Source organism: Chenopodium album, chromosome 21 (assembly GCF_948465745.1).
Source record: "Chenopodium album chromosome 21, dcCheAlbu1.1, whole genome shotgun sequence".
Taxonomy (NCBI): domain Eukaryota; kingdom Viridiplantae; phylum Streptophyta; class Magnoliopsida; order Caryophyllales; family Amaranthaceae; genus Chenopodium; species Chenopodium album.
Window position 1 is genome coordinate 10,509,247 of NC_137854.1, and position 60,948 is coordinate 10,570,194.

At 31.5% G+C, this 60,948-nt stretch overlaps 5 protein-coding genes and 1 non-coding gene across 6 annotated transcripts; 3 read left to right on the forward strand and 3 right to left on the reverse strand.

The window, feature by feature from the left end:
* Positions 1 to 768: 768 nt before the first annotated feature.
* Positions 769 to 2,289, reverse strand: LOC145602302 (protein BIG GRAIN 1-like E). Its single transcript, XM_081658492.1, has one exon. The coding sequence runs from the start codon at positions 2,092 to 2,094 to the stop codon at positions 1,066 to 1,068; it is 1,029 nt and encodes a 342-aa protein (XP_081514618.1). The 5' UTR covers positions 2,095 to 2,289; the 3' UTR covers positions 769 to 1,065.
* Positions 2,290 to 13,936: 11,647 nt separating this feature from the next.
* On the reverse strand, positions 13,937 to 14,010 carry TRNAV-AAC (transfer RNA valine (anticodon AAC)). The gene has a single exon. It is a non-coding gene; the product is annotated as a tRNA-Val (tRNA).
* Positions 14,011 to 23,611: 9,601 nt separating this feature from the next.
* LOC145600343 (uncharacterized) lies at positions 23,612 to 24,379 on the reverse strand. Its single transcript, XM_081656255.1, has one exon. It carries the CDS (start codon positions 24,377 to 24,379, stop codon positions 23,612 to 23,614), a length of 768 nt encoding a protein of 255 aa, XP_081512381.1.
* A 6,446-nt stretch (positions 24,380 to 30,825) lies between these two features.
* On the forward strand, positions 30,826 to 39,069 carry LOC145602064 (MADS-box protein CMB1-like). Its single transcript, XM_081658196.1, has 8 exons — positions 30,826 to 31,024; positions 36,260 to 36,338; positions 36,498 to 36,559; positions 37,326 to 37,425; positions 37,635 to 37,676; positions 38,249 to 38,290; positions 38,567 to 38,703; positions 38,811 to 39,069. Exons 1-8 carry the CDS (start codon positions 30,840 to 30,842, stop codon positions 38,905 to 38,907), a joined length of 744 nt encoding a protein of 247 aa, XP_081514322.1. The 5' UTR covers positions 30,826 to 30,839; the 3' UTR covers positions 38,908 to 39,069.
* Positions 39,070 to 42,657: 3,588 nt separating this feature from the next.
* On the forward strand, positions 42,658 to 50,119 carry LOC145600344 (agamous-like MADS-box protein AP1). The gene is made up of 8 exons (XM_081656257.1): positions 42,658 to 42,842; positions 45,321 to 45,399; positions 47,700 to 47,764; positions 48,035 to 48,134; positions 48,328 to 48,369; positions 49,356 to 49,397; positions 49,543 to 49,685; positions 50,017 to 50,119. Exons 1-8 carry the CDS (start codon positions 42,658 to 42,660, stop codon positions 50,117 to 50,119), a joined length of 759 nt encoding a protein of 252 aa, XP_081512383.1.
* An 8,474-nt stretch (positions 50,120 to 58,593) lies between these two features.
* On the forward strand, positions 58,594 to 60,390 carry LOC145602889 (uncharacterized). The gene is made up of 3 exons (XM_081659039.1): positions 58,594 to 59,023; positions 59,327 to 59,415; positions 59,846 to 60,390. Exons 1-3 carry the CDS (start codon positions 58,684 to 58,686, stop codon positions 60,146 to 60,148), a joined length of 732 nt encoding a protein of 243 aa, XP_081515165.1. The 5' UTR covers positions 58,594 to 58,683; the 3' UTR covers positions 60,149 to 60,390.
* The last annotated feature ends 558 nt before the right edge of the window (positions 60,391 to 60,948 follow it).

Below are 60,948 nucleotides of genomic sequence, written 5' to 3' on the forward strand. Positions count from 1 at the left end.
ATATTAGGGTAATTTATCTGTAGTATTACCCCAAAACAGGAAAAATAGTTAAGATCGATCTCCTCTAGCCTTTTCTCATTCAATTATTAGTATATAATCCCTTAAACTGCCAGCACATCAACTTATTATCATTCTCTTCATTTTGTCTTCATTACCTTGCTCGTAATATATTACCCCTAGTCTAAGTGTGCCCTTAACTCAAATTATATTCGAGTAATCATCTACATGCATTATCGATCTTTGCAAAGAATTCTATTGATTGAAATAATAAAGCACACAACTTTCCATTGATTAACTCAAATAAAGCAAAATTCCTTTTTTTTTTCCTGCTGTAGAAATTGAATTTAAGCATAAATCCAAAAATCCAATAGTTTTGATGTTTTATTATTTAAAATGGTAAAATAGTCATAGTAATCATAATAATTTTTTTTTGGAGAACTTCAAGTTGAATACAGATACAAAATCATTGATCATAATAACAAAAATAATAAACATGTTGCATTGCACTATTTGCATGCACTACTTTTTATTCAAGTCAAAAGAATATTATTGTCCACAACTAGATTTCATGGATGATGCTTTATTAATTTACTAAAGTATCATATCAAAAAAAAAAAAAAAAAAAAAAATGTTTACTAAAGTACTAAAGATAAATTTGTTTGGAGAGTGTCTCAACTCATCAATCATGCCTCAATCTACTCGTGCATTTTTTCCAAGATGTAGACCATTATGCCCTTTTTTTTATTTATTCATTATATTATTTTAATTATTTATATTTATTTTTGCACTAAGATTTGCTCCAAAACCCAATGAGAGAATATTCTTAAAATATTAAAAAATAAAAATATGGTACTCCAAGACAAATAAACATTCCACACTGTACATATCAAAAGAAAAAAAAAAGTTCTTGCTAAAATTTTGAACAAAAACACAAACAAATCAAATTCAAACTATTTTTGACAAGATTAATTAACCAAACAAAATGTATGAATTTCTCACTACATACAATACCATCAATCCTCATCCCAAAAATAAAAAAAAAAAAAAAAATGTATCAAATAAAGTTTAAGTTTTGATGGGAACATTTGTAATAGCATTTGCAGAAGATCTCTTGATATTATCCATATGAGTAGTCTCATAAACAGGCAATCCACTCGAACAAAACCCGAATTCGTAATCGATTCGTAACTCGAAAAGATCCGAACTTGAATCACTATCAGCTCCATCATCATCATCATGTTGATTAAATTTGTTGTAGTTTTCTTTCTTCTCTTGATGATAAACATGTGATGAAACATTATTATTGTAATTTTTCGATTTTTCAACCATTCTTAATTTCTCATCAATCCAATCAATACTATTATTGGATGATCCTTTAATAACTTTATTATTAAGATCATCCTTGGGAATCCCATTAATATTATTATTATTATTCCCATTTCCTTGGATTTTATACTTTGATAAGGTAGCCAAAACATCCTTATAATCAGAAAAACTCCTAAAATCTTTACAAGATTTTGTAGGAGTGTTAAGATTGTAAGGAGGCGGTGTTCGAAACCCGGAACTTGAAGTAGATGAGTACATTGATCTTGCATCGATTGCACTACTAGTCGACCTAAAATGACTAATACTACTTCTCCTTTTCCTCCTACTTGTCGTACTTTCATCCTCGTCTTTTAAAGACAAGGATTTTATCGATGATTTCTTGTTCTTAGAGTTTGTTTGACTAAAAAGCGAGTTCAAGAATTGAGCTATCTTACCACCAGGTGAGCTTGGTTGTTTGTATTTCTTTTTATCTTTGCTTTTTTGTTGTTGTTGTTGCTGTTGTTGTTGTTGTTGTTGTTGTTGAAGTTGTTGTTCAACTATTGACAACGGGTTGTTGTTGTTGTGGTGGATGTAATAATGTTTAAGGGAAGGTACGTCGAGGCTAACCCTACCTTCCCTTAAATAACCGCGTCTCTCTTCTTTACTCACCGCCTTTTGAGACACCAAGTAGTTGTTGTTGATGTCATTGTAGCCGGAGAAGTAGTTAGCCGCCTCGAACACATCGAGCTCCTCGGAGTCGTTCCGTCGATGGGAGGGCTTCTTAGACATGGTGATGGTTGTTGTTGGAGTTTTGGTGGTGTTGAGCTAGTTTAGGGAGGATTATGCAATGTTGTGTTTTTTGAAATAATAGTGAGTGGTATGAAGAGTGGTTGCTTTATAATAATACTTGTAGTTAACAAAGAGAGGGAGTGACTAAGTTAAAATGATAAAAAAGAAGGGTAATAATAATATGATGAAAGTTAATGCAATTGAAGTCCCACAAATATATATAAATAGATGTGATATTTTAGCTTTAGACTTTATTGTAATAATAATAAAAAGATGGAAAAAAACAAAGTATGGGAATTTCTTTTTTTTTTTTTTTTTTTTTTTTTTTGTAAGGTAAGTGAAATTAAAGATAATAGAATTATGTTGGGGATTGTGGGGGGCATAGTGCGATCTGTCATACTTTGGATTCTTTGGAAAAATACTGTGCTACTCAAGTTATAATGTATGGGGTTATATTAGAGCAACAATATATACCAAGATTAATTTTTGGGGTGTTAGTTATTCAAACTATAAGTGTGGCATGACTTGTATGTGGTTGAGAATGAGAGAGTGAAGGTGAAAGTGACCCAAGCACATCTTGATTATATCTATCTAGTAGTATTATAGAGACACTATATGTCTATTGGGGCACCCCTTTGGCCCTTCTCTTTTATCTCTCCCTTCTTGCCTTCTTATGTTGTCGAGGAGTGGAATAAATTTTAAATTTCTCTTTGCGTGATTTTTGGTTTTGATTGATAGAAAAATATAGCTAGGCATTATGTGGGGGTTACTGAACATGCATGTGCTAATTGGAGTTATCAATTAACATGAAAAATTGTGATTTTAGGGTGACAGATTGAAAGGAAAGAAAGTTACTAATATACCAATAACATGAATGATTGAATTCCTTCTAATCTAGTGGTTTTGCCTAACAATAAATCAAATTAAAGAAAGTTCTAATGTGAGACACATGAAAATGTCACAAAAGGGTTTTCTACCCTCACAATAAACCACCTATAACTTAAATGTAGAAAAAACAACCCTAGCTTTTTTTTTAAAAAAAAAGCTCCAAGACTTAAAAAAAAAAAAGCTCCAAGACATTAGCCAATTTATCCCTAAAATGTTTAAGTTATTTTAAATGGGATGATTCTTTCCCACTTCTAGCTTATAAGTAATTAGAAGCTATATAATGAGATTAAGGGCCTGTTTTGATTTATGGAACTGAGCTGAATTGAAATGAACTGAACTGAATAAATTTGAAATAAATTGATTATAAGAAAAGGAAATTAGGAACTGAACTGAACTAAAATGATTGGAGTCGAGCTAAAATGAACTAAAATTAAGCTAAAGAGAACAGGCCCTAAGATTGAGCACTTTGCATTGTTTTCAAATTTAGTTTAGATAAGATGTATTTGATTTCAAGGTACCTTAGCTTGTACGTATTTCGACCATTAATCACAAAGTATCCAAACCCTTCCAGTTCTAAATTATTGAGAAGCAAAATCGATTTCAACAAGTCCACATACAATTTTAGTGAAGCAAGTACTTTTTATTTATTTATTTTTTTTTTTTTGAAAAACTAGTGAAGCAAGTACTTGACGTGCCATAACCAACCATTTTGAAACCAAGTACCTTACTATTTTGTTCACTATCTTAATGACTTTGTAGTATGTACCTTGAATTTCAACTATTAATGACCGAGTACCCAATCACTCCTGGTTCAATTCTAGATTATTGAGAAGGTGACGTAATTTCAACAAGTCCTTAATTTTATTACTCGTACCAAGTACCGGATGGACTTTCCACAACCAACTATTCTAACCAGACGGGTACCTTGTGAATTTGCTCACTGTTAATGAATGAACCAATTTGTCAAGATTCAATTTAGAAAAAGAACCGAATTAAATTAACTAACCCAATCCATTTATTTGTCTTGTGGCATATTGTGGGATTGCAAAACGATTAAAATGTTGATAATCAATTTTCGAGAGCAATAGATCTACCAAGAGAGAATAGTTCATTTATGATCGATATGATGTTGATAATGCAATATGCAAGAAATGTTGTATTCTTTTATGACGTTGAAAGTCTATGCGGTCCCAATTCCCTAATATAGTTGCATCCCGCGTTATAGTAATTTTATTCATGAGGTCCAAAATCACAATGTAGTAGTTTCAAAATTCATAACACTTATCTCAATATTTCCAAAATATCATAATCAATTTCAATGACACGTCACATATTCTAGTTAAAATATAGATTAATATCCTTAAGTATCAATGTCTATACTCTATACAAACATGCCAATGATATGAGAAATCGTATCACGTATTTATTCTACTATCAACATTAATATAAGAAATAAGTATATAGCTAGAAGGTTGTAGTTGAGTACAATATCCATGTATTTCCAATTTCCCTTCATTTTATTTTATTTGATATAGTATATAAACCGATTTTGGACTTCAGCCATCAACTTAACCTTTTGATTGAGTTGGTCTTTTAAAATTTTCTTTTATAGAAATTGCTTTTTATTTAATAATATTAGTAGAGGTGACTACAAGAAATAAAGAACTAGTACTCTTAACATATTTTTTAAATAAAAAAATGTTTAAAATATCTAATTTATTTCCATAAAATTAACAAGTTCAACAATTTATGCCACATTGTCACATGATCATGTCCTATTATAACAAGAGGTTGGGTTTTAATTTCTAGTCTTGTTCTTATGATGACTCAAATTAGCACAAACATGGTGCACGTAGTTATAACTTATAAGTCATATGACCCACATTAATCTTAACCAAAAGAAGAAAAAGATAGTAGCACTTTTTTTCTTTAATTGTGAAACCACGCACATTAATTTCACCAATCTAAATCATTTTACTTTAACATGCTATATGTGTTAAGTGTACCATTTCTTAGTAGGTTCATGGAATCATATAACTAGAGCATATATTATGAAAATAAAATTTATGGTGTCCAATATCTTACATCCATGAAGGGCTCACATCAAGAAAACTACATGATAACACGATATTATACATGATTTTATATGTGATATTTGGTCATATTTTATTGTGTTTTCTTCATTTTCCTAATCTTTTTGAGCTATTATTCTTCCTATTTCGATATTGCTCTTCTCGGTATGTTTGCTTTTGTTTTTATAGGATTAGGGCTCGATTTGCGTGGAATTTATTCTGAGCGTGAGATAGTTCTTCATATGGAGCGTTTCTAGCACCAATGGAGCATCGATGGAGCATTTTGGCAGCCTGCTCCACAGCTCGGTTGTGGCGTGCAATATGTTGGCCACAACCTGGTTGTGGGCGTCGATATTGGAGCAAGGAAGAGGCAAGGACAGCCCGTTCCACAGCCTGGTTGTGGCCGTTTTCCTCGTGCCACAACCCACTTGTGGCAGCTCGTTTTGGTGGCGTTTGAGAGTCCTATTTAGATAAAAATACCTAGTTTTATGCTAGGATATAAATAGGTTTTAGATAGTCTTTTATTTGATCACTTTTTATTCATTGTTCAGATATTATTTTTAGACTTCTTTTTGGGTATTACGTTCTTCCATATTATTTCCTAGGGTTTGTTTTCAAGATTCAAGATTTCATAATTAATTCCAAGTATTGATTTCTTCTCTCAATTCTCTTATTTTATTATTGTTAATTATGTTTTCTTTATTGATTATCATTATTGTTTTCATTAATATGTGTGAGTAGTTTCCTTGTTCCAAGATCTAGCGGAACCCGAATATGATTAATGCATGATTTAATTCTTTAAATTCTTTAATGATAATTGCAATTGATATGCTTAATTGATTGTGCTCATGCCAATATTAGATTAGGGATAATTAGTATTGTTATTAATCCATTGTTTTAATCACAACGGGAGTTGGGTTTTGACGGGTTTGAATAAATCAATTAAGGGTTTGAAGTTCATCACGGAAGTAGGTGAACGGATGATTAGGAAGTTAGAGTAATGTGCTCAAAGTCTTTAATTTGCATGATTCCACGGAAGTAGGCTTGATTGTGATTAGAGAAGCCATTGATAACTCGGGAGAGACCATTGGTATTATATAGGGATTACTTTTCCTCATTAATCAATTGAATTATATGTTAGGGGTAGAACGACTATTGCATTAATTGTATTCGTGGTGATGCTTGATCTTGGATGTTTGTAGCATTGATTTATCATATTATTTAGTTTAATCGCTTTAATTAGTTCTTTAGTTATTGATCCTCATTTGTTTGATTTGGTTACTTGCTTAGTATTTGCTTGAGTCTATTTAATTAGTTAAACCATAGTCTCTTGGGATCCGACCCTTGCTTGCCCTTCTACATAGTAGTGGTCTTGTTAGGTTATCTTTGTTAGGTACGCGACACGCCTATCACTACATGAACGGATTTAGTCATGGTAGCTATTTATGCCTAGTTATTGTCACGATGATATGGCAATTTTCGTGCCAACGGGAATACGACAGTTGTCACGTGCATTATGGTAGATTTCTTCATACTTGAAATTCATCGGGTAGTTTTTTTACTTTAGGGATCGTGATACTTGTTGTTACATTGCTTTCTTTCAATGTAAACCATATACTTACTGCTATAGTGTTATTCATATATGGTACGCAATCTTCATAAATCACTCGGGTATAAGTTCTCAGAAGATTCCCGATAGAACAATTGTGTAGGAAATAAAATGTTGAAATCAATAGAATAACAAAGATGAAGAAAGCAATATGCCACGTTAAATATATAAGTAGATCGATCTCAAATAAGTTGTGACGCGTTTTATATTTGCCAATCCCGTCAACACCTGTATAGTTGTATGCGATTTTCAAAGTCATGTACTAATCCTAGATTTTGATATATATGATGAAGATTGGAATTATTCCAAGAATTGCTCAAATCTCTAAGAAATATATTGGACATAAATCACAATATGATTATAAGTTTAAGATTTGAATCTTTTTTAGAGTGGAGGTCAAGGGTTTATGGAGTATATTTATAAGAAAAACGTAAATGAAATGAAGATGGAAAATTCGCATAAAAAAGTATAAATACATTATTTACCTGTTAACAAATTTTTCTCATGAAATGGAGGTAGTATATAGCTTTTTATTTTTTATTTTTTTTTAATATAAATAGGCTTGCTCCAACTGAGCTCAACTGCAAGCACACTAAACAAGATTATCTAGCTTTAAACTCTTAACACACAACATTAATAATTGTTTATATGCCCTCTTATATATACAAGGGGAAGTTTCTGAAATTTGGTTGCATGGTGTTGACGTAACATATAATATGAATAGAAATTACATGGTCTAGATGTATGAATGATATGATAATGGACCAATCGAACTTATAATTTAAATTAGTAAGAGGATAAAAGGGTCCACACACTATTTCATCAAGTGGTGATCTACATAAAAACATATACGAGTCTAATCCAATCCTTACGTAGTTAGCTAGGGGCTAGGGGTTGATGACTTCAAGTGTTTGCCCCCTATTTGTGGAAACAGCCAATTGTATAAAATCAACCAACTTTTAGTTCTTGCTTAAATCTTTTCATTGTACTCATTTTTGTACCCTAAAAATGTAGCCTTTTTAGTGGAATAAAGGTGTGGTTGTTGTAAACTCTTGTAATAAGAGAATAAGAAAGTAGAAAGGTGCATGGGAAGAGATAATACAATTAAGTTTATGTCCCCTTTATTTATTTATTTATTTTTTTTTTTTTTTTTTTTTTTTGGTCATATGCTATTGACAAATTAAGGAGAAGAGAGAATAGAATGGCTTGTTTATTATTCATCAATAGGTATCACATATATTTTCCGGTATCTCATATCTCTAACAGCTATACAAGTTTATGTCTTTGATTATTTTAAATGCAAATCAAGTGATAAACTTGTAATTGAATCGCTCAATGTAGTATTGTTCATAGTAAACTGCTAATAGGGTTAGCGATTTTATCCAAAATATTACAAATTTTCCTCTTAATAATTTGCATGTTTCATTTATCAAGAAGATAAAGGGGGATTTGTTGAAGGCGAAAAACTCTTAAACCTTATAATCATTTTTTATAGGTTCAATTTTCAATGGATTTCCATGCAAGAAATCCATGAACAAGCATTCGCATAGCTACAATAAAATCACGAGTAAGGCAATGAGCAATGAGAATAACACACACCTACAACAACAACAGCAGCAACAGCAACAACAAAAAAAAAAAAAAAAAAAAAAAAAGCAAGCCAGCCCTTGCGCCAGACAGCAAGGAGCAAGCAAACCAATCGATTGCACAACTAACAATCACACACCCATGCATAACCCTCGATAACATGAATTCAAGATCACATCAAGGGACGATCCTATTCCTTTCTCTCTCTAACCCTCGTTCCTATCCCTTCACCGCCCCCACCGTTCCCCTTTTTCCCAGCCACTGCTCGCCGGCGACTGGCGCTGCTCGCCTAGCCGTCGCCGGCGAGCTCAATCACTTCTACCTTTTAGTTTTTGTTTTTTTTTTGTCTGCTGGTGAAAATTGAAGAGTTCCCCTTTGGTGGTTCAGCCCTGCCTATATTTCCACTTATTGCTGTTAATTTTTGTTACTTGTGTTAGTAATTATATCCGTCTCGTGGCTCACCCGTCACTATTCTTCGGCGCCCTTCAATTGGTAGCAATAAGATTGGGGTTTTCTTTGGTCGCCGGATTTCTCATCTTTCTGGTATGTTTACTTTTGTGTAATTAAAGGGAAGCCTAGAGGTTTAGTTTTCTGCCTTCCTTTGGTGTTTTATTCTACTAGTACTTTGTTTCAGTCTTATGGCTAGTTTTGAAGAACTAAGGGGTATGTTGTGTATTTCACATGTTGAAGAGAATGATATCTCTTCTCACAAGTTAGAGTTTTCAGTTGGGCAGTTGGAGAATCCTTTTGGGATTCTCAATTTTGTTAAGAGTTTAAAAGATGAGGAAAACATGTTCTACAAGCAAAATCAAATGGGATCTGCTATTGCAAAATACTCTCTTGCTCTTAAATTGTTGTCCTTTACTTCAGTCTATAGTGAAGAGGATAAATTGATGTTTTCGAGCACTGCTGTGTCCCTTAATCTGAACTTGGGTGCTTGCTTCATCAAGGTAAAAGACTATGATAGACTGGGTCAATTATGTTCAGCGGTTTTGTGCTTTGATACTACTAATGTGAAAGCTTACTATAGAAGGGCGATGCCGCATTAGGACTCAATAAACCAACCTTAGCTTTCATGGACCTTGCACAAGCCCTTAAATTAGATCCCAATAATAGTGAGTCACAACAAAAACTAAAGGAGGTGATATCCTTATTGGGTTGATCTCCGGATTTTGTTGATGAGGCACTAGCAGTAACAAGGAAAGATGAGAAGTTTAGAGATTATGTTCGTTGTGGGAAGGAAGATAATGGTAGGAAGTTAGAAAAAAAAAAAGGTAAACGAAAAGAAAGAGATGGTCGTGAAGATGGTTATGTTCGTAGGTGTTCAGGTGTGAAAGACAACACCAAAATGGAAAAGGACATTAGTGGCAGTTCTTTGGATTTGGAGGGTAAAGTCAACCCTACCAACCAAGATCTTAGGCCCAACGTTACTAATAACAATTGTGTTTTGAAGGGCACTTCAAAAACAAAAAACCCAAATCTCATAGGGTCAAGTTTTCGGTTTTCAAGCCGGAAGCGAAATGATTCCTATTTGTGTCTCACTCCAACGATGTATGGAGTGATTTCCAAAGGGCAAACAGTACAATACTTCTGTTCTCGCCAAAAGAATTTCATTAACATCCGAGTAGCCAATACTTTGAAAAAGATGGATGGTGGTGAAACTCAAGAAGTTTCTCCACTAATGGAGTTTAGTCACCCCCCTGTGGAAGGGTACGATAGGTGTGAAATAACTCCAGATTTGATGCAAGAAGATCCATCCACAAGTATGGCAGGTCACGAGTCATCATGTGAAGCTGCGTCAATACTCCTACCAGTTTCGCCTGTTTCTTCCCCTCTGCAGATTCCCGTTCACCCAAGACTTTCCTCCTCTGAAAGATTGTTGGGTTTAGTCTCGTCTTCCCGTCCCAGGTTTAGAAGGAAATATGCCACTCTGCAAAGTAGGTCTCCAGCATGTTTTACTAACTCTTTGTTTTGCAGGTTAAGCGGCTCTAAAAGAATAGCTTCTTGTCCCACTGAGTACACTTGGTTTCCTAAACGTAAGAAGTTGTATGGTCAGACCCCCAATGTTCTATCGTGCATTTTTGCTTTCTGTACTTAGTTTAAGTTGTAATAATGCTTTTCATTAATAGTACTCTTTGTCAAAAAAATAAAAAAAAAATAAAAAAAAAATCACATCAAGAAATCGCACATAGGTCGGATTGAAAAATAATTTGAAATCCTAATCTAGAGTAGGTTTTGATACCACGTTAAGGTTAGGTAAAGAGAGAATATTTGGGAGTAAATGGCTTAAACTTCATCTATTTACAATATGTCCTTTTCTAAAAGGTTATACTACGAAGATGGTGTTATAACAATTTTTTACAAAGTTCATGGTTGTGACTTTACCCTTATAATTAAGGGAAAAGACAAATATTTCTGAGAAATTTCATGCATGAGGTGCATTTAGATCTAACTTAGTGATATACTCGTAATAAGTGAAGTGTCCCTTGCTTACTAATGGGCAATTCATAATCCAGGTAAAAAAACTTAATAGAGATCAACCAACAACTCAATATTTGGGCCCAAATTAAATCCTGAGTTCTCACCATTAAATGAGAAAAAGGCAAAATTGGGAGTCCAAATATAAGGGCCCAAACATGTGCATATTGTAGTAACAAATAGGGACAATCTTCAACAATGTTGCTTATGGTTGGCATGTTATGTAACTGAAACTGTGCAGTATGTATGCCATTTATGTCTTCACAGTTAAGCAATTTTCCAGTTCCAATCCAAGATAAAAAGATCAGATAATGTTTTCTGATGATATGACATCAACTTATACTTGTATAAAGCAACAAACACAACATTAAAGTTACACGACCTGTACCACCATAGTATGATCAAATCCGGCTTCGGAAAAGAAATAAACCTAAACTACTCCGTACTATGTAGTTACTAGTTAAATTTCGTTCGACCGTGGAGTCGTGGACACATCAATCAAAGTACGTATTAGCAATATAATGTGCGTTAATCTTATGTATCAGTTAATTATTGTGACAATCCTGTTATGACTTGTGAAAGCATGATTTTTTGTATTACGTCCCAAGTTAGATTTAATAAGGACATTAAAGTGATTAACGAATACACATAGTGTTAAGACATAACCGATTAACCTTTATATGTGGACTCGAATAGAATAGCTTTGTATATGAATTAACAATGTATCCAAGCCCACAGTTTTATTTATCAACGTTTCTCATCATTTATGGACGTGGATGTTCTAAATACACATATAGTGCCTTTAAGAATCTATGTCTCCCAAGTTGGTTACATTTTTTATGGTCTTCCCTGGAACACCAAAAATATGTGGATCACCCTAATTTTCATGTTCATAATGTTTTTAATAATTCAATTTATCAAGTCCAAAAAATAAAGTCCATTTTCAACAGAATTTATTGTTAATTTCCAACTAGGACAACATTGAACTAGTCCAAAATTGGATGTTTCATGTTCCATATCTTAGTTAGACAAAAGTAGTGGTTCAAGTAGTAAAGGAGCCCTCATTGAATTAACTAGCTTCCCCATTCTTATACTATAATTCATTGAGATTATTATCATGCATTATTAGTTCTTTTTATTTTTTCTAATAAATGTGATTGGATAGGAGAAATGAAGTTGTTATTCTTATGTAGTTTTATGATTTCAATTTGAACTATTTGCTCCTCTTTTTGTGATATTTAAGTTATGTGATTTTAGTCCCACTAACAGTACATAGCTTGCAAATTTTCTTTCGTTCCTATCTAATTCTCTGTAATGTAATAAATTTGACCCAAAAAGAAAATTGGTCAATGAAAATTAAGTATAGTGGTAGTCAATTTAAGGAATCATGTTTGCTTTATACAGAGTATAAAATAGTTTTAACCTTGATAGATATAGCATTCTGATTTCCATGACATTCTACAATGGTTATCTTAGAAAAGTCATCAGTTCAATAAACATTCTAGGAATTGCATACATCAAACGTATGTTGCTATTAATTTTAGGGCTGAGCAAAACTATCTGATAATCCGAAAATCCGAAAAACCGATCCGCATCCGATCCGAAAATTTAGGATAACCGATCCGAAAACAATTTCGGATCGGATATCCGATCCGAAAATTTCGGATATCGGATCGGATATCGGATATCGAAATTTCGGATTTCGGATATCCGAATATCCGAAAAAATACTCTAAAACCAGCAAACCTTATATACTTCCCAAGGCCCAAATATCCCCCTGACCCAAATAACTAAACCAGCAAAATGAACAAACCCTAACCCATTCCCTTCATTCTCATTTCTCACCGCCCCCCTCTTCTCCCTCTTCCCTCTTCTCAGATCTACATGTAACTCTCCTCTCAAGTTCTCAGATCCTCCTCTTTCTCCTCTCTTTTCTCCTTGTAACTCACACCCTGACACCCTCACTCCTCCACCAGTACGTCGCGCGCGACTTCCCTCACTCCTCCATCAATCGCAACTTCCATCACTCCTCCACCAGCAGCGGCGGCGACAACTGGAGTTCGTTCCCTCGCTCCTCCACCAGCGGAGACAACCCGAGTTCGCTCCCTCGCTCCTCCACCAGCGGCGGCTTGGCTTGCTTCCCTTGTGCTGCTATTTTTTTCTCATTTGTTATTACCACTAATTTGAATTAGTTAATCGGTTTTAGTTTTGATTTTGGAAACCAATTTCTGGGTTATATAGTTGTGATTGTTTTAATTTTTCTTACAAATAATGGATATAGGTTAATAACTTAATAAGTTATGCTTTTTGAACTGTTAATCAAGTGTTGTTCTATTTTTGCTCTGTTAAAAAATGGGAAAAAAATATCAACTTTTCCATTAAAATAAAAGTTGTAATTAAAGTAGTCGGATATAGGATATCCGATCTATCCGATCCGAAAATTTCGGATATCCGGATTTTCGGATATCCGAAAATTTCGGATCGGATACGGATACCAAATATCTGTATTTTCGGATTCGGATATCCGATCCGAAATCCACTTTCGGATCGGATATCCGATCCGTGATCAGGCCTAATTAATTTCAAACTAAGAGATCGGAATATACAAGTAAAGTTGCATATATAAGACGTATGTTACCATTAATTCCGAACAATTCAAAGAGATAGAAGAATACATATAAAAGATGCATATATAGAATATATGTTGCTATTAATAATTCAAACAAAGAGATCGAGATTGAAGTAAGTATACGTACAAGTAAAAAATGCATACATAAGATGATAAGACGTATGTTGCTATTAAGTCCGATTGTCCGAACAAAGAGATCGAAGTATACAATAAGTAAAAGTTAAGAATATGTACAACAATGATGTAAGTACATAAGTACGTGATGTCGACATAGGGTGTGATAAAAGCGAACCTTTTGCAATATGATGATGTATGTTTATAAAGTATATTCAGCCCCCCTTATACTATTACTAGCAGTGAGTACTAGACCATGGTATGTTCTACTTTTGATCATTGATAGTATCATACATGCATTCATACAATCATACGTACCAATATCATGTATCTACAGAAATAATATTTGCGACCAAAGCATGGGTTCTTCAAAGCTTTGTAACATTGTGGAAAGATAGTTGCTGAGTTTAGAGAATCAAAAAATTGATTGGCCTAAAAGTTTATGAAGGGGAAATTGAAAAAAGTTGGCCCATGCAGGTCTCGAACCTGCGACCTTCGCGTTGTTAGCACGACGCTTTAACCAACTGAGCTAATAGGCCAATTGATCATAATTTTAAAACATGATATATTTATAATGGAAATTAATTTATCATGAATACTACCGTGGAAGTTTAATTGGTTTCCAAGCAATGATCCATAATAATGTCTCTAAACAGAGAGTTTTTAGATTAATATCAATGAAATTCATTAGTAATAGTATGAGTCTAAACTCACGGTTTGATCTGTACAAATTAAGAGTAGAGGATTCTCGATTTCTCGAACTTTCCCCGTCTACTCTCAAGCGCATTGAGCATCAAAAATCCGCTCTAATGATCTATTACATATGAGTGGTAGTAAGAGGATTCTATTACCTTCACTCTCTACTCTATTGACTTAGGCTTCGTTCATTTCACCTTATTTTTGCTGAACCAAAATTATTTTTACTGAAACAAAATTATATTTGCTGAACTTAAATTATTTTTACTGAACTTAAATTAATTTTGCTGAACTTAAATTATTTTTACTGATTTTCTATTATAATTTTTCTTAAAGAAAACTGAATTTACTGAACTGGACTTATTTTTACTGGACTAAAATTATTTTTATTTAATATTATTTTTTAAGGTGAAGTGAACAGGGCCTTATATAGCTGAGTTGTTTGAGAAATTGCTATATACATTCAGGTACACATGCACTCATGAGTATTTTATTCTCATTTTATTGGTTTTCATTTAATCATCAAATGAAGAACAAAAATTAAATTGGGTATACAGTGCACTCGGGTGTTGGGTGATACAAAAAAAAAATTAAAGTTTGTGGACATGTGAGATATGCAAAAAGCCATTCAAATGGTAAAATAGATTAATTTTAGATTTCTAAGAACTGCATAGGTTGCGTCAAAAAAAGTCAACTGCATAGGAAAACGACCATAGTGTCCATAATCCAAGGCCCAAAGCAATTTTGCACAAAAAAAAGCCCATATAAGACGGCTTGGCCCAGAGAAAGACTAAGTGTACAAGAGTTGATCGAATTCAATACACAAGTACACATATTGTAGCAAGACTAGCAACTATAAATAACTAAATACTATTGTCAAAAAAAAAATCATTCGCTTATGTTCCTTTATCTATACAAAATTTACAGTAATTTAGACATTTTTTTTAATATACATTAATTCAATCATTCATTTAAATTGGCGATTATCATATTAATCTCTCTCTCCTTATCTCTGTTCTCTTTAGGATTTTAGTGTCTAGGTCATGTTATCTTAGGCTAAACATAGTCAAATTTCAATAAGATTTTGGCTATATTTGAACTCTTTTTTTTTTCTTTGTTTAATTATTTTTTGTGTTTTCGTTTCAATCTACAAGTTGTGACTTGTGAGAGTTTGTTTCCATTTGTTAATCTCTGGTATTAAATAAGTGTTAGCAAAGTTGTTTTTTTTTAGTCTTGTATGTACAAATTTATTAGTTGAATTGGGGGTAGGGTTGGGGGGGGGGGGGGGATTTATCATTTATGTGACTTTGAATCAGATCAAATCTTTATTTCCAATAAGTTGAATAATCAAACCAAAGTAAAAACTTTAAACTTGCAATAGATGGATTCACAATCCCCTTTTTTATGTAATGTTGCATGAAAATATCGACACCAAAGAAGACAATCAAATGTGATATACAACAACTTATAGTACTCCGTATGCTATATTATTCTTCATCCCATTGAGATTGTCCCATTTGATCCAAATAATTCTTATAAAAAAGGTCAATCTTAAAATATACAAAATATGACATAAAAATGATCAAACATTAATTTTTCAATCTGTAGATTTAATTGGTCGTTAATAATAAAAATATGTCGTAAATCATCATATCAATTGATCCATCATGAGAGTCTCACTAAATGAACGTAGCTAAAACTTTATTAGTAGAGTGACCAATGTTTATGTACATAATGTCCTTGTTTGATAAAAAAATGTCACCTAATATAGTGAACAATGTTTATATACTTAGTGTTCGTATTTGATAAAAAATGTCACCTAGCCTAATCAATATTTATATCTGTTATACAAGTTATAACATATATCGTAGATATTGATTGATATTTCATTTCCTTTCAATTATATATATGAGTTATATATACACATTCAAACTGCCTTTTCAACGATGTTGATCTCACACGAAAATGATATAAATCCTAGGCCTAAATTTAACCAAACATAAACCAACCAGGCTACTAGCCACATCAAATTGCTGAAATTTCCATATTGTGCTAGGTCCACTGTCACTATCTGGATAACAAAATTAGTGGTAGGGGTTACACCCCTGTCATATATTGCGACAATTGTATGTGACAACAAATGTTATCAACAAGGACAACAATATAATATTGAGTCCTATCAATGTCACATTTCCATTAAATGAATAATACCACTGATGTTAGTAATTTTTCAAAACTCTGCTTAATTTTGTATATGTTTCTTAGTGGGACAAAGTGGCAACACATCGAAAGTTGCAGTTTAGATGGGCAAACAACTTTCATTATAATTCGGATTCTTATTCCGTTTTTCTCCCGCAAAATTGATAATTAGCCCGACATATACAAAGTATGTTAGAACCCGTTATACTCTTAAGAAAAGTGACATACGTGTAATATATGATATACTGTATATAAACTATAAGATTGATGTATACGAAGTATATTATATCTGTTAATAAATAGTACATCTTTTTAGCTGATATATTTTTCAATACATTACTTTTATTATTAATATCTTTTATTATTAATATCTTTAAGAACGGAGAGTAATAAATAAGTAAATAACTATAAACATTATTTGGGGCCAGACCTTCCCCCAATCGGCCTAGGGTTGGAGGATCATCATGTTGTTGTCATAAGTGGTGGTCCTCATGTTATCCAATGTTTGGAGGGAGGGCCAATAGAAATTGCTCATCTTTTTGCTCACTTAATCATCTCATTTTTCTCAATAGACTTTGCTCACTTACTTTGCTAGTTCCACTCAAATAATCAAATATATGCTCGACTTTGGGTGGATATATATAGCCATGTAGATATCCAAAGCTATTTATAAAAGACATAATTGTATCACATGTTTCTTGTGTTTATCAACTTAATGACTTGATTGAAATGTGAATTTTTTTTTTTTTTTTTTTTTTTTGGTCTTTAATCAATCCGTATTATTTTATCAATTAGCTAACCCTAAAAGCTTTGCTAGATCTATAATAAGCAACATTGAATGAATTATGATAAAAATAATGAATTTAAGTAATCCGGCCAAGTGAATAAAGTCTAAAGAAAGGTTACATATGCATGATATATGTAGCCTGTATTTTTTTTATTTTTTTTTAAGGAATATGTAGCCTTTAATAATTAGTTGATTATTAATTATTTAGTTCTCCATAAAAAAAACAATAAATATATTTCGTATAATAAATTTAATTTATACCGAGTAATAAAATTAATTTTGACATTTTATAACATCACGTGTATGTTTAATTTATGTACTCTATAAGTTATACCACTTGCAATTTCGTTTGTTAGTTCATAATCTACTCATTGTAGAATGTAGATTTGTTGATATATAGTTGTGGCCATGCAGGTGAGATAATTGAATGTCAATTAAGAGAAGGGCACACAAGAAGGTAAAAACAATAGGACGTAGAAAAGAGCTCCTTGAAGGCAAAGTTGGTGAAGCTTATATTATAGCAAAACTAATCTAGATGATAGACTTTTGACTTTATGAGTTTGACTAACCGAATTAAATCAGTTAATTTATTTAAAAATGTGTGGTAATATAGTTGATGATCATATAACTTACAATAAAATAGACATATATTAATATAGACACCAAAAATGACACGTGTCATTTTCTGGTGTGCGGTGTACCCTTAATTTTTTTTAGTGGAATAAAATTCTACGTAGTATTAAAGAAACAAATCTTAAACAAAAATACTTCCCTAATCTTATGCATTATAATTACTTAAAAAATTTTTAAAAAAAATAAATAAATAAAAATAAAAAATAAAATTGACATATCCTTAACATAAATATTTATATAGTTATAAAAAGCATTCTTAACATAATTTTGATCATTTTCAATATTATTTTATAACTACATTTTAGATTTTTTTGTTTATAGCAAACTAATTAAAATGATAGTTTTTCCTCAAAAAAAAAAAAAATGATAATTTGATAATGGTTATTAAAAATTACAGTACATGGCAAACCTAGTTATAATATTAACAACGGCTATAGTACAACAAAAGACCATAGTTAAAATTTTAAACCATACATTGAGTTTGCAAATTTTATATGTTGATTTTCCTCAATATTTGTACTAAGGGCATGTTCTCTTACGTTGAAATTCAGTTCAGTTCAGTTCAGTTCAACTCAATTCAGTTCAGTTCAGTTCAGTTCAGTTCAGCTTCTAATTTCCTTCTCTTATAAAATATTCAGTTCAGTTCAGTTCAGTCAATGAGAACAGGCCCTAACTACGAAAATCACCCTATCTACTGTGTAACTCCTTCCCCAAAATACATGTTCAACTCTTGTATCATTATCTTCATCGTGAACTTGTTCTTTCTTTTAATCTTTTTTTCCGAGTTAGTCCCCTCGAAGCAGCTCCTCCTTCGTTCGATCCTTATCAACACCTTTGAGATGTGAGATTTTATTTCTCAATTTGCACGATGTGCGAGGTGCTTACTAGTGGTACGACATTTCTTTTTAATTTTAATTTTTATTTTTTTGAGGGAGAGGAGGTACACATCATGTGATTGACGTACAAGTAGTCATTTTTCTTCATCAATAGACATAAATGTATTTTAATTTTTTGAAATAAGTGTTTATATTATTTTTTATTTTTTTATTGTTTAATAAATAGCACCCCTCTCTCATGAAACACCGTTACTTTTTTAGCTAATACAGTATACACTAAGGTTGTGAAGTATTATTCTTTCCATATTAAGTTAAGATGTGATCGATGAGGCATAACTTTTTTAACAATATATGTAACTGTTCCATATTAATAAAAATTAAGAGAATTAAATACTTTATAAGGCTAAAGATCGAGCTACTCCGTCCTCCAAATTTCATTTGACTTAAGAAATGGAAGGTGGCTTGGTAGGTTTAGTTTCCTAATCTTGGTCCTGTTAATAATGTTCCTCATCAAGTATACAATTCCGTACGAACTCCGTATAATAGCAATAACTAAATTTAGTACTGTATTCATTTAAATAATAATCTAGGCAAGCCTACTAGCTGAGTAGATATTAATACGAGTACTGTCTTTTCCAAACTCGACACCTGTCCTCAGTACGGATCTCATTGTACGGAAATTTTAGACAGAGATCTTCTTTACCTCGTGACTCGCACCTTTTTTAACACGTTCGGTTTTTTTTTTTTTTTCTATAATTTTTGCTGTTTTTTTTACGGAGTAAGTGTTAATCTTACTCAACACCTGTCCACAATACAAATAGCAGTGTTATCTTTTCATTAAAGTGTTGGTTTTTTGAGTAGGGGAAAAAAAAAATTCAAAGCGGAAACAATATTTAGAGAATTACAAAGTCTTATACTACCTCCGTTTCTTTTTAGTTGACACGTTTCTTTAGTCACGTTTGTCAATGCACAAATCAAAACGTTAATATCTTTAATTACCTATAAGTAAAAATTATAAAAAGTTGATATTTTGAAAATTTATACCGTGACGAATCTAACAAGACCCCACATGCCTATATTTTTCATTACGTATAAATCACAAAACATGGTTCAAGGGGAGTGTGTGAATAGTGGTAAAGTCAAAACGTGTCAACTAATAAGAAACGGAGGAAGTATATGGCTGGTCATACCGTGTGACAACTGACAAGGGTTAGTTTGTTAGTGTAATAGGGGTTATTTAGTCAGTGTTAAAGGGATACTTCGTCAGTATTATAGGGTTACTCATTTAGTATTATAAGAGTATTCAGTCAGTATTATAGAGGCTACTTGATCAGTGTTATAGGGCTACTTTATTTTTTTGTAAGTGGTCACACAAGACAAGCCGTTAGAGAACAACAAATGTAGCCAGATGATCTAATTGACCACGAGTAAACAAGTTTGGTATGTAGGTATGGTGAAAAGCTCATCTTGTTGCTTAAAGGTACAAAGTAATAAATTGAGGTAGTGATGGAGTAGTGGTATCGCTCCTACCTCATATCCCTAAGGGTCTAGGGATCAAATCTCATAAGACTCATTTGAAGGATTTTCCTTATACCCACCCCTCAGATGATGAATCCCCTTCTTCTTACCATAAATAAATTGTCACGTATTCAAGAAATTCTACTCCCTCTGTTTTTAAATACTTGCTCCACTTTCCTTTTGCGGCCATTTTTAAATACTTGCTTCATTTCCTTATTTGGAAATCATATACAATATTTAATTCATTTCTCTCACCTAGTGGACCCAACATAAACCATATTTTTATTAATTTCATACTCTCTCCTCCAATTCTCTTAACTACTTTTGCTTTTTACAATCTTTTATTCTTTCTCCTACCCCACTACTTCCATATTTTATTACTTTCTCCAATTTCTCATAAAACTCCGCGCATGGAGAAATGGAGCAAGTATTTAAAAACGGAGAGAGTATATGTTAGTCAATGTTAATTTATGCACCTTTTTGTATTTTTTTTTTAATTTCTTGTTTGACTTTTTTACTATTTATACACACCACTTTATTTGACCAATATTGCACCATATAGGTTAGGCACAATAATTTCTATGGTGGAAAAAGGAAGAGAGAAAAGTAAAAATACATAATTGTCCATGTAATGTAAACATAAACTTAAATAATAAGTGTTAAAAAGGTATGGGTCAGGACATGTTAGGTATTTACAGCGTGAACATCAGGTATATTTTTGTCCTAAAATAAAAATGGTGCAATATTTGTAAAATTTCTATAAAAGATAAGTGGTACAATATTAATAAACGGAGAAAGTACATGAGATCAAACATATACTTCCTCCGTTAATGATTATTTGCAACAAAGAAATATTTTATATCTCACAAATAATACCCCTTTGTTGCAAATAACCATTAACGGAGGAAGTAGTTGTCATATACTCATAAGAGTGAATCATCTCATATTTCTCAATGATTAATTTTTTCATAATTTATAATTATCGTATTTAAAAATATTACTCTGTACCAATTAATTTAAGTTTTGTGTTGACAAATATATTGATGGATCAAATGGACACTTAAATGAGTAGAGTATTTATGAAATGACTCAAATGAGGGAAAGTTTTTGAGCAATTAGCATACAAAAGAAAGTACAATGCATGAAATCAAATAAAAAGTCGACACGTAGTAGTCTAAGAAACTAGAGGATTGAGAGTGACATAAGTGGTATAGTCATCAGTCTAACAATTTCCTTTTTAGACATGCGAAATTCCAACGGTTTTTCAATTAAAAGCGCGCACCATACTATTGTTGGCCGGTTATCCATGCACCACTCACTATTCTGTCTACGTACATACGTAAATTACTAAATTTCCTTTATTTACCACTTCATTTTTTCCCTTTCAATTACTCCACTCCTAATAAATGATGATGTACAATTTACAACTATTACAAGTATTGTTTTTGATGAGTGAAATAACAATAAGATGCAAGAGGATAAAATCAGAGAATTTAGCAGAGGAAATGCAACTGATCATTCTCATTGAATAACACTGAGTACAGAGAAGATTATATATACAATGAGACAAATGACAACTTTATTACAATGAGCAAAAAACAGAAAGAAAATAACGGCCTAGATTCCTTATGATGAGATGCATTCCCCTTAACAGACTCAGAAGCTGGCAAGAAATGAGCTGGCATAACTAACTTGATTCCCTAGCCAGATTTACCAAGATAGCCCTGCCTTATTACCCCCCTTCAAGCTGAGTGCTTGGAAGAACAAGCACCAAGCTTGAGCAGAAGTTGTTGGTGCTGATTGACAGATAAGCCCTTAGTGAGAATGTCTGCAACTTGATCATGAGATGAAACAAAGGAAGGAACAAGATCTCCAGATTTGACCATATCCCTAACATAATGGCAATCAATCTCCACATGCTTAGTTCTCTATGAAGAACTGGATTAGCAGCAATAGCTAAGGCAGCCTGATTGTCACATTTGAGAAGAACAGGACCAAGGTGAGCAAGACCCAGGTCTTTCAAAAGTGCCTTAATCCAAGTAACCTCACATGATGTCAATGCCATTGCCCTGTACTCTGCCTCAGCAGATGATTTAGCTACCACAGGTTGTTTTTTAGCTTTCCAAGATATTGGAGATTTACCAAGTAGAATACAATATCCAGTAGTTGATCTTCTGGAGGTTGGACAGCTAGCCCAATCACTGTCACAAAAAGCAGTGAGCTCAGCAGCAGAAGAGGAAGCCAAGAGAATCCCTTGAGTTGTTGTCCCAGCTAGGTACCTTAGCAGTCTTTTGACTTCCTGCATATGTGTAGAGGTAGGGGAATGCATAAATTGGCTTAGAAGCTGAACTGTAAAGGATATGTCTGGCCTGGTAATGGTCAGATATATCAGCTTACCAAGCAATTGCTGATAAATAACAGGATCAGGCAAGGGAGTGCCTTTTATCAGCAAACAACTGCAAGTGAGAATCTATTGGAAGTTTAAGAGGTTTGACATCCAACATGCCCTGATCCTTGAGTAGATCAGTGACATATTTCTTCTTAGATAGGAAAATGCCCTCAGCAGAATGGTCTATTTCAAGACCAAGAAAGTATCTTAAAGGACCTAAATCTTTCATAAGGAAGCGAGAGGAAAGAAACATCTTTAGATTGGATATTTCTTTGGTGTTGTTCCCAGTTATAAGTAAGTCATCCACATAAATCAAAATTGCAGTAAAAGATCCACCATTTGATTTAGTGAATAAATTGTAATCAGATTTAGATTGACTGTAACCAAAAGAAGCAAGAGAGGAAGAGAGTTTTTCAAACCACTGCCTAGGAGCTTGTTTTAGGCCATACAAGGATTTTGTTAGCTTACACACCAGTTGAGAGCTTTTTGCAGGTGTTTTGCCTTGAGGATCAATCACAATTCTGCTGCCATATCCAGAATACCCTTGTGGAAGTGACATATACAAATCTTCTTTCAAGTCACCATGCAAAAAAGCATTAGTAACATCCATCTGAGTTGTAATCCATCCATTCATAGCAGCAACAGCAAGAATAGCCCTGACAGTTGTCATTTTGGCTACAGGGGCAAAGGTTTCTCCATAATCCAAACCAAATTGCTGTCTACAACCCAAAACAACAATCCTAGCTTTGTGCCTTTCTATATCACCATTGGATTTATATTTGGTTTTAAAAATCCATTTACAACCAATCACTCTCTTTCCTTCAGGAAGAGTTGTAACTTGCCAAGTCCCATTTTTTCACACTGTTCAAGTTCCTGGTTCATTGCATTGACCCAATTTTGGTCAACTACAGCTTGTTTGTAGAGAACAGGATCTTGGTTTTTTGCCAGACTGGTCATGAAACAATGAAAATCATGTGTAATTTCTTGAGCAGCTAGGTTAGATATTTGCATATCAGTCTTTTTCTTGGGTTGAACATAGTCTTTTACCCAATAAGGAGGTTTTGGAATTCTAGAACTTTGTCTCAGTTGGTGTTACCAATATTTCTGGGATAGCTTGAATAGCTTGTGTTTCTGCTATACATAGCAGAAATGTCTAGATCTGATCTAGGGGAGAGCAGCACTTCTCTCCGACTCTCCTCTTGTTGTAACATAGAACAAGCAGACTCAACAGTAGGTAAGGGAATAAGCATGAGTAATTGACTTCTCACAGCACCAAAATGATCATCCAATCCATTCAAAAACTGAAACAACTTTTGTTCTTCCTGATATTTAGATATAGCATTCAACAATGATCTAATCTCAGCATTAGACTCAGTTACAACAGGCAAGCTATTCATTGCATCTATTTCCTCCCAAAGACTAGACATGCTTGTGAAATACACATTAATAGAGCTACCATTCTGCTTTAAACTATAGAGATCTTTATTCAACTTGTATTTTCTTGAGCCATTAGAAATAGAAAAGCGTTTCTCAAGTTGAACCCAAGTTTCTCTAGCAGTGTTAACAAATAGCACATATTTTTTAATAGTGTCAGACAAACAACCATGTATCCAAGAAATTACCATATTGTTGCAAGTGTCCCACTGGTCTGATTTGACAGGGTCTGCAGCATAAGTAGATCTGAGCACTGTGCCATTGACAAAGCCAATCTTCTTTTTACCAGAAAGAGCAATCTCCATCGAGCGTTTCCAAGATCTGTAATCAGCAGATCCAGTAAGCTTATCAACTGAAATGGAATATGATCCATCAATAGGATGTAGATACAGAACACTACTTGTATCCGCAGCCATATAGAGAGATAAAAGAAGAAGAAATGAGGAATGAGAAAAAATGCAGAGAAGAAAGAAGAAGAAGAAATCAGAAAGAAGAAAAATGGACAGAAGAAGAAACAAATGAGGAATGATATGCTTCTGCTAGTCACAATCCTGATGTTGCATCATTGCTCTGATACCATGATGAGTGAAATAACAGTAAGATGCAAGAGGATAAAATCAGAGAATTTAGCAGAGGAAAAGCAACTGATCATTCTCATTGAATAACACCGAGTACAGAGAATATTATATATACAATGAGACAAATGACAGCTTTATTACAATGAGCAAAAAACAGAAAGAAAATAACGGCCTAGATTCCTTATGATGAGATGCATTCCCCTTAACAGACTCAGAAGCTGGCAAGAAGTGAGCTGGCATAACTAACTTGATTCCCTAGCCAGATTTACCAAGATAGCCCTGCTTTATTAGTTTTAGGTTAGACAAGAACGTCTTATGAAGGTCGGGTCACAAGTTTAGTTGGGCATAAGTCAAGCTATATGGATTGGTTGATGAGCTGGAAAGACAATTCGAAAGTGTCCTTTAACGCGGAGTTGATCCGAGGCAACTCTCTTTGATGTAAATGAATCAGTTACGACAACTTAATTAATTCGGATACAATTTGTTAGCGGAACATGTGAGCTTGAGAGTAAATATACGTGTTTAATTTGTTGCAACTTGTTTTTATTTGACTGAAAAATACGAAGTAAAAAACAGACTTGCAACCTAAAAATGGATAAGTAGAAAACTTACAAATAAAATAATATAAAAGAAGTCCTTTTGCTTAATTGTTTTTAAATAGTTGAAAATTGGGCTAGTTAGCTATCAAACGTGGTATCAATGCTAGTTATAAACGAGACCAAATGTTGCTTGGCACGATACAAAGATAGATGTGGGATATTGGACGCAAATAATGAATAATGCGTGCAATTGATCACTCCTCTTACAAAAACTCTCGTGTATAAGATTCATTATTTATTCTCTCCCTTGATGAGAACGTCGGCCACATTACAACATATAAGGACAATAGTAATATCTAACTGACTTTAATAATATTCCTAAATATTTTAATCCTCCTAAATATCACAATAGATCAAGAGAGAAAGAGAGGGTGGTACCAATGCTTGATCCTTGGACCTAGACTTCAGAGGTTTCATTCTCTTACCACTAGTCCACAAGGGAAGCTAGTAAATATCACTATAGATCACATATATCTTTTCACAATAATATCTCATATGATATTATTCTTATGCAGGGGCGGACCTTCATTGTGGCTGGTCGGGGCCCGCCCCCCCTTAATTAATCTAAGTTACTAGTTTTAACTAATGTAATGAATAATAATTATACTTAAAAAGTTATGACATAGTGGTTAACAATTGTTATATTTTTAGCAAAAGGTCCAAGGATCAAACCTTGGCCCCCCAAACTTTTTGGCCCAAGATCCGCCATTGTTCTTATGATATCACAATATATACCTTTATATCTCAATTATGATAAACAGGCCTAGGCAACACCCCCCCACCCCACACAAATGTCCACTTTATACAACCAAGGAGGATCTACTTCAAAACCACATGCAATGAGGGGAGTAGCCCCTTAATTAGCTTTATAAAGTAGACACAATTACTTTTTTCAATGTGGTTACACATCACAATACAAACTCTCACTTATATACTCGATTAATGTAAGACAACACTTATACTCATATGTGGGTTTTCTCATGGGTTCAGCACTCCCCCTCACATGAGAGTGGTCCATAATATTGGCCCAAATCACAACTCAACCCTGCCTGCGCTCTAATACCATTGCATGATAAATCAATCTCAAAGTGTATTCCTCTGTATTTCTCATTGTATTTTCCCATTCATAATACCCACATTACAACATATAAGACAATAGGAGTATCTAACCCTTATATTCATAAATATCTTAATTCTCCTAAATTTATCACAATAGATCACATATATCTTTTCACAATAATATATCATATGGTATTATTGATCATATCACAATATACCTTTCTTTCTCAATAAAAGGGTATATGTGATTATTAGGTATGAGTGAGAAAAATAAAAATGATTAACTAACCACCAAAGCCACTCCCCAGTCTACCACCACCGGCACTCCCCTAAACCCAAACCACCCACCCGCCAGCACCGTCGAAAGCTCACCATCGCCGAAACCCAATCCCACCCACGAAACCCAACCTAGAACCATCGACGAATTACCCCACCCCCATAAATACCCACCCTAACCCGAACCTGGACCCACCTGAAACTAGGTTTAGCCCATTTTGAAACCTCCCGTAAACCACCTCGAACCTCCACTCATCCTGAAACCACCCGAAACCAAACCACCCGCTCCCTCAAACCATCAGATCTAAACGTTTTTCTTAAAGAAAGAGGGAGGAAAAAACGCAGCAAGAGGATACGGAGACGTTGAAGGTGGTGGTTAGAGGCGGTGACATTGAAGGTGGTGGTTAGAGGTAGCGACGTTGAAGGCGGTGATTAGAGATGGCGGCGACGTCGATATTGAAGGTGGTGTTCAAATGAATTTTGGAAGATGTATGAATGATCTGTTGAATTAACTTTATTTTTTTTATTGAATTAGTTTTGGTTAATTAAATTGGGTGAGAATAATTATGTAAAATAAGTTAAATTATTAACTTAATGTGTTGTTATCAACATTATTAAGGGTATTTTTGTCATTTTATTAAAAAAAATTACTAAAAAAGGAAAGAAATAGAAAGTTGCAACTAATGTAATGCATTCTAAAATGGCAAAAGTTGCAACTAACATTTAACGGAGGTAGTATATAAATAAAGATATAGAATAACAATATTGTATGTTTATGAAGATTCTAAAATGAGGGAAAAAAAAGGTCAAATTAAAAAAAGTACCTTTATATGCACCTACCTTAAACATGATCATGGTTTGAGCCGGCTAGACACTGGCAAAAAAGTAGGTTATTATGTGCTAGGCTCTTTGGGAGAGGGATGAGGGAATTCCAACTCGAAAGAGCCTCTAGTTGCATGGGGTTTGATATCACAACCTCCAAAATACAAATTTTTTCACTATACCAATTAAGCCTTACTTGGTTCATATCATATATTACTCGTATATGAATACTACTAACATTCAAAACAATAAGCTACCTCACAATGGTCTATTTCTCATCCACGGTTTAGGAATATAAGTTCTTTGGTGGTTCGACTTAGATCTTCTTCAGGTTGCCAGGTAGCTCGTGTGGGAGCAAAGCGAGATCGCGGGCCTAGTGTGGATTTCAAGTACTCCGACTTGGCTCGAATAAAGTTTGCTCGCAAGTGTTTTTGCTTAGTCTACTTTGTTGGTTGTCTTTGTTTTCGGTTTTTCTTTATTAGTACTCATTGTCAAAAAAAAAAAAAAAAAAAACAATAAGCTACGTACTTTGTATACTACAATGTATTTTCCATATGACAATTGACAAGCAAGCTACAATAGTACAATTGAGTTTCTAAATACACTTTTTTGTGTATATGTGTCAATGTGTGTGTGAGGAAATAAGGAAGTTTCTTTATAATCACACTCCATGCATGTATTTTATGGGTTTTAAATTTTTCATTTCTTGCATGCATCAAAAATGAATTAACCATACCAAAAAAATAAAATAAAATAAATAAATAAATAAATAAAATAAAAATAAAATAAAATAAAAATTTAGGCTCATATTTTGTCGTATACAGCTAGCAATAGTCTAGAAAGATAGCAATAGTGGTCCAATATCCTTCATTGAGGAGTCGACACGTCAAAACCCTAGGCGTACCAATTCATTCAGGGTTGGTGGTTATGGACGTTTCAGCTCATTTCATTTTTCTGATTTTCAATTTTTTTTTTTTTTCCTATTCTGTATTTATACGGATCTTATGTGTTATGTATAGTACTATAGTACTTCTAAAAAGTTAAAATAGAGTATATTACAGTACTTCTCAATTTCTCATCTATATTACAAAATTGTTAAACTATGAGTTATAGTCCTTATAGAGTACAAGTATTTGAATGATGTAATCTGCCACATTGATTATATGTATGCTACTTTAATTTGAATGATCTGTCATATTAATTATACGTGGTATTTGTACATACTATTACAGAATACTTAACCTTTTTTTTTTAGAGAGCCACAAGGGTAAGTGATGAAAATCAATCCCAAGATTACCTGGAATTATAAGAGTACTTAACTTTTGTAAATATGCGTGTAAGTGTGTAACTTGTATGGAGCATTCCACATTAGGTTTGGCAACCACATTATATAATCCTTTTTTTTTTTTTTTTTTTTTTTTGTGGAAAAAAGGAACATGAGTATATGTCTTATTTATTTATATTTTTTTTAAAAAAAACACTTGTTGAAGAGTTCTATCATTCATTGTCACATGTAAAAAAAAAAGAGAGAAAAAGAGTTATTTTCACATTTATTGTCACTTCTTAAGAATTTTACTCGTAATAATTTGTAAAATAATACTTCTGTTTATTTCAATTTCTTTTGTTTGCCAGATGTCAATGGTGCAGTAGATTATACTATCCCCATGGTACAATTTATTTATTTTTTTCTTTTCTTTATTACGTATTTATTTTTCTGTTCTTCCAAGCTCGTAGCTTTGTTGAGATACATTTATTTTGATTGCAAATAAATTACTGTAAATATTTTTTTAACTCTCCCCATTGGTTCCTCTAGCTATACTTTTAACATAAAATATCCGAAACAATATAATCTCTCAAATTAAAAAGGTTATTTTTATCAGTGTTGAATAAATGACGAGGAGTATGTATATCCATCATATTGAATTTATAAATATCACTTTGGGTAATTATAAAAATTGCATCGATTAACTTTCGAGAGTAATAGATTTTTTAAATCAATTCCTAATTTTTGGCTAAATGTTTTTCACACGAGGAGCATTATTTTACACTAGTTAAATATTATGGAGCAAAAAATATATATATTGCAATTTGTCTAATAAAAACTCATGATTATTTGTTTTTGTGTGAAAAATGTGTTTAATTTTGCACTATATTAGAAATACACTAATTGTTTAATTACATTTTGAAATACGAAGTACTTCAATTCGTATGAAACAATTCAAATATTTTCCATTATACATGGGCCCATTAATATTGTTTTTCCAGACACAACCCTAAAATGTTGTAAGTGATCTTAATATACTTATGAGTCAAACATACACTGTGCATACACATTTAGAACATACAATAATCATTAAATCCACCTTCTAACTCATTAATGTTAGATTTTTGTCTTCAGTGTACTACTTTATAAGTGGACGTACACCCAAACTTGTGAACGAAATTGTATACGACTATACGAGTACAGCATGCATTATCAATTCAATTAATCGTTAACTAATTTTTTCAAAAGTTGTTATATACATTCGGATACAAGGTTGACTTAAGAGTATTTAATTTTTTTAATTTGTTTTGATAAAGGATGATTATTGTTCATTTATTTATCAAATGAACTATACAAAAAATAAATTGTTGTAAAATGTAAGAAAATTAAAGACATATCATAAGGCCTAGAGCAATGCTTATTCATTCACTTCATGTTATCGATCAACTCCTTCATAGAATCATAGATAAATCATCATCGTTATCACTCATTATCACTTAGGGCGGTATTAATAATATACCCAAAAACATAAGATTGAGTATGAAATAATGTCAACAATGTTATTGTTTTTATTTAAATGAGAATTATAAAAACAATTAATGTAAACAAGATTTGATTTCAGGTCTTGATGAGTATCATTCTCTGATATTCTAACCAACTAATCTAATTGATCATCAATAATATTGATATTACAATTTAACCTTCCTTACCAAATTACACCTAAATTCATTTCCAATACCATCATTTATTACCGCACAGGCTACTACACTGCTACACGCACGGCGGTAAAATATACAACTAAGAGCTAGCCAGTAATAACTAATATTCTCCTACCCATGAAAGGGAAAGGATTAGACTTTTATCTAATTCTAGTTATACCCAATAAAATACAGTACATCATACATCTATCATACTCACACATCTAGCCCACCTTCTTATTCATTCACCTCTCAATTTGTCCTTGAAGATGAGATAAGAAAAGTAGCCAACTTACTATTTTTGAAGGGTTTTTATTTTCTCTCACCTTCACTTATTACTACGTAGTATTTCTTTCTCTCTCTAGGTTGTGTTACCTACTCAACAGGTTATTAATCCCCCCCAAAAAAATCCTAGTTTTTGAGAAGTATTTTAGAGAGGCAAAAGCTATACAAAAACCCAGTTCTATATTTAGTATTCTCTCATAAATTTTAAGCTAGACTTCTGATATTTTTCCTTTTTTTGAGCATATATTATAATATTTTATAAGTGTAAAATATTATAAAATATATATATTAAAATAATGGGAAGAGGGAGAGTAGAATTGAAGAGAATTGAGAACAAAATAAATAGGCAAGTAACTTTTGCAAAGAGAAGAAATGGTTTGCTTAAGAAGGCTTATGAACTTTCTGTTCTTTGTGATGCTGAAGTTGCTCTTATCATCTTCTCTAACCGCGGTAAACTCTATGAATTCTGTAGCAGTTCCAGGTAATTTTTACCCTTTCTTATTTGCTCTTTTTTTAATTTCAATTTGGATGCATAAATCTTATTGATACATACGATCGATTAATCAAACTTGTACTCAATACTCACTCTGTTCGGAATTAGTTTAATAATTTATAATTATGTTTATCGATAGGGTGATGTATAGGTAATTGTTAAAGATATGGTAATGCAATAACTAAAGCCGAATAAAGGGATTAAAGTTATTCGGGGTTGCTTTTGATCATTTTTTATTTCATGTTATAATTTGTTAGTTAGTTTATTCACGAATATTTGGTTTTAATTTTGTCCATCCCTTTTATTTATTTTTGTGGATTTATTGCCTTTAATTAAGTATGTTTGATTATTAATCTGTCTTATCATGCTAAGGCCCTGTTTGATTCACCTTAATTTTGCTGAACTGAAATTATTTTTACTGAACTGAACTTATTTTTACTGAACTGAACTTAATGTTACTGAACTGAAATTATTTTTACTGAACTTAAATTATTTTTACTGATTTTCTATTATAATTCTTCTTTAAGAAAACTGAATTTTACTGAACTGAACTTATTTTTACTGAACTGAAATTATTTTTACTGAACTGAACTTATTTTTACTGAACTGAAATTATTTTTACTTAATATTATTTTTTTAAGGTGAAGAGAACAGGGCCTAAGTGACTAGATTATAAAAAATAATTTTCATTGCCTTTACAATTGCTAGATCTAAAAGGAAAAAATAGCAATAATATCCGTCTTAATCATTAAAATTAAGAGTTTTTGTAGAAATTAACTTCATTCTTGATGATTGATTTGGACTAAACAGTTTATGTGTAAAGTTTTCTTAATTTAATTTGTTGTATACGGCTTAAATTTGTGTCATAATACGTCCCGTTAAACTTTTATATGACCTTGTCTTGTAAATTGGAGGTAGAAACTTGAAAGATTAGTCAAAATTCAGCAGATAGAATAATTCATGCTTTAATCCTTTCTTAAATATATACTAATCATGCTCTAATCATATACATTCAATGTAAGGAAATCCTTAATCATGTTTTAATTTGTACTCCATAGTACTTAGTCGTCAAAAGTATGATTGATAGCTAATCATTTCGGTCATAAATTTCTCATGATTATGTATTTTTTTTTTTTTTTTTTTGAAGACTCATGATTATGTAATTAAGTCATGATATAATTTGCTAATATGAAAATGTTAATTAATAAATGCAATAATTTCCTAGGATTTTCAACATAATTTAGTTGGTTTATATAATATATTCATAATAAGATTTATAGCAAGTAATTTATATTCATAATTCAGTTATAAATTTTTGCAAAGTAAAAATTAACTTTAATTTGTTCTTTAAATATCTCTAGCAAAGAGGGGGTAGATTGAACCAAGCCACGAGCAAGAGTTTCTTCCATCAACCCCTAGAATATTATGTGCCTAAATCATTTGTAGGAAATTTCTAGAAAATATGTTATGTTTGTGATTAATGTAACTAATCATGTTTTTTTGGGATAACCATTGCTAATTGTCTATAAATTATGTGTAAGTACATTGAATAAGTACCCTTGTTTTGAAGGGAAGTTTCTATTAGACCTAGCAAACTTTTTTTGGTGACTTGATAGTTTGATTAGAACTCGATTGAGATTTGAGAATATAGGCCTTAAACACAAAATTTCAACTTGAAGCTCAAATTTTTTTGGAGATTTTCTTTTGAAAGTTTGTTCAACCCAAAAGAAGACCGGAAATTGACCTCTACGGCTCAATTAAATCCTAAATTTACTCGAACCGATATTGACTTGATGGACCGATTTGACATTTTTATTTCCAATCATTTCTAGAGGTGTCAATCTCTCAATGGCGCAGTAGCAAGCATTTGATTTTGAAAAAGTAACTTCTTATTTTTTTTTCAATTTTGTTTTTGGCAACTTATTTTCATATAGCTTAGTTATCAAACATGTGTGAAATTCAAAAGTATGTTAATTTTTTTTTTTTTTTTAAATAATGAATTAATTTAATATATACAAGTATGCTACTACCTCCGTTTTATATTATATATTTGCAACAATTAGACCCTTTTTTTCTCTACTTTCTATCAAATCGTTGAAACGGAGGTAGTATATATATCATCAAATAATTAGTCATGTTTTAATTATCAATGGTTGAGATCACCTATCTAAGATCCTTCTTTTCTGTCCTCTATGAGCTATATTATGCCAATGCAAGAAGCATAGAAGACTAGGAGTACAACAACACACATGCATATTCTACCATAATTTGAGAATTTCTAACAAAAAGTGCTTTTGTTTTGTTCCTCTTGATTAGACATAATATAGTAGACTCTTTATTTTTTTAAAAATTATTTTCGGTGCTACTAGCTAGACATAAAACAGTCATCTTAAAGTGGTACACCTGAATAAAACGACGTTAATTTACAGTAACTAATTAAACTAGTTGTATTATGTAGTGTTATTGATTAATCTATCTAAACTAGCTCCATTGATTTAAGTGTGTTATTGATTAATCTCCATCGATTTAAGCAAATATATTCTAAACCTTCTTTCTTTGTATTAATCTATAAAAGTTATCTATGCACGCTAAGAATCATTGACAAGAAATAACAAGAAAAGGTATCTGATAAAGCTTTGTTCTCGTACTAGGATACGAATGATAGGCCTTACCTCTCCACCATTCTATTTGTTTGTTTATTCTAGCAATAAATCATTATATTCCTAGTGTACCCGTCAAAAAATCTCCGACTTTTCTAAAGAACTACATTCTTTTTTAAAAAAATAATTCGATTCTTCAATTAAAAATATCAACGAGATAGTGTAATAAGAATGATCAATAAAAACAAGGTCATAGGACATGTTAAATTTGATTTTTTGCATAATACTAATACTATATATAAAGTATATGGGTCGGAGTTGCATGATTGCATGAATGACGTATGACTTTAATGTTAGATTTTGTGAAACTCCTATCATTTAATAACATAATTAGTCTTGTGATAGGACACTATATACTTTAATAATGGATGTAGTAAGACTTAACTTTAAAATTAGTGGGGTTTTAGACATCAACGAACAAATTATATTGGAGGAAATTGTCAAGGAAAAGCTTAAAAGTAAGGAGAAATTGATTAAAGTAAGGATTGGAAGCTAGACAAGAAACATTTAGAAATAAATGAAGTACAATAGAGCTTGTATAGCCGACAATACGTTTAGCTAGGCATAGTTGCCTTTCATTTGTACCTCTTGATATGGGGTTTGGATCATTAGTGGTCACAAGTCCACATCATCTAATTGGTTTTCCCAATTTGACATAAACAAAGATTTTAATAACATTATTTACGTCTTGGACTGAAAAAATTGTATGATACGGAGTACAGTTTTAACTTTCACGTGCATGAGCATATTCCCAAATTGTAAGTTATCTAACTTTTTTTTTAATAGTATTAGGAGTTCGAATTTCAATCTGATCTAGAATGTTTACAATTATTATAAGGAAATTTTGACTTTTATCATCAAAAAAAAATCAAAAAATTGTTTTTTACCACCAAAACTTCTAAAACTTTTATTTTTACCACCAAAAAAATTAAAAGTTGTTTTTTACCACATTTTGACAATCTAAAACTTCTAAATTTTGACAATCTAAAACTATTAAATGAAAAAGTTGACAATCTAAAACTTCTAATTTTTTTTTTTTTAAAAAAAAGGTAAGATAGTATGGGTGATCTGCTTTCTCTGAACGCTCACAATCATGTTACAACCATTGATAATGGATCTAGCTTAGTATTAAATTGTCAATCATCAAATTATGACTTTTCTTGTTATCTCTTTTTAAGGTCATTTTCTTATTGTTTGTTTCATTTTATATACTATTAATTTGTATTACATAGCAAACATTACAAAAACTCCATATAGCTTAAGGTATAGTAGTTAGATACTCAAAACAAAAGTATATATAATTGAAAGTTCAACTAGCCAAGCTTTGATTACGGTATATATTTTGTTATGAAATTGGGTGTCCAATTTACAATTGATCGAATATGTTTACATAAATTTCTAAAGATATCGAACTAACTCATACACAACCCTAGCATGACCATGTACAATTCTTTTTTCATTAATATCTTAAATCTTTATGTTAAAGTAACCTAGACTTAAGGATAACGTAATCTAGACTCTCTTCTTTATAGTCGACAAATGTTGTGTAAATGTCTAATCTCAAAAACTAATTGCTTATCTACCTTTGCCTTTTTTTTCTTCTGTCACTCTTTTTCATTTAATAGGTTCAAACAACATTTTGACACATAGTATTGAGTAGTGACTTTGATTCAAATGATTCAATCAAGTATTTGTATTTTCATTAAAGGTTATATTCTCCTTTATTTTTCACTGACCACAAACTAACTATGACAAGACTGATATGTGTTTTGTTATGCGTATATTCTTTTTACTTTTGTATGAATTTATTTCATTTAAGCGCCTGTTCTGATTGACTGAACTGAACTGAATATTTAATGAGAGGAGTATATTAGAAACTGAACTGAACTGAACTAAACTAAACTAAACTTAAGCTGAAGAGAACAGGCCCTAAGTTACCATTATGTGTTTTAATTTTTTACTTGTATATTATCACACACATTAATTTTATGGCCCTGTTGTCAAAAAAAATAAAATAATAATATATAAAAAATTATGGCCCACAGCCAGCAACCTAATTTCTGTAATTGTAAATATTATAAATTTTGAAAATATATAAAGACAAATACAATGAGATCCAACATAACTGTGTCTTCATTATATGTAGTACTCGTATATGTTCATCAATGTGAAGCGGTATTCTTGTATAGTTGTCAAAATTAAAAAAATGAAACAACTAAAATAAGAGGAAGTAAAATTTATCAACATTAACCATTAAAAATTACTGACATGTACTGTGGTTACATAATATTAATCCATTATGCACTTTCTAATTAATTTGATGATTTAAGGCTTTTAGCAAATTAAGTATAAAATAATAAGTCTTACTCCTTTTAATTTGACTTTTTGTAACATTTAAATACCTCATTTGACCTCTTTTCTCTTAATGTAAAACTAATTAGCTCATCATGATTTATAGGTTGATATTCAAACGTTCTTGTATATTATATATATTTGACATTTTAAAGCTACATTAAACGTTACTAATGTGAATATCTTCTTTGCTTATTATGAATGTCAATAGTATGGCAAAAACCTTGGAGAGGTATCAAAGGTGTAGCTATGGTTCACTTGAAACGGGTCAGCCTTCAAAGGAGAACGAGGTAATTTTAATTTATACTCTTCTATTCTTCATTCTTCTTGTTGTATCGAATATTTTTTGCATTGTATGTATTGTGTTTGTGATACTATGTCGAAAATGCAATTACTACATTCATTAGACATTCAACTGATTTTCGCTCACTACGTTCCCAATCAAGCAGAATAGCTACCAAGAATATCTAAAGTTGAAAGCCAGAGTTGATGTTCTACAGCGGAACCAAAGGTGAATCTTACATATTTATAGAGTTCATTGTATAGGGGTTGCATAGTCATTGAAATATCAGATGGTGTCTATTGTCTACAGTGTTATGAGCAAATTCTTAGCTTGATCATATTAATTATACAGTAAAACATGCTTACTAATGCACATCTTCGATTAACAATATGTAAAAAAAAACATAAATATTTGATATTTAAGAAGTAAAAATTGCGATGAATTTAACAAGACCCCATATACCTGTGTTTCTACTTATGAACAAATCACGAAAAGTAAACAATGTGCAATGTGCGAATATTGTAAATATAAAAGCATTTCATCGATCTATGGACTTAAAGAAAATGAAATAGTACATTAATGTGTTGGAATTACATGTAAATTAGTTAGCTGGAAGTATTTCATCTAGGGCATAGGAGTATAATTAGAGATGGAACACTAAGTAAAGGTTTTTTTAAGGAAAAATTTAAATTTTTTTTTTCACACTATATAATGAGCTATTTATTGATGGACATGCCTATTACTCTAGTAACGACGATGCTACACTATCTTATCATTGTATTTGTTATTTGTAGAAGCACCTAATATAATGTATGAAAATTATTTTGCTCATAATAATTCTACAATTTGAGTATACATATAGACACTATGTAATAATATGTACATAAGTACTTGTATTAGCTATCTTGTAGAAATATTTATAATTAGATTAATGCTTTTGCTCTATTATTGATTAATTCATTTATTCTAAATAAGTAAAATTGTAATTTGGTAGGAATCTTCTAGGGGAGGATTTGGCAGAGTTGAGTACCAAAGAGTTGGAGCAGCTTGAGCATCAGCTAGACAAATCCTTAAGGCAAATCAGATCAATTAAGGTAACATTTTCATAGTTTTTACTTCTTTTTTTTTTTTTTTGAAGGGTTCATAGTTTTTACTTACAAATATGTAAATCATGTAATAATATGGTATAACGTTTAATAATTGTATTATAGTATTTCTACTTCAACAAAATAGAATTAGTCACCCAAATAAACATCAAATTCAATATACTTATATGTATGCCCTTTTTGTTCATAATTTGCAGACCCAACATATGCTTGATCAACTAGCAGACCTTCAAAGAAAGGTAATTTAAAGTTAATGCACAATTTATATATTATTGCATTGTTATCTGATTAATATAATAAGTACTCTACTCATTTCCAATCAAGCTAGTTTTAGGCTTCACATTACGTTACTATGCTATGGCAAATTCAATAGGTGAGACTCATCAATAACAGAACTTGGGAAAATATCAATTCTAACAATAACATTTTTTAACTTTCTATTTATGCTTTCGGATAGCAAAATCATCACACACACGAAGTAAAATAAAAATAGTGCCTTTGTCAGGTGATCTCCGCGCATACCACGCCTACAAGTTTTGTTACCATTCATCACTAGTAGTAATCCCATCTTACCGTTCTAAACAAATATAGTACATTCTCTATTCTATACTCTCTTCAATCCGAAATAAGCACACAACCACCAATTTCTGTTAATAATGCTGATCAAATTTTTAAAAAATCAATATTGTTTAAGCTAAAAATATGTTCAATTCTAATTAAGTACCCCATAATGTATTTGTTTAGACATAAATAAATGATCAGAATAAAGTTAAATACCAACTTTTTATGCATTGCATGTTTCTTGATACAGGAGGAGATGTTGCTAGAGTCCAATAGAGCTTTGAAGGCAAAGGTACATATATACTTAGCTACATTACAAATTAAAGTTTGCATGATTAAGTTTTTGATCTCTTAGGTTATCATTATTATTACTACTATTGCTACTATATACAAGTATACAACATTTCTAGAACTAACTATTTAATTAATAAAGCATAAGGAGGAATGGAGGAATCCGTGTTCCATCTCCATGTTGCAGTATTTGTGGAACGGAGGAAGTATATGAATATATATAGGGTAACAAATTAAACTTAGGGAAAATAATATTACATGCATGAATTTCTTGCAGTTGGAAGAATCTTGTGCAACGTTGAGGCAACAATGGGATGTTGAGGCGGCACAAAATAATCCTACACCTTATGTTCGCCCATCTAATGAGGATTTCTTTGAGCCATTGCCATGTAACAATAACTCGCCACCAAACGGGTAAAAGCCTAACACTCTTTTCTTCTCTTCATCTCCATTGATTCAATCGATCAATCATTAGCCCTAAGACGAGTAGCTAAAATCATCTCCTTTCGGCTTTTGTGCAGCTATAATGTTGTTACGCAGGATCACTTGAACAACGCGACAACTTCAACTCATAATGACAATAATAATGGCTTTACAACACCAGCATGGTTGCTTTAATTGATTTACACGAACTGTTTTTTAGTATAAGTTTACTTGATGATTAATCTAACTATATTGGACTTTGTATTGTAATAATGTACGTTTATTATAGTCTGAATAAAACAGTTGAAGAGGGCACATATTTCATTTAGTAAAAAGAATGTAATTTAATGGATGAATTTTAATACTTTAGGACCCATTGCATTACAATGGAAGAAGACTTGAAACAATATTATTGATACATTACAGCTGAATAAATTAAGCTCGTCAAGGGGCTAGCTAGCTCTTTAGCCTATTTTAGTCTTAAATTAATTTTTAATTATTAGTATGCATGTTCGATGTTCTTAAAGTTGATTTTTTTTAGCTTGTACAACTAAAATTTTGATAGTAATTAAATCGGATTTATACTTCACGTATGTTAAAAGTGGTATTTTTGGCCATGTATATATGGTTGGAATAGGTAGGGATGTACAAACTTGCGTGGATTCATCAATGCACCCGCCCCAATTAGAGCGTGGATAATAAGAGATTATAGATATTAATTATCCGTCATGGATAGTTTAGACCTATATGTGAAAACTACGTAAAGATCAGGGGCGGTCTGCTCTTAAGACCATAAAATTACACAACTATATATAAAATAACCTACTTCATATTGAAAAAAAAAAAAAATCAATAAAGTCTTGAGGAGAATGATGATAATGCATCACAAAAATCATCTTATTCTTCATTTTATTATATACAACAAATTAAAGACCTAACATCATTAAGATTAAAAATTGAATCTATAATCATCAATTAGCACTGGAATTATTACAGTCATAGAAATGTTCTTCGTTATCTTAGACCGATTATATTGCACTATAATTATTTTGATATATGCCAACTTCAAAAGACATATGGATGTTTAGAAAATCATAGGTAGCAAATAAATGCTGTAATTCAACACTAATTTTATTTCAGATTATTGGATGTAAATATCATAATATGCTTTTCAAAATTTGACTGAATATAGAACTTGAATTATTGGAAGTAACATCATATTCTATCTTAACGAGAAACTACTATGTGTGGGCATTTTTCATTGACTCATAGTGTCCTTAGAGACAAGGTATGATGTGACCCCCAATAATACTTTTACTACTCATAGCTCTCAGGGTATGAGTTATGATGTCTATAGTACATCCTTTGTGTGCTTTGGCTCATGGATACTAAGCTCAAGTTTATCGCATGTATGAAATATGTAGTGTAAAAGTTAAAGTGATGCATATGTTGAGATACAATAAAAAGTATAATGTGTACGGTAATATTGTACATACTCTACTCCTCCATGTAATAACTTGTAAAATATAGTTTGGCCTCAATGTACATTTTTAATAATAGTATACATTATACTTTCTTCTATCTTTTCTAAGCTACTAGATACAGTCATAGACGGACTTGGGCCGCATGAGTTATCTAAAGAGAGAATTCATTTCAAGGGAGCTTTAATCCCTAAATTATTTTTTAATGTAGAGAGAGTTATAAAGGCAATTGATGTGACGAGATTTGCTTCAAAGTACTTATGTACCATCTTTTAAAACTTAACCAACTATGTTAGATAGTTGATCATCCATAACCTGATAACCATATGATAATAAACCGGGGGAGTACGTAGCTTCTTAATTAGCCTACCTTATAAATATACTCCTATGTTTAGACATCATGCTATGCTTCAACAAATTCTACAAATAGATAATTACTCCCTCCGTCTCTTTATTAATGTCCACTTTTTTTTTACTATTTAAGTAATAAATGATAGAAAATGAACATTAATAAAGAGACGGAGGGAGTAATAATTAAAGTTCCTCTTTTATTAATTGTAAAAGTCAAAATGTTGCATAGATTTTTGAAGGAATCAATTTTAATTAACCAAATTTTTTATTGACTTTCAGGAAATTGGATATAGCTTAGGTAAACCAAGACAAAGATTATTACCCTGTAATTGACAACTGTCTAATGTTTTGTATCGACTTATTATTGTAGGCAAATTTTTTTTAAAGAAAATTAAGATATATTGGCCCTGTTCACTTCACCTTAAAAATATAATATTCAGTAAAATTAATTTAAGTTTAGTAAAATTAATTTCAATTCAGTAAAAATAATTTCAGTTCAGCAAAAATAGTTTCAGTTCAGCAAAAATAGTTTCAGTTCAATTCAGTAAAAATCAGTAACTTTAAAGAAGAAATACAACAGAGAATCAGTAAAAAAATTATTTCAGTTTAGTACAATAAAAAAAAAAGTTCAACAAAAACAATTTCAGTTCAGTAAAAATAAGGTGAAGTGAACGAGGCCTAATTAATCTAAGATAAATCTAGATTAGTTTAGGCAAATTATTCCGTCCAAAAAGTTCAATTCAAACAATAAAATTTTTATTTCTCCAGATACATTCACTAAATAAATCTATTTTAGACAAAAAAAAAAAAGTTTTCTATTATTTTAATTTGTTTCTCAATGAAATATAACTTCTTCTAATTTTGTGTTCTTAATTTGAGGAAATTATAGAATTTCTAAATAATTCCCAATAATATATAAGAACAAACATAATAATTTGGGGTTTTTATTTGATTAATCCCAATTATAGAATTTCAATATTGATTAATGTACACATCATAAGAGAGACAAAATGAATGCCATTTAGATAAATACAGGTATAACCAAGTTTAAGCTGAGTATGGTTGCTCAATTTTGCTATTCATTGGTATAAACTATCAAAGGATCGGATATTATTGTAGATGTGGTGGGGAGTTGTCAAAATTTGACCCAATTGATCCAACCTGATTAGAAACCGACTAGAAAAAAAAAAAAAACTTGATTCGGATTTTGACTAGTATGGAGATAATAATTTAGCATAACTCAAGTTTAATTTGAAACTAGTGTGTAGCCCGTGCGTTGCACCGGTTACTACTTTAATTAGACCTTGTGATTATCAATTATATACATTTATTTTCGCTTTTATAACATAGTTTATGATTGGCTTATATGTTTAAGTAACTATCTTTCTTATAAACAGTTGGGTGTTCGAATCCCCTTATCAACGTTTTACTCAACACCCGAATTGACACCTCTAAACACAAGTACAATAAAATTAAAATATAGCCCTTCAATTCATTCTTTCTCTCAAAACACTCAAGCTCTCTCTTCCTTCAACAATGGCTTTCTTCTCTCTTCTTCTTTCACTAATTCCACCAATCTTAAGTCTTAACATATCTACTAGAACTTTTGCTTACAAAAATTGACTTACATAACATTAATAATAAGCACTTGATTAGCAAACCCTAAAATATTTTAGTACACACCAATCAAATATCCGCATAATTAGGCTAGCATACACCCATGCGTGTAGGGTCCATTTTCTTCCTCTAAAAAGATCAAACATTCTTAGCTCGACAACTCAACACCTCTAAAACCACTTTTGGTTTTCATAAAACCACATTTCCTTTTCATAAAACAATAAAATCACATTTATTTTTTAAAATTACAAAAATTAAATTATTCAAAAAAAAAAAAAAAAAAATTATTATCCCTTCACCAATAAAAATCATGAATACTACTCCTCATATTTTTTTCCTAACCGTACAACCCTCCCCTTACCCCCAAAACTCCATATATACCACCACCATTATCCTTTCCTTGTCTAGGGCCGTCTAGAAAATTAAATCACGCGTTGATTGGTGTTATTAAAAATTCTCGACAATCTATCACACTACTATAGTATTCGTATTAAAAATGGGGAGAGGAAGGGTGCAGCTAAAGAAGATAGAAAACAAGATCAATAGACAAGTAACATTCTCAAAGAGAAGAAGTGGTCTTGTTAAAAAAGCACATGAAATATCAGTTCTTTGTGATGCTGAAGTTGCTCTCATCGTTTTTTCTCACCGTGGAAAACTCTTTGAGTATTCCTCTGATTCTTCGTAAGTATATTATTGTTGTAACAATTTTATTTATATTCCGTATATAGTATGTATATTAATAGAAACTATATTATTCTATATTTAGGTCTATGTATTTAATGGTGGGTAATTCTTAATTTCTTACAACACTTTGAACCTTAATTTTAAAATTTTAAATACTCGTTTATTTTATTTGTTTTGAATCATTTTTTATTACCCTTCACGTGTGTTGGATTTAATTTTTACTTGGATTTAAAATTTTAAAAATTGTTTTTTTTTTTTAAAAAAAAAAAATGGTTACTGAAATACACAAAGAAAGGTTAAGGCAAAAATAAGGTACGTTTGATGTATACTACTTGGATATTATTATGATGAACTTGTATAGATTAGGAAATACATGTAAAACCTAATTATTTTTATGCAAGAAAACATTTTATATACCCTCGGATTTACTTGTGACATAATTCGGTTCGACTTATCTGAATTTTTTTTTAGAAAGTATTTGTAATAGGAAAATTATTATTAATGAATTGTCATCTGACATTTACAGCTACTCGTATAAATTAACCCTAGTAAGAAAATCTATAACATCATTTAATTCTTCATTCGATTAATTACTAATTTAATGCTATATTTTACCTATAAAGATAGAAATGGCTAGCTTATTAGGTTAGTTTTTTTTTTTTTTTTTAATAATCTCATGCTTCAAAATTAATAGTCCGTTCGATATTAATAAGCTACTAATGTACTTCGTAACAAATAAAATCAGAAGGAACCAGACTACAAATAATCATCAACAAATTACGGATCAGAGTACTTGTAAAATTATGCAAACTTTTCTTTTGTTTTTTTTTTTAAAAAAAATTAATATTATTGGATTTTCAAAATAGTCTACTATCATAGGTTGACATAGCTAATGAAGGGTAGCTACATGAAATAATATTGGGAAGGAAACATAATTTTTGTACTACTTTCAGGATTTGAACATGCTTAGATTGTTTGCTACTTGAATGAATTCAGCTAAAGTTAGTAGCATATTTGGTTAATAAATTATTTAGTACTTTGGACATAAATAAAATTATAAAATTTGTATAATGTACAAAGACTTGATCCTATGGGTAATGGTAGATTTGACCATACAATAAAGCTAGTATTAATTGTTTGTTGTTCAGCTTTAATTTAATTTATTATTTACACATCAATTTTATTGGTTCAAACGATTTGAACTAATCTTGACCTTGTCTCTCTTGTCAATTTCGTCCTTTTTTCTTGTTCTTTTCTACATTTGCTATATTGAATTTTCCTCATTTTTGTTCATAGTGTTAATACCTTATTAATTGGTAAAAATTTAATTAAATTGGGATTGTTGGGATGACATAAGAGATGATCTTGTCTGTTTACCAAAAAAAAAGAAAAAAAAAGAGTTGGTCTTGTCTAGTAATCTAGGGTTAACTCTCAAGTTACAATAAGAATTTTTTTTCATACGATTTTCAATCGAAATTTGCTACAGTATAAAATACGCCATAGGGTTTTTTTTTTTTAAAACTAGTATTAATTTTTCCATAGTATAGAGAAGGAGAATTTTGTATACAAATTGCTTCATACAAATTTCTTCTACATTCCATCATAATGGATCGCTGAATGACTTTAATATTACGGAGTATGTATTTACTTCTCACCTAATTTTCGTATATTAAAAACAAAACGACACGTCTGAGCGATACCAGACCAAGTCCATATCTTTTCATAGGAAAATTTGTCATTGTAATTATTTTTGTTTATATTTTTAGCACTCTTTTATTGAAAGTGCAAATTTGCCCACTAGCTAATAGCTAAATACTCTTTTAGTGAAATAGCTAGATGCTCATTTTATCATTAGATGAAGATATACATACCTTTTGCACTTTTCTCCTTTTACTTTCACTTGCATGTTAAAATATACATCAAGGAATTTTATTTTTAGAAAATGAGTTATCTTGTTTCATATACTAGTAAGTATTATGAAATTAATTTTTTTTTTAAGAAAATAAATTTGTTTCATATCAGTATTATGAAGGTGAATTATTTAAGTAAAAGTTTATTATCTTTAATTTGTTTGCTCTTAAGTCTTAAGGATTCTTACTTTTCCAAAATAAACAATTATAAAGAACTCTTATCCAAACTCCAAAGATGTGAATTTAAGAAAGATTCCCAATGATATGGATCAGAGTAAAAAAAAAAAAAGGTGTAAACTTAAGATACATAATCATGAATGTTCCCATCATAAATTGAGTACTACGGAGTACTTAGCAATTTTGCATCAAATATGTGAGTATATGATTCATAAATTGAGTACTATTTAGCAATTTTGCATCAAATATACAAGTGTATATGATTTTGCGTGGTCTAGGGTTATAAGATTGTGGATTATTTATTTATTTATTTATTTATTTTTATGTCTTTTCGATTTCATATATAATGAATTATGCTAATTTTTAATGTTATTCTATTGCTTCAAAGTATGGAGAAGATCCTAGAGAGGTATGAGAGGTACTCTTATGCAGAAAGGCGGCTAACTTCTAATGATCCAGACTCACAGGTAGTACATCTAAACACTGTATGTATACATGTACATATACAATGTACTGCGTATATAATAACATGTTTATGATTTAAAAGTAGAGTTAATACAAATTGAAGGGACTAACGTTTGCCAAAAGTTGCACAAAAGAGACTAACGTTTCAGAAGTTGCAGATAGAGTACTCACCACATAATTGACCTTCTACAACAGGTTAACCAAACAAAAAAAAAAAGGAAATTAAAATTCTGACATTAATAAAGGAGGGGACTAACGTTTGCCATTGTTCAAGAAATCAAGCATTTAAATATTATAGCTGGTACAACTCCAAAGAACTTCCATATATACTCATCTCCATAGCCATCTTCTCCACCTTGCAACTATTGATTAAAAAAAAAAATCAGAAGAAATAATTACAAAAATTTCAGGAAATTAATTCATGTCTTGTCCTTAATTCATGTACAACTAAACATGCTTAATTCATCCATTCTGCCACAATAAGCACTCTCTTAATAAGCATATCATAGCATTTGATTAACTCTAGAATAAGTGCATAATAATAACACAGCAAATTAATAAAAAGGAGTGGCTTCATTCATACATATACATTTGTTCCATTACAAAATGGCTATACAATCAAGCCAAGCCATCCATTTTAACCTAAGCATTGTCATGGTAGTGACAAATCCCAAAAGATTATAAATGATTTGTCACTTTAACAACAAAAACCTACTTAACCATGACAATGCACTCCTACAATTCACATCTTAAAACTTAAAAAAAAAAAAAAAAAAAAAAAAAAAAAAAAAAGGAACAAGCTTAAATCTAGCAGCTCCTAACCCCAAAAAACTTCTAGCTGCACATACCCCCCACCCAACCTAACAACAACAGCCTACACATCCTCCTTGAAGAGCAGAGGGAAGCCATCAAAATAGACTGTCATGTCATTGTTGATCCAGGCATGAAAGTCACGGCCATCATTGTAGATGAGGTCGTTGAGGATCCACTCGTTGACAGAGGCCCTAGGACCGAAAAAGGGCTGGAGTCGGGCAAGGTGGCGGGTCTTCCACCACAGATGCCATTTCCTGCAGACCTTCAAATTATCCCGACTACCCCAGTCCAGCTTGGAGAAGACATGGACCACAAGCAAATCGGGGTTGCTGAAAATTGGGTGGGCATCGGAAAGAGCGTCCATACCTAGGTAAATTAATGGAGTTAGACAAGGTATTTTCCATGGGAAAACCTACTCTGTTTTAGTAAGCCAAAACCCTAGAAATAATTCTCAAGAAATTCTACCCAACAACAACACAATTCAATTTTGATAATCACCCACAACAACAGAATTACGCAAACAAAATACAAGATCATGATAATTGAAACAAGAAAAATCACTTTCAAACAAAATTCGCCCAAAAAAAAAACAGAATAAGCATACAACACCATTAATGGAGAAATTACGAAGGTGAAGACAAAAAAAGGGAATATACCTTGAGTAGATTGAAGCTCAGCCAACTTTTCTTTATTGGCGGAAGATTCACAATCACACTCCCACACTAATGTCGATTTTTTGAAGAGGAAGTACGAGTTTTTTTTTTTTGGAATGAAATGCTCTGTTTTTATCTGAAAATGGAAGCTAAGTAATGAGGAAGCCAATGGGGTGAGAGAGAGTGAATTAAAAGGCATTAACCTTTCCAAAAATCGTGCCACTGTCAGTGTAATGATGGATTTTCCCTTCCCAAGTACAACTAAGTGGACACCTAAGCTTTTTTTATTTTTTTTTTAAAAGGAAGTAGGAAGTAACTGGTCATTGACCTTTGCAACCTGATTGTTAACCTGCAATAGTGGGTTGAGTACCCTCTTTACAACTTCTGAAACGTTAGTCCCTTTTGTGCAACTTTTGGCAAACGTTAGTCCCTCCAATTTGTATTAACTCTTTAAAAGTATACATGCCAATTACATTTTCGAGTTCTTCCAACTATATATGAATATGATCCTTGTTCAGTTCTTGGAGAGGGATATCCCTTGTTTGATTTGGGTTGAGTTGACGTGTCTAGTCTAACAAGGGTATTTATCTTTATTAGTTTGAAAAAATTGATTGGTTATCTGGCTTATGTAATTTTTTTTTTTTTATTTTTTTTTTTTTTGTAATTCATTTTAATGTATGATGAACACATATATCAGAAATGTCTTATGAACCGTAGCTAAAAAATGGATATGAAAGAGAAGGCTAACATATATTAGAAAAGTTTTTCAGCATATTGTTTATGTTATTGTTCTAGTTGTATATAGGTATTTTCATGACTGTTTATGTTAAATATAGGTAAATTGGACCTTTGACTTCGCCAAACTGAAGGCCAAGCTCGAACTTCTACATAGAAATCACAGGTATGGTGACAAGCTAGACTTGTGTATGTGATCTTATGTGATGTACTCCAAGTTCGTCACTCATACCCCTTTTCGTGTTAGGTGTTCTACTACGTATATGTTACAATTATATGTTCCCGTTGTTTACCCATTATTAGCATTTTTGTGTAAGGTGTTCTACATAAATATAATTGTTACATGCCCTTTTTGTATAGATCATTCCCTTTGTTAATGTCTCGTAATGTCAACTTTAACTTGTACAATTTATGTGTATAAAATGGTGTTAATCAGGCACTACTTAGGACAAGAGTTAGACTCACTCAACGTGAAAGAACTCCAAAGTTTAGAGCAACAACTTGATACTGCTCTCAAAAATGTTCGATCAAAAAAGGTATGCAATGTATTTTGATCTTTGTCAATTTTTTTTTTTTAAAAAAAATATTATAATCTAGTCAACTACTTATATATGTATGCTATTTTCATAACTATAACTAATTGATCAATTGAAAATAGTACAAAGTTTTTCGAAATTTAACAAAAACATTATTGGATCTAGATTTTAACTTGTTTGGATTTAATGACAGAACCAACTGATGCATGAGTCCATCTCTGAGCTCCAGAAGAAGGTAATGCCTCTTTCAGTCATCCATTAGGTTCATATTGCCTTCTTTTTTGTTGTAGTCCTTATAAATAAGTACAATTTTCATATTCTTTTCTATTGAATTTTTTTTTTTTTCATGATCTTAAATACAGTCTTTGACTGTCAATATGAATATATGATTATCTCCAACCTTGTGACAGCCATAGACTTAATTGATAACAACAGAACAATTTGGGTCCTTACTTAGATTGTCATAATCGGATGGTCTAGATGTTCTCTATGTTAAACTCAAGGAAATATTGGAGAAAACGACTTAGCCTTTGTATTTATAATAACCACATATATATATACACAATACAAAAGAAGACTCTAACCGTCTATGCCATTAATGACAGTTTTGTAATTTTGTAACTTGTTAAACCGGTCCCTCTTAAAATGATGACATTTACTTTAGATCAGGTTTAATTTACTTATACTAGTTTTTCCTTTACTTTTGACATTATATTTATGATGTATGTGAAACAATTTGAACTAATCAAAGAAATTGGAATGTTTGTTTTTAAGTGTTATCTGATGATTATTAATGTGTTTTCTACGGTTATAGTTAAAAATAAAATTGTCCATAAAGAGTTGCATGATTGTGTATTTACTTTATGATTTACTTAACTGTTATTTCATCATCCATTACACATATGAACATATAAATAATTTTTATTTAGTAATTTAGGTTAGGGCTAAGTATATTAATAAACACTGTTGAAAATTGGCCAGATGTTAAATGTTCTAAATGGATGATAATTACATATTGTACTCAAACAAAAACTCTATATTAAATATACTAAGGTACTTTCTTGATCTATAGTCAACTTTTCAAATCAATTTCGATTCAAATTAAAGACTTTTCAAATCAACCTGTAAATGGGTGAAGTTTGGCTTAAGGAGCTTTTGATTCGTATTGCAAACATGAACACAAAATTGACCCGACCTTATTATATGCGTTACAATTTGCAGGAGAGGGCTATACAGGTGCACAACAACATGCTGTCAAAGAAGGTACTTTTATACTCCACTTAATTATGTAATTGACACTACATAATACTCTACTTTTGCTTGATCAATTAATAGATTGATCTTGCTAGTTTACTTAATCAAATCTTGTCCGCTTGTTTTGTTGGAAAATTCGTACAACGTTATGCAGATCAAGGAGAAAGGAAAAGACATGGCACAAGTGCATCAGTTGCAGTGGCAGGAACAGCAGTCACCACCGCGAAACCATCAAGAAGGCCCTTCTGATGCATCTAATTTCCTACTTCCACCTCCACCACCTTCTTTGAACATGGGGTAATTTCTTTTTTAATCAATTATTAGTAGCTTATTACTCAATATCATAATTAGGGATTCGACAAACTTTTTAGGAAGGACCCCTTGTCCCGATCATACCCCCACAGAAACTAAGCAACAAGCCGATTCACTTGAATTTCACTTATCTATGCACTTGAGTGTCAAGTGAAGGGCAAGTCGTGTATCATCCTAATAATAATTTCATACATTTATCATAACACCCTTCGAATTAAATCAATTTCTAGGGTAGTAGAAGGCTAATACCGTACCATGAACTATTGCTTAATAATGCTACTATGTTGCTAACATATCAACGATGTTCATCATGCAGTGGTGCATACCAAGGTGAACTTGGTGGTGAAGGAAGGAGGAATGATCTTGATCTGACACTCGAACCAATATACTCGTGCCACATGGGATGCTTTACTAATTAAGAGAATAATCAACTCAAGGTATCAATGATATATTAGTTAATGTATCTAAATTGCTCATAAAGCCCTAAAAAAAGACCAATTAGAGTTGTATTATATATGCATGTATTATTAGTTTGGAACTGCAGTAACTCGTTACTAATTAATTAAGCTCGTTTAATGCACGAGTTGGATTTTCATATATTATGTAACAACAAAGTTGGCTATAATAATAATTTAAACTTATAAAATGGTAACAAAAATGAAGATTATTGTATTGATATGGTTTTGCACTTCTTGGCCAATTTCATGTATTTCCTTGGTCTAAGTGGCTATTCTATTTATAATATAGATATAACAATTATAAAATGTGTTATCTTATGACTATAATTTAATTCTTTCTGCTAATAACAGACATGACATCTATCTAATAAAAACTGAGGTATGAAAGTCTATTATTTTTTAACCAAAAAAAAAGTCTATTATTTTTGGCACAAAATAACTATTCTCATCCCAATTTTTTATAACCCTAAAATTGAAGTAAAAAAAATAAATTATTATTCAAAGTTAATACTTTAGTATTTCTTTAGGTTTTCCATTTGCACTAGAATTGAAACTCATAAAATGCACTAGATCAATGTACAATTGAATTTTTCATTCCTAAATAGGAATACCACAACAGTTGTCATAAATTAGTTACCCTATCACCTTGACAATTAAATCTACTCGAATCAATAAACCAATTTTGAGAAGGAAAAAAAAAAGCAAATCGTTCATAGAACAATTTCTTTCTTTTTTCTTGAAGGACCATAGAACCATTTGCAATCGAAAGCAAATGGGTTGCTTGCTATTTACCATCCTCATGTGTGTATAGTCTATACCGTCGTTTCTGCAGGGTTCATTGGTTTAGTGAAAAGCTCAATCAGCAGACTACATTTGAGAGAGCTCTAGCTACAAAATAACAGCTCCAGAAAACAACTACGAAACCTACAACTTCATTTTACTCATATTTGCAGTTGAATTTAAGCCAATGTTAATAAACTCTTTACTTCTTTGATGTCTGTTGTCTTAAGTTTTCGTGTGCTCCAAGATCTTGAATCTTGATTATAGTCAGTTTTCACTAATCACCATCAGCTACAACAATTAAAAGAAAATTTCTCAGTTAAGGAAGAATAATAACCACTTTACACACGTACGTTACAAATAAAAATTAAAATCAAGGTATAAAATGTTAAAAACGTGACACATGACACCTTCAAATCCCACATCTTCAACAAACAAGGGAAGAAATCATGGTCATAAAATTTCACTTTTCGAAATTTAATTAGGAATTTGAACAAAGCCCCTGCTTTCTAAACAAGGTTAGTGATCGACTTAAGCAGGGTCGATACAGATTACAGGCAGCCTTACCACTAGGATGACAGAGGGATAGTTTCTTGTTGAACCTTAATCTGATTAAGATAAGTTATCTTCTATGAGTTCAACGTAAACGAATAGGTTTGCAAGCAATTTGATACCTTTTTAGGCCACTACATACTAAATGAACCTTCTCTGATGTATAGTACAGTCATTTTTACTGTCAACTTGAGGTAAATTCATAACTTGTTTTTGGCCACCAATGAATTATATACCGCCTTGAGGCCTAGATCGAGGGCCTTGTTAATGTTGTAACCCACATTATTACAATTCATATAGAATAATATAAAACAATAGTTTAGTGAGAATTTTTTATGAAATTGGAAGGAAACATTCAACGACTATGTCTCTTAAAGCAAGATACCAAACATAAAACACTGCACCTTATTTGAAGAATTCAGGTTGATTATGTGTTGCAATTATATTATAGTGAAGTTTTAAGACGCGATTTAGCAAGTCTACATAACCAACATCGTTGTGCACTTTGAAAAAAAATTAAAAATCAGCAAATAGATAAATCAAAATGCCAGCAAGAAGGGGAAAAAAGGAAGATGCATTACCCTGAAACAAATTGGACACCTTTCACTTCGTTCCAACCAATCGTATATACAGCTAAGGTGGAAATGGTGATTACATTCTGTAACTATCCTGGGATTGTCAGGTTCATAATCTGTATTAACAAACACAGCAGAAAACGATCAGTAGAAGGAATAATCGGCCTATAATTAGCCTCGTTTTTGCTTACAGAAACAACATCTAAGGTCTCATATGATGAACTTATTTCATGAAATTAAACAAATAACGTTGTACTATACCTTCCAAACAGGTCGGACAAACATCCTCCTCGTCTGGTGATGGAAATACTTCATAAAATGTTCCATCTGCTTTCGTAAATGACTTTTCTGAGTTAGGAGAGGCTTCTTTAGTACAGGAATCTATCTCAGTCTGCGAATGTAGTCCCTCTTCTGGAGACTGCACACTTTCGATGATTTGGTGAACGTTACATGAGCCTGGATTTAAGATTTCAGACACTCCATTGCTGACAGTAGCAGCAGCAGCATTACTGTCAGGAACTGGATCAATCCCAGGGTTTTGTTCTGAAGACTGATGATGGTGTTCGCGAAATGAGCTTGTGTTTATAATCTCAGCTGAGACTTCCTCACTGACAGAAGCAGCAGCTGCTCTGTCAAGAGCTGCTTCTGCAACAGGGTTTTGTTCTGAAAACTGAATATGTCCGCTTTCTACATTTGTGTGTTCGCGACCTGAACTTGTGTTTACGATCTCAGTTGTGACAATCTCAATGACAGAAGTAGCTGCTTCAACAGGAATTACTCCTACCTCAAGGTTTTGTTCTGAAGGCTGATTTTGTCCACTTTTGACTTTTGGGTGATCAAGAGATGAGCCAGTATCTAAGATCTCAGATGTGACTGTCCTGTTGACAGAAGCAGCAGGTTTATTAAGGGTCACAGTAATCCTAGGGGATTTTGGTACGCTATTTGGATGAACGCGAGATGAGCTTGTATTTAAGATCTCTCGCGGTTGCAATGAATTAGGAAGATGATGGACTTCGTTTCCATGAAATACTCCTTTGATCTGTATAATACCAGGAATGATCAAATTAAATGAAATAAAAGTCAAGTCTAATGTGGATTACTTAATTTTATTATTCTCAATACAAAATGCACGTAATAGTTAAATTTACTCCATTCATCTCTAAAAGTTCGACCTGTTATAATTTTTCTTTTAGTTGACCAAAGTAAGTGGTTAAAAATGAATCTTAAGATTGGTTTGTAGGATAGCAAACTAATAGGCTACTCTATAGTAAAAATCGCCCAAAATAATATTCTTGATTCTTTAGTGCGTTTTTTTTTTACTCTAGTAAAAATCACAAGATATAACTATTAAGTATTAACAGTAGTTTTGAGCAGCTAGCGATTTTAATATCCATACGTATGAGATTAATCATAGTAAATTAAAGACCTAAATGAAAAAAAAAGAGGACTACATACCTTATTAAACATGTAATAAACAGAATCTAAGCAATTAGTTGAGGATGGAGCATGAGAATTTTCTGTTTCTGTTTCTGTATCTGGTGGATCATCATCTCTAATTGGAAGGCAACAAGTTATACCCATTGTTTACGTGTTCTGCGTCACCATCATACGAGAACTTATCAATTTGACTTGATCAACGAATTTGAATAATATTCCAAAAAAATAAAATTAATTAATTAAGTAAATCAAAAACCCTAAACCCTACCACAAACCCTTTAACGGTGGATTAAACAAAAATAGAAATTGTAAAATAATTAATCTTCTCGAAATTATGGTTAAAGAACGAATATAATGGTGAAAATCATCAATTTTACGATTTTTTTTTCTAAGAAATTAACTCAAATCATAATCAATACAACTTTGCAACAAAAATATAATCACTTAATAATGCAAAACGTCGATTGGTGAAAGGAAAATTGAGCAAATTAATTATTACGAGCAATAATAACATGAAAATATATCAAGGAAGAAAGAGTACCGTTTTCTTGTTAATGGAAGTGAAAAAGAGTAGAGAAGAAGTTTGTTTGTTTGTTTTTTTTTTTTTTTTCAAGAATAGCTAATTGTTTAAATTAAGTGGGAATTTAAAGAGATATATGATCATAATTCATAAAAGTGGGTTGAGTTAAACGGATTATTAGGTTAGCGCATCTAATCTGTTTTTCTAATAGGAATAGAACTACTAGGGACTTAAGGAGTGTGAACCTAAGGACTTTATTTTTATTTTACTGCCTTTAAAACCCTAACTCATGTATCATATAACCGGTTAGTGACGTAAAAAAATTAACTTTGTGCATTTGTATTTTAATGAGTAAAAATAAGTTTTTTATTTTTATTTTGTGTATTTAATCGTATATTGTATAATTATTGTAGCTATAGTAAATGGATGACAAAAATAATAAAGATATGATTCCTCCTACTGATGCAATTTTTTTTTTTTTTAAAAGTATAGTTATATTTTCATTTATTTAATACTAGGGATAACGCGTGTGCCTTAGCTAACCATTTGCGGGGAACTCTTTCAGTTGTTGGCCAATATAATGAGGGAAAATATGTAAATAGATATTTTTAGGAATATAATGTCCACATACTCTTATTAAGAGTTCATACCAAAAAAAAAAAAATTAACGATGACAAATGAGTAAAGAAACATTTTAGAGGGTATAATTATGCAAACACAATTCATAAGAGTTTTGAACCATTAAAGCAAAACCCCATTTGGTAGGGTGTTAAAAATTTCAGATGAAAATAATTTTTCATGGAAAAGCTTTTACATTGGAAAATTCATTTTTATGAAGGTTTTTGGTTGCATGTAAAATGATTTTTCACTTTAATCATTTTTCATTGTTTAGTTGAATAGAAAATCAATCACTTCAATTGTGAAGGAAAATGTTTTCCCTCCACTTGTGATGGAAAATGTTTTCCTTCTAAATTGGGAAAATGTTTTCAATAAGGTGAAAAATGATTTTCAACCCCAAATTTTACGTTTTAATGTTTTACACCAAACCAAACAATGTATAATGGGGAAACACTTTTCAGTGAAAATGTTTTACGCCCCTACCAAACAGAGCCTAGGAAATTAAAAGGTTGGAGAAAATTAACATCATATTAATAGGGCGTTTAGGTAAACAAACATTATTTTAAGGATATAATTGTCCTTGATCACACAATTCATCATAAGTGTTTTTTCATACTTTTAAAAGGTTGTGCCGTCGCGTAGATTGTTGATCATTAACCCTTTTAAACTGAATTTTTATCAAACCTTTAAGATTATAATGATCTGGGCCATCATCCGGGCAAATAAATAGTTTCAAAGTAATAACCCGAGACAACAGTCGAGCTAATAAAACAATATACACTGAGGGCCTGTTCTCATTTACTGAACTGATTGGAGCTGAACTGAACTGAGATGAAATGAATATTTTATGAGAGAAGGAAATTAGGAGCTGAACTGAAATGAATTGATTGGAGCTAGACTGAACTGAACTGATTGGAGCTAAACTGAACTGAACTGAAATTAAGCTGAAGTGAACATGCCCTAATTTAAATTACTTCGTGTCTCCGTATTTCCCTACCTTTTAAAAAGTATGGGATAACTTGTATGAATAGTGTATTGATGACCAATTATTATACCCTCTAAAATATTTATTTACTTATTAATGTTAATTGCCTCTTCTTTTGAAGTTTAAAGAATAGTGTGGACATTTGTACCCTTATTAATATCCCAACCTTTTGAAAAAGCGTGAGATAACTTTTATAAATAGTGTTTTGACAATTATACCCTTTAAAATGTTTATTTACTTATTTGCCCTTATTAATGTTAATTGCCTCCTTTTTTCAACTTCAAAGAATAGTGTGTGGACATTTATACCTTACTAATATTTTTTTTTTTTTACATATTTTCCATCATTAAAAATACTGTTAACAACTAAATTTGTGACTTTTATAAGGTCAAACCAAATGAGGACTCCAGACATGACAAGTTATATAGTGTGCATAGCGTACGTTAGCCACCCGATAGTGAAAAAAAAAAAAAAAAAAAAAAAAAAGCTTTCATCTTAGGTGCGGTTTTTTTTTATTATTTATTTATTTATTTATTTTAATGAAATGTTATTTTGACTCTTGGCTTACACTAACATTGATGATTATTGGTTACCAAACTATAGACCCACCCAAAAAAAAAAAAAAAAATTAAAACTACTATAAATACCATCACTACATTATGCCTAATCATAGTTGTCTCAAAAGTTAGAAAATTTGATTAAATTGCAGCCAATTGAAGCACCGTGTACAATATAGAAGAAGATAAAGTTGCAATAAATTAGATAGATTATACTTTTTGCTTAGAAGCTTGTTTTGCACTCAAAGACCAATGCAGCTTATCTTTGCTTTTCCTTTTTTGTTTTTTTTGTTTTTTTTTTTTTTTTTGTAATAATAACCCATTTTCTTTATATACTACTAGGTTAACTCTCGTGCGATGCATGGATATGAGAGAATTTGCATAAACTTCGCAGATATATCAGTCCAAATATGTACATAATTTTTTGTATTACATACGATACTATTAACATAAATCAAACTAAAAAAAATTAAAATAATATAAACAAAAGAATATTCACGTCTACAATAAAATTTAGCAAACTTTGTAATTAGAAAGAGTGTATAAAAGGTTAATATTTGTTTTCCTTGGTTTTTAAAAGAAAAAGTAATGAAAGCTAAAAAGTTTAATTTATTGTATTAAATTACTTTGCAATCAATATTTAGATTATTTTACAAAAAATATAAAAAGAAAAAAAAAAAGTTTAGGCGGGAAATAAATGAAGGATAAGCTGACACGTGTACAATTTGAAAAAAGTGATGATGTCAGCGGTTGTTAGTTTAGTATATTTATTTATTGATTGTTGTTGATGCAATTATTGTATTGATTAAATTTTTTAACCTATTTTCTTTTATATACTATTGGTTAACGGATAAATAATGATATTTCTTTCCCCCTAATATAAAGAGGTTAAGCCACAAAGATCAAATGATGTAGATAGTCATTAAGGGTATGTTCTCTTACGTTGAAATTCAGTTCACTTCAGTTCAGTTCAGCTGAGTTCAGTTTAGTTCAGTTCAGTTCAGCTCAATTCAGTTCAGTTCAGTTCAGTTCAGTTCAGCTCCTAATTTCTTTCTCTTATAAAATATTCAGTTCAGTTCAGTTCAGCTGAGTTCAGTTCAGTTCAGTTCAGCTGAGTTCAGTCAATGAGATCAGGCCCTAAGTGAAGTAAAGGATGCACCTTATGTCGATAAATGACATTAAAACCAAACTCATCTAATGATACATGCATGCATGTGCGCATAACAATGTGCGTATATACGTCTACGCTAAAATTGATCGATTAATTCTAGTTCCTACAAGGTCTTGTGCATAGAATGCCCAACTTCAGATTAGTTACATGTAAATGACACCAAGTTTAACAAAGCAAGTTATACATAAAACGGCCAGCATAATTCAGAATCTTGTATATCTTTTACATGATTCAACATGACAAAACATCCCTAAATTTTTTTTCTTTTCAATATTGAAATTGTATAATAAGTCACTTAGCTTCTATACTACTCTTTTGTCTTATTTTATTGCATGTATGGCAGACCAACTTTTGTACAAATGATTAAGAGTTTTCTAAAAACTAATATACATATCCTTCCATCAATAAATTACCTTATAATTTAATTTCTAGTAAATCTTAATTAAAATAGGACTATCTTATTCGGAGTCCCTGAGATTTGATCTCTCACCCTCAAGATAATTTAAATATCTTATCTGAAGTCTAAATTTCACTTGCTACCTAATATGGAGTGTCATTCTTGCCCACAATGCATGCTACTATATCAATTCTATACTCATAATAAACAAGAGTTACATATATCGATCAAATTCTGTCATATTTTTTACTTGGTTAATTACTTTTATTACGATACAGATAGATTTTATACCATGAACCCTAAACAATTTATAAATTTACTGCCCACTCTATCTTTTATAGAAAAGTGTAAAGACCAACAAAATCAAAAAGGATTCATTCCTTCCACCTATAACTCTATTCTTATAAACATGTGATATAATCTAACCTCACTTATACTAATTGTATAATACAAAGTAATTAAATAAAAATTTGATACCCTTTCATCAACCTTTCATATATTTGAGTAAATTATATTAACACCATTGATATGATTACCCTTTTCTTCATGCAATCATGTAAATTGGAGTTAAGGACTAGAGAAAAACAATCAAACTATAAAAGTTTCCAAGACAAAAAGGGTCCTACAATTTGATGGCAACCACGTTGAAGACTTTATTCTTTAACCCCACATGAGTAAATAAAAACAACATAGAACCAAATCATAGCAATAGCCAAAAGCAAAATTAATTAATTAATTTACCAAAAAAAAAAAAAAAAAAAAAAAAAAAAAAAAAAAAAAAATTTATAAAGAAAAAAGTAATAGAATGACTCACACTTTTAACACATTCTCAATCATCATTATATTTAACAACTACTATATGATTTTCCACATATTTATACACATTCTCTTTCCTCATTTTCTCTTCATATCCCAAAAAAAATTGAGGAAAATATGGGAAAAACAGGGGGCAAAAAATTGCAAACATTTTGTGTTAATAGAATTAGGCCCCTAGTTAAGGTTCCCATACAAAACAAATTAGGTAGTAATAGTTCTCCAAATTGTGTTAAGAAAACTAATGTAAATAATAATCAAGTTGAAGGTAATAGTAGCAATGATACCAAGTTTGAAGATGATTGTGAGAAATTGAAGGCAAATGTAGGGAGGAAGATCATGGTGGTGGTTGATTCAAGCGCCGAGGCGAAAGTTGCCCTTCAATGGACACTCACTCATACGGTTCAAAGTCATGATCTTATTGTTCTTCTCTATGTTGCTAAGCTCAACACTAAGCAAGGTTTGTATGTTCTTTCTACTAGCGCAATTTTGTTATTCTAACACGATATATAGTTATATACTCCCTCCGTCCATATATAGTTGATTATCAACGTAACTTACAATTATTATTAACATCTTTGTATTCTCTAGTAATTAATTTTTCAAATTAGAAAAATTGTGTAATCATAAGGAGAATTTGTCACGACTTTTAGTTCGAATTGGATGTAAATTTTGCCACATTTCAGTTTGCTTAGCTTATTTATTTGTCTTTCTTTGAGGATTTTTTTATTTATTCAGCATAATATCCATGTGAATATTACAGAAAAGGAAGATACGAGAAAAAAGATGTCACCAAAGGTGTATGAGTTACTACACTCTATGAAAAAGACATGCCAGTCAAAGAGGCCTGAGGTGAGCTACTTTACTTACTACTCGTAGTGTCCATTACACATTCGAACGTACCTTATTTGTTACTCATTTAGAATTCTTCTAAACGATCAAATAAAAAAAAGTACGCGAATGATTTGATTGTTCAGCTCATTAGCTGGATGTAATGAAGGCGTTCACCAATATTAACATCTACTCCGTACTTTCTTCATGGGTCACAAATTATGTTAGCATTTATTTTCTTCCATTTTGTTATAACAACGAACTAATAAAATTAATTTTGCTTAATTAGAGCTTATCTTTATTTGTACAACTTTATGGCGTGCACACTATTAAATTATTAATAATTCACAGAATGAGACATGATATGATGATGTAATACTACATATTTATGTTCTTTTTTGTGTATGTATCATGATGTTGTTATATTTTAATGTAATAATGGAAATTGTAGGTAGAAGTGGAGGTTAAATTGGCAGAAGGTAAAGAAAAGGGACCTACCGTAGTAGAAGAGGCAAAAAAACAAAATATATCCCTACTAGTTTTGGGCCAAAAGAAGCTGTCAACAACATGGCGGTTGCTACTGATGTGGGCCAGCAATAAGGTGGCGGCCGGTGGCGGCGGCGGTGGCGGAATGGTGGAGTATTGCATACAAAATGCTAGTTGTATGGCCCTTGCGGTACGAAGGAAGAGCAAAAGAGTTGGAGGGTATTTGATCACAACTAAGCGTCATAAAGACTTTTGGCTCTTAGCTTAGTTCTAAGTAGTCTAGTAGATAAGTGGAGCTTCTTCTTTTTTTTTTTTTTTTACTTTATATATTTTTAAAAAAGGTGAGTTAAATGTTGTTATGTAACGTGTTTATATATAATGTTCATAATCTAATCAATCAAACAACTTTCCTCAAATTGGTACTTGTTTACCTCTTTTGCCTCACAACTTTGTTAAGTTGTCATCATTGTTGAGACTTAAAGCTTACATTTATATAAACAATTTAGTATTAAGGACCTAATATGTTTAAGTGGTGTTAAAGACTTCATTTTTAAGAGGAAATCTATGGAGCTTTTTCTTTTTGGGGGGCCCTGAGAAAACCGAATTCGCCCCAACCTCGAATTCGGATTTTCGGCTGTTAGCTTTCCTTTCTCACAATAGGGCGGGAGTCGTTTCGGTTGTATGCCACGAGGTCCCAAAGGCCCTCATTACGGGGGAAGTCCCCGAAATAGTAGGTCTTCGGGCCTCCGTTAATTGTGTACGAACAAAATACGAGTCCAAAGGCAGGGTAAGAAAGGGTTTAGCTAATGGGAATATTAACTCTTCCGGGAACCAATAACGCGTAAACCATGTCAAACCAAGACCGATCAATATCCGAACGAAACGGATTCGAACTTCTCCTAGAATAGTTTCCTTTTTAATGAAATTACAACCTCTGGAGTAATAATAATGATATTTATGAAAAGGGAATTAGGGACTAGGAGTATTAATATATAAAGTATATAGAATTGAGATCATGTGAGATCGATCCAATGTGAATAATGAGAATTAAGAACTAACTAGTTAGTG

Coding starts and splice junctions, on each gene's coding strand:
- LOC145602302 (XM_081658492.1), bottom strand. CDS start 2,094: ATGTCTAAGAAGCCCTCCCATCGACGGAACGACTCCGAGGAGCTCGAT.
- LOC145600343 (XM_081656255.1), bottom strand. CDS start 24,379: ATGGCTGCGGATACAAGTAGTGTTCTGTATCTACATCCTATTGATGGA.
- LOC145602064 (XM_081658196.1), top strand. CDS start 30,840: ATGGGAAGAGGGAGAGTAGAATTGAAGAGAATTGAGAACAAAATAAAT. Junction 36,560..37,325: donor GTTCTACAGCGGAACCAAAG/GTGAATCTTACA, acceptor GTAATTTGGTAG/GAATCTTCTAGGGGAGGATT. Junction 37,677..38,248: donor TAGCAGACCTTCAAAGAAAG/GTAATTTAAAGT, acceptor TTCTTGATACAG/GAGGAGATGTTGCTAGAGTC.
- LOC145600344 (XM_081656257.1), top strand. CDS start 42,658: ATGGGGAGAGGAAGGGTGCAGCTAAAGAAGATAGAAAACAAGATCAAT. Junction 47,765..48,034: donor CTTCTACATAGAAATCACAG/GTATGGTGACAA, acceptor GGTGTTAATCAG/GCACTACTTAGGACAAGAGT. Junction 48,370..49,355: donor TCTCTGAGCTCCAGAAGAAG/GTAATGCCTCTT, acceptor TACAATTTGCAG/GAGAGGGCTATACAGGTGCA.
- LOC145602889 (XM_081659039.1), top strand. CDS start 58,684: ATGGGAAAAACAGGGGGCAAAAAATTGCAAACATTTTGTGTTAATAGA. Junction 59,024..59,326: donor TAAGCTCAACACTAAGCAAG/GTTTGTATGTTC, acceptor TGAATATTACAG/AAAAGGAAGATACGAGAAAA. Junction 59,416..59,845: donor GCCAGTCAAAGAGGCCTGAG/GTGAGCTACTTT, acceptor TGGAAATTGTAG/GTAGAAGTGGAGGTTAAATT.